A 62,522-nucleotide genomic window follows, 5' to 3' on the forward strand; every position below is an offset into this window, starting at 1 on the left:
ACTGGCTTATCCACCTGGCAGGCTATTGGCAGGTTTAACACGATGACGATAGAGAAGCGACCAACCTTGTTTACATTCAACATGACGGCCACCATGCGGCCACCGAAGCGCAGCGACCCGTTGTTGCCGCTGTCGCTACTACGTCACCCGGATCGTTGGTCTGATTGGTTGAAGGACTATCCAATTGCGTGCAAAGTCATTTGAACTATGCCCGTTAATCACGCCTCTTGTGCAGAGAAAATACAGAGAAAATACAGAGCAGACTCCCCAGACTAATGTTCAATCTTAAAAGATTGAGCTTGGTCTGGTAATAGCCAAACTAGCATCTCTCTTTAAGTTAAGGGGTCCTTGGCTTAAAAAATGACGAGACCCCTGGGTTAATGGTTAATGATTAGTTGACAAAAGTTGGCTATCGTTCAGAAAAAACCCTCTAAATTAGCATCCCTATTCATATCCACAACACTCTAATTTCTGTATCTCGTCTCACACCGATAGAGCTCTTGTTCCATTCAGGCTGATATCAGCGATTTAAGATTTGTAACATGGTATCTATGCAGTCACATTTTAAAAACCCTTGGAGGTTTAGAGAATCACTGTGCCACTGGGATTCATGAGAATGTCACCATAACTTGTTGACATGTCAGAAGGTTACGAAACTGTTATTCTAAGTCACATGCAAGCCGTTGCAAATACTTCCATAATCGCAGCAGGAATAACAACTTAGTGATTACGCAGCATCTGCTGAATAACCAACTTGCTGTGTGTTTTGACAGTGGTGCAATGGATTACAGATACATTTTTGATATAAGATAAAAAAAACATTCCTTTGCTTATAGCCAATGGATGGCAGCCTGTTAAAGTGAAACAACACTGCACAAAGTTAGACACGTTGCCACAAAGGTCCCTATATCTAGTTTTGTCAGGGACATTCAGAATCATTATTAATAGCCCCCTCCCCATATCTCTCTGCTGGTTACCTCTCTTTAGACTGGGATGTGCAGGACAAGTGTAAGTGTGTGTGTGTGTGTGTGTGTGTGTGTGTGTGTGTGTGTGTGTGTGTGTGTGTGTGTGTGTCTGCATGCATTGGCGTTCTTGGGTTGGTTTATTCATAGACACCTTTACCCACTTAGTATCACATTTGTCAATGTCAGTCCCCCATCATAATCCCTCCTTATGTCAACACTTCATCAGTAACCCCAGCAACACGCCACACACACACACACACACACACACGCACACACACGCACACACACACACACACACACACACACACACACACACACACACACACACACACACACAGTGATGGCGCACAGCAGTTTCCAGTGTTATTGCCTTAAGTGCCATTTGTCTTCAGTGACACTTATTTGGAACTGACAATTGTTGGTGAGAAAACTGCTGACAAACAGCAACAGCTCTCTGCAGTTAACCAAACTGATGCGTGTGGATTTATAGAAACACTTGGATGGTGTCGGATTTTACATCTTGAGTTAAGATTGTCGGAGCAGAGTTGAATGTAATTAATTTACAGCTAACAATGTAGGAAGCACAGTTGCATCAACAGGGAGACTTTACAAGATGTAATCAGTAAAAAGCATGACAGTGAGCAAACGTTTAATTGCCTGTAACAAGATTACACAACATGTTGGCACTAAAATGACGTGTAACTTGCGCTTACAAATATTTGAAATGTCAAAAGGAATTCAAGGAGCACCTGTAAGTCTTTAACCTCGGCTCAACATCGAGGCTTGTCTTCTTCAAGTACGCGTTATTTCTGCGTTATTATTATTATGTAAAATGATGTCTTAAATTCACGTCAACTTATTCTCATGTGATTATACCTTCAGAAAGTATGCAGAATGTTTTTATTTATTGGTTTATGTAACTGTGGCAGTGTCGATTAGATATACTGTACATATTTGTAGAGTAAGCCACAAGTCGATATTTTTGTTCTGTAGTACTGAATAGATGTTACATTGTCGCCCTAAAAAGAAATACAAAATCATAACATTTTCTAAGGTTATTCTTAAAGCTGCACTAATCAATATCCCCATGCTAAAAATAGATAAAATAACTATGTGTAATGTGAAAGTGGTCGCTCAGAGACAAACCTACAGACAATTCTCAACTCTGCAGTTCCTCTCAGCTCCAAAGAGCATACAGTCTCTTATAGCTCATTGTTTTGGTTTTCTGACCCGAAACCTTCCCGTTTTCGGTCGTCTCCCCGCTCCCATTAACCTACCCACTGTACCCACTGTACACTAGCTGCACAGCACCAAACAGCAGCGGGACAAAGTCTGCATTTATAGAGGAGCATTTAGCAGCTTAAGAGCAAGATATTTTTCTCAGGAGTTGGTGAAGATCTAAAGAGTTAAAATAAGAGTGAAGATTAGACTTACTTTTGTCAAGGGGGTAAAAAAAAAAACAACTCCAAAAGAATGCTAATCTTGCTCTGTCTGCTGACACATTCGCTATAAGATAATATATGTTTACAGCTTGTTCTGCTGCCCCTAAGTGGCCCCAACAATCAATTAATGCAGCTTTAAAGGATAAGGCTGGCAATATTCTTTTTTTTTTTTTTTTTTTTGTCAACAAATCCCAAAAAAACAACTGAAAGCAACAATAAAAAGTGGCAAGTGTGCCACATAAGCCCACATAAACCGTCCTGCTGTCATACATCCATAAAAACGTACGTGTACACCAAATGTGTATTAATCCGCAGTTAGAAATAGTCCCCAACAAATTACCATTTTCTTCAGTTTAAGTAAGGTTTGCTAAAAACTACAGTGGCCAGCTGCTTTAGGACATGTAAAAACACTAAATATGTATTCCTCCTTGTTACAGATTTATATCTTTAGTAGGAGTACATGAGTCTCAAGGACAAGCTAGAATAGTCGGAAAGCACTGAGAGATGGACACGGGATTTGTTGACAACAGGAAAACTAGAACGATGCCAACTTCATCCTATAGTAAGTTCAGCGATACTTTCACCTACAACTAGTGTAAATTAAAAAAAGAAGAAGTGCCTTCAAATATAGCGGCTTCTTTACATGTTGATAAAACAACCCTATTCGTGGTAAAATCCTCCCAGATTTAGAATTTTTAAGAAAACCCAACCCTGTCATAGGATGTGCTGGACCGTGCTAGTAAGCCTCTGTTGCAGTGGGCATCGCTCTGAGTTCCTCCTGAAACTGGTTACAGTTGGGATCCCCTCTGACTTTAGGTGTTGCTGGAATCTGGACCCCGGTTAAGGGGTTAACGCACCAGCACTCGCCCCGCTGGCCGTGGGTGGACATGTTGCACTGCGAAAGAAGGAAGAAAAACACAAACAGGACAAGTTGGAAAATACTGGAAAAAAAACTAAAACAGGGAGGGGATTCACAGTGAGAAGCCGGGGGTGCGTTAATGAAGCATGGCGTACGGTAGCTTGAGATGTGTGTGCGTGTGGACCTTGTGGTGGCGGGGGCCTATTGGATGAGAGTGAGGGCTGTGGTTCGGGTGGGACACCACTTGCCCAATAACAGCCCATCCTCAGGTCATGCCCCCAAATCACAACCCATCCACAGCAACACATGCCGTCACTGACACACACACACACACACACACACACACACACACACACACACACACACACACACACACACCCCCCCACAGAGCCCCCCCCTCTACTCAGAAATAAGGTCATAATTGAAGTGGACACAGTCCACGGAGGGGGCCGCCCAAAGAATGAAGAGCTGGGGGAAAAGAAAAGACTTTCCATTTTCTTCCTTGGATGAGAAAGAACAAAAAAAGTGACAGTTACAGTAATTACCCCGCGACAAGGAGGGACAACTCCAAAAGGGAGCCGAGTGTTGAGGAGGTACAGTGTTCCTCCCTGGGAACCGAGGACTCCGGTCCGAAACAATGCTGTTGTTTGTGACCAGTGATGAAAATTGGCTGAGTGGTTAAGAGCCCTGCTTTAGGAAACTGTGGCGCCGATTCAAATCTTCTTTTCTGCTCTACTATGCCCGTAAGGAAACACTGGATATGTGACCTTGTTTGTCCCGCTGATTTCTATGGATGAGCAGAATTCAAATTCAAGCCCCCCCCCCCCCGCGCCCCGGTCGGAAGCACAGTTCGTTCCTCGGCTTAACAAAAGTCTTCCCATGAAGTACGCCAAACACTTTTATTGCCTTGTAACCTTGAGCTCAGAAGCTGTTGCCTCATTCATGATGACAACATCTCCACACGCATGTGTGTGTGTGTGTGTGTGTGTGTGTGTGTGTGTGTGTGTGTGTGTGTGAGAGCAGTGTTAAGGAAGAGGAGGGTGTGTGAATTAAAAAAAAAAAGGGTGGAGGGGGTAGTTGTGTGGAGAGCGGTGGCAGGTGGAGTGAGGGGGAGATTATATATTTTTGCCAGGCTGATACAAGAGTTGTTGTTGTGTGTGTGTGTGTGTGTGTGTGTGTGTGTGTGTGTGTGTATGTGTGTGTGTGTGTGGGTAACGCTAAAAATGAAAAAGCAACCAAGGAAAAAAATAAATTGGTGATCAATTTGGACCAATCTAAAACATGTGTACACGTGTAGGCACACGCTGATCACAACAGAAGCCTTTTCCATCATCGAAGTCAGTGGTCATCGTGATACAGGCAGAACTACCGGCAGAATTTCAAACCTGATGACATGTGCAACCCCTGACGTCTCTCCTTGCCCCTTGTGTTCCTGTTGACCATGAAACAGTAAGTCGCCACTGAATCCCACAGAGCTGCTGCTGCACTGCTCTCTCTATGGGCTGACACTCACAGAAATGTCACAACACCGGCCAACACCTCAATGAGTGATGTCACAGCAGGTGTTTTGCCATTGACAGCGGGTGGAAAACACCTGCTGTGACATCACTGATTGACGTGGGGCCAGTATTGTGACATTCTTAAAGGTTTCCACCCGCAGAGAGCAGCCATCTTCTGCCGTCCGTGCAGTTCAGATTTGATTTGATGTTTGAGAAGTGATAAATTAGCGTTGGAGTTGATATGGAAAAAAAAAAAAACGGTAAGGAGAGTGCTACAAAATACAGTATCCACTCCGCCATCGCTGTCACGGTGTATTCATTTCAACTTTTATATGATTTATTATATCATCATCGTCATTTTATACTGTCAACTGCCTTGTTTTATACTGCTTTTTGTCTTATTTTGAACTAGTTTATTTTCCAGAGAGTAATTATAAAAGTACACGGTTGCCATGGAGACCTGGCCTCCGCTGCACCCTTGCAGACTTGAGCCGTGCACACCAATAATCATTACAGTCTGCATGTGGCGTCTCCATGGTGAGTTGCCTTAACATTAGCTCTGTTATGCATTTATTTTAATAGTCTTCTTATGGGTAAAAGTGTGTTTTCAGTTTCTTGAGTAAATGCAGTATGTCGATTTTGTTTCTTTCATTGTTAATTTGTTGTTATGTTATCGTTGTATCGTGTTTTTGTTAGCTTAATTTTAGCTTAAATTCAATACGTTCTTATTTGTTTTAGCATTCTTTGTGAGACTGGCTGTGACGAACACTGTAACTGTTATCCTGTGTTACTCACCTGGTACATTTAGTGTTATATTTATGTTCATTGTATGGAGAAAAACGTATTGACAGTCTGCATGGGGCGTCTCCATGCATTCCTTGTGAGACTGGCTGTGACGAACGGTGTGGAGAACCACTGTAACTGTTATCCTGTGTTACTTACTGGGTAATAAACGGCTGGTTGGAGCCAGAGAGAGGTGTACATGTTTCATCAATATACACCTGCTACACCAAATTAAGTCAAACAACACTCTCTAACCCTATTACTGACACTGTTTTTTAGATGGGTGTCATTTTATAGTAATTTTACTAAAATTCTGCCTGATAACTAGGGGTGTAAAAAAACAAAACATCGATACACTTGTTTTTTTTAAATATTCATGTAAAACAGTGGTTCACATTTATGTTGTGTTTAAACCCCCTACCACTAGATGGCTATGCTGAGACCCACCACTAGTGTCCTTGCCTAACAGTGCCTAGCAGTGTCTGACTTTTTGCTAGAAGCTAACGTAATGTAGCTACGGTTGACCTTTGGCCTACTTTAGCATACAAACATTAGCTCACTAAGAACCTGTGAACCACAATCCCAAACTGGCAGTTTGATTTTCTGTGTACTGAATTGTTTACCTAAAGTAAACTTCTTTGACTTCTATGAACATCATGTCTTTTTGTAAATATTAGTTTTTGAAAAATTATACTTAAAAAAATCCCAATATATCACCTTACGCACAGTATCAAAATATATTGTAATATATTGAATCGTGACCCATGTATCGTGATACGCACCGTATCGCCAGATTCTTGCCAATACACAGCCCTACTCAACAAGTGTGTGTGTGTGTGTGTGTGTGTGTGTGTGTGTGTGTGTGTGTGTGTGTGTTTAGGTGAAATGGCGGGCTGTGAGGCCAGTGCTGTGTCCATGTCTCACCTGTTTGAGGTTGTACAGTCCATGTCTGTCACAGTTAGGAAACTTGAGCTCGTACAGATTCTCCAGCGGGCCTCGGTTATCCTCAGAGGTTATTTTGGAGACCTCCTCTAAGACCCTGTCTAGTTCCTGCTGGCAGGCGCTCTGAAAAGGACGAGCAAGGAGAAAATCATTAATACCAATACTAATGACAGTAACTATTTAGCACGTTTCGAAGTAGACAAAAATACTAAAGAAAAGCTACTTCCAAGCCTTACAGTTATACATTACTGCATTATCCTAAATAACCGTAAACTGCTGAGCTGGGAAGATGTAATCAAATACAAAAACATCTGTCTGGTCTACAAAACTCTGCACAACACCGCTCCTCCGCCGTTGAACTCTTTCAAAATCCAAAGTAACAGCAGCAGTCAGATCACCAGAAGCACCACACAAGGTGACATTCAAATACATTCAGGAAAAGCACATTTGGTTAATTATCATTTTCGTACAGCAGTACAAAACTGGAATTCACTATCACTATCACTATCACTATCAAAGATATACATACTTATTCCACCTTTACAACACACCTTAAAACATGGCTGTCCAATAACTATAACTGCACGCATTAGTCTGTCAGATGTGATGTGTTTTTGATGTGACGTACTCATTGACTTACATGCACAGAATATTCCGTTTTTGCCCTATTTCCGAAAAAGACGATATTCTCACTAAGCTGTTTACATGGCTAATGAAAGTGAATATTCCACTAATATTCCCGTTTACATGTAGCCGTGCAAAACAGGATTTTTTTCAACGTTTTCCAGCGGCGGTGGACTTGTTGGACCGTGTGAACACAGCGTCCCTCTTTCATTCCTTCAACCAGCTTTTTGAAAAGGTCGGCATAGCGATGTGTGCGAATATCCAAAAACCCGTTCATATCCAAGTCTCTGATAATGTTTAAAAGTTACTGTGTTTCTCTTTCTTATCAGTCTGCAGCCCTGCAAACTGTTGGCTGGTTGGTTTGGTTACAGCAACCATAGCAACACACAGAGCTGACCATAAGCCGTAAACAGGCAAGAGGCCGTAAACTGCGGTAAAAACACAGATTGAGACGCATATTCCAAATGCGCGGTATACATACCAAAGAATGCCTCTAAAACCCAAATAATACCCACATGGCTTAATAGGAAAATGCTATATTTGGAAAAAGGCCTCATTCGGAATATCCAACCGGAATATACTGTTTACATGACATGTATCAAATTCGGAATTTTGTCATAATAGTGGAATATTGGTGAGCATGTAAACGTACTGAGTGTTGCTGCCACTCCATCTCTGCTGCCTGCCTCCATGGTATGTCTTGTAGGTGATTTCAATGTGGCCTCTGTGACTATTCTCTTTTGTCTGGTCTCCTTTGTATTGTTTTTACTGCATGGACTGCTTTAATGTCTTTGCCATCACCTGTGCTTGCTTGTTTGAGCTTGCTTGTTTGTGTGCCACATGTTTTAATCAGTTTTGCTTAGGCCTGCTGTCATAGATGTAGTGTAATTTATTTTCATTTGTTAACCATTGTATTTTAGAGCCCCTATTGTCAACTGGCCGGGGACTACAGCTGGAAATTAGCCGTAGAGGCTAAAGCTGCTCCTTTTACTGTACAGTGGATTAAGGGGGACTGTCCACGACATTATAAACTAATAAACTAAACTAAACCACGTCAATCAAATCTAATCTCCAGACAAGAAATACACTAAGTGTATGTTTGACTTAAGTTTGAGGCCAAGGAATGTGTTCCGTCCAAGGAAAAGAATGGAGAAATGAAATACTTCTGTGTGTCTTGTAAAAATGTCGCAAATACACACATTTATAGCTAACATTTTTATGAGCTGCAGTTAGGCAAGCAGAAAGTTCAGCCAATATTATTGATGGGAGTCTGCTGGAGTGGAACACAAGTGGCTAGACTGCTGGACTTAGCAGGTAGCCACGGCCACACACGTTCATACACCCACGTGAATACAGTGCAGACTATTCCTGTTGTATGGATGTGCACAGACACACACTTACCATGAAGCCTATTGTATCCATGTGTACACACACACAGTGTATCAGGCAGCCAGTGGAATCAAAGGGTCCAGTCTTATGATTAGTTGGCTGAAGATGAGAGAGAAGGGCAGGAGGAGGTGCAGTCTGCCATGAACCTTATCAGATCTCTCTCTCTCTCTCTCTCTCTCTCTCTCTCTCTCTCTCTCTCACATATATATTTAAGGATAGTTTCAGGCCATTTTATATCACATAAAACTCCCATGTCATATATATGTTTAAAGAGTTAGTGGCTGCTATAATTATTCCTTCATTCTATACTGTCCTTCAGGAGCTCTCTTTATACAGAGATAGGGAACAAACTCAACAGTTCTGGTTCAGAGTCTGAATTAGCCAAATTAATTGGGTTTCATTTAAAGTTACAATCCTTTTAGTACAAATGTGTCTCCAAACAGTGTTTCCTTGCAGAGTGGCAGTCAGGTGTAAGTATGTAGAGTTGTTTATCTATCTGGAACTAGCTCCCAGAGTTTGTGTTTCAACGCCTGCTAGCTCGTTCTCAATGGCAAAACACTGCTACAACACACACAAATTCACCCTAATCTACAAAATAAATTGTATATGACTATTTACATGTCCCTGTGCTGCAGGTATTCCACACAAAGTTGGAAGTGCGCCCTCATTTAGAAGAAGTCTCCCGGCTAATCCTGCCTTGTACAGGCCGAAGTTGCAGAAACAGCTAGCTAGCTCATGTAATCCTTACCTAGCTGCTGCACATGTGCGACTGACAACAAAGATCTTACAGAAGTTTCGAGGTCTCACTCTGTAGCTAAAACAGAGAGCTGAACACACAGGGTGAAAAGAGGAGCTGCAGCAATGTGCAGTACAACAAATATATGGTGTTTTTTGAAAATTAAAACATGTAAACCTATTCTGATACAATCTGAAATTACAATTATGAACCTGAAAATGAGCATAATATGAGCACTTTAAAGAGTACTCCACCAATTGCATTGCTTTCATATGACTTTGTCGGACTCATGATGGACAGTTTGAAAAGCAAAAGCAAATTTCAAAATCAATGCATTCAGAATCAGAAATATCTGCTTTTCCATTCCATGCGTTCTTCTTCCTTGTCAAAACCTGTCGCCTACATTATCTACAATGCAACTTGACCAAAGACTTTGGTCAGAGATTTGGGTGCGTTGTTAGCGGAGGCTGATATAGCCTCTAGCCTTAAGCAGAGATGAGGAGCTACACAGGTCTGGAGATCTCACTTCTTTCTAACTCCACACCCCCACATTTTCAGTTTTAGTGCAGCTCCCATTGGAAAGTAGTAGGCTATACTCCCACTGGCCAGTGAACAGACTTGATGTGTAAAATCGGCGGGGTTCCCCTTCAAGGTTTTCTGTTTCAATGACAATGAGCCATATTAAATTCTTCCATTTACTTTCACTTTATTGCCATGAAATATTTTGTCTCAAGCTGAAATTCTAGGTTTAGCTTGATTACCACTCACATTTGTATTATTATTGTATCAAGTGCAGTATTAAAAAAAAGGTTTGATGAGGCCAAAGATTAGGAAAAAGAAGAAGTGAAAATCAAGACAACCGGTGTAAAAACAATAATATGAATGGGATGCAAAGGAGACTTTTACTTTACAAAAACAAATGTGTTTATGTTCAAGGAATAAAGATAACAAATGGGACCCGACCCCAGCTGACGGCGACACATGTATTTTGTGTACTGTGTTTGACCTCACAAGAACAAACAATGAAGTGCATCCATGCTTGACACCAGCTGTCTGAAGTTCCTCCCCCTGCCCAGCTGCACAACTCCTTTTTACTGCATTCTCTCTTTTGTTGCCTTTAATGATCTCGACAATTTTTTTGCACCCCTTTCGCTTATGATTTTTTTGTTTTATTTTGTTTTGTTGTTTGCGAGGAGTTAAGTGAGGGAGAAAATGAGCAAATGCACACAATTGTTTGCCATGTTGAGACATACAGTATTTGGGCCTCCACATGCATAGTAGGCCCCAAGCTCATTTGCATGAAACAGGAAGAATATCTGTGTTTGTACGGCACCCTATTAAGGGTTTTCCAGGACGTTTTTGAAACTGTAAAATGGTGAGAGAGTGTTTAAGAATAGACTGCATTGAACCGCCAACACACACATTCCAATGTAGAGGAAAGAACAATATCACTTTTCATCATCAATTAGCTCATAATGAGCTATTATTTAAGCTAAGACAAGTCGCTTTCCTAATGCAGCTAATGACGCTTCTATTCACTTTGTACATTACGGTGGCCCTGAATTACACAACACAACGGCATTTCACAAAACACAACAACATTTTGTGTTTTGTGAATTGTTGCGTTTTGTGAAATGTCGTTCTGTTTTGTGTAATGTTGCGTTTTCTCTTTTGCTGTTGTGTTTTCTGAAATGCTGTGTTTTGTCCTTCAGGGCCCCCGTAATACAATATTTAATTTAAATTCATCAATAAATGCACAGAGTTAGGGCTGAAAGTATTCTAAAAGTGGAAAGACATCACCATATTGGTCTAAAGTCATTGTCACTGTTGCAAGACATGAGGCCTTGCAACAGTTATCAAAACACAGAAAACACTCACATTCTTGGACAACAATTGAATGTATCAACAAATACATTTTCACATAACAGTTACAGTATATGAAAGCACATTGATGTGTGCTTGTATTAGTCACGTTGTGGGGACAAAATGTTCACAAAATCACTTAATAGGGACTCATCTTCTATATGGGGACAGAAATCTGCTCTACATCAGGGAAGAAATACAAGTTTAGGATTGAAACTGGGTTTTTGGTTTAAAAAAAGTGAGGGTTAAGTTATAATAAGAGTTGTAATTAGACATGATTAAGGTTAGGGCAAGTCCCAGAGAATGAATGTAAGACCATGTGATGTCAGTGATAATGAGTGTGTCTGTGCACGTGTGTTATGTACGTTTGAGTGAAAGAGCGCCCAGAGGAGGGCACTACTGTACCAGACAACGTTGCTCACACAGCACATTGTTGACCTGTTTGTCACTGCCTGCTCTTGATAGGCAGACATGTCACTGCACTGTGACTACTGTAAGACTGAACTCAGAATATAAGCTGGGATGCAACGTTTGGAATAAAAAAAGAAAACATTTTTGGAGAGCAAATAGGGCTTATACTTATGCAAAATTACGCTGCACTAAGATTCTGTTTCGTTGGATTTTTTCTTCAGTATCTGTGCCTGTTCAAATAAGGCACAGGTTACAACACAACAGTGATGGAAGAAGTATTCAGATCCTTTACTTAAGTAAAAGTACTAATACCACGCTGTAAAAATACTCTGTTACAAGTAAAAGTCCTGCATTGGAAATGTATGCAAGTATCATCAGGAAAGTGTACTTAAAGTATTAAAAGTAAAAGTACTCAATGCAGAAAAATCCTCCCATTTTAGAAACTGGAAATGATCCAAACAGTTGTGTGTTTAATGGTTGAATCATTTCAGCTGGACTTGTAGGCCGTCATATTGTTGGCTAGTTTTAATTCATAATAAAACATCAGATTTTTTAAACTACATGTGTTTTGTGTGCAAAAATGTTAACGTGTAAAGTAACTAAAGCTGTCAGATGAATGTAGTGGAGTAAAAAGTACAATATTTCTCTCTGAAATGTAGCAGAGTAGAAGTAGAAAGTGGCATGAAAAGAAAAGACAAAAGTAAAGTACCTCAACAGTTGTGCTTAAGTACAGTACTTGAGTAAATAAACTTTGCTACTGTACATTCCACCACTGCAACACAACTGGAAAAGTATTGCGTGTAAGATTTATAATTAACAGCGTTAACTACTTAGGACTTTCTGCTCATACATGAACTGGTGTCAGTTATGGTTCCTTACGAACCAATCCCGACGTAAATATAGATATATATTCAGAATAATAGAGACCACTTCTGCGTCATTTCGCATCTAGTCGATCAATCTTGATGCGTAAGACAATGCATGTTTCAAATAAATTCAATGGCTTGCACTGCTGTTTTATACCCTTGAAATGCATTAAAACAGCCACATGACAGTAGGAAGAACTTTTCATCAAAGAAGTGGTGTTACGTCTAACCCTTTGTTTTGAATTAGAGTAAGTAATACGCGGTGAGAAAGTTCATCTTGAATTGTCACTCAAAAATAGTTGCAGGTTTAGATCTGACCTGTAGCACTTTCGGGGTTCGGGGGTCCTCTAGTTGTTTCATCTTCATCTTGGCTTTGCGCTCGTTCAGATGTTGTTTCCTGGCGGACTCCTGCCAAAACCAAGCCTCAGCCAAAGGAGGTCTTTTGGTGACTGGATTCTCAGTCCCATGCACCTCTACAGCCAAACAAATACACACATTAGACATAGTTCATCTACAGCATTTGTACATAGAGTCTGCCTAGTAGGGGTGGGAAAAATAATAGATTCTTAGATGCATCGCGATTCTCTCTAAAACGACTCGATTATCGATTCTGATAAGATAATAACCGATAAAATAATAATCGATAAAAATTAAAAAAAACTTTTTTTAAATGTGTTGATTTTTATTTAAAAGTTACTGTCTCCAGACAAGTACAAATCAGAAAACAGAGTGACTGAAAGAGGATGGGATAATAGACAACTTTATATATATATATATATACACATGATCTAATAAGACTTTACCACATTACATCTGACCACCTCATGTTTCATGTTCTAAGCCAATTCTCCACCTTTAAACATGACTGAGCCTCTGACATGGAAGATTACTGGGAGAGAAGGGGACTTTCACAAGCATGTTTAAGTTTTTTTTTATTTGTGTGTGACAAATACTGTATATGTCAAAATCTAAGCTTTGTCCAGGAAGTGATTAGCAAACTGAGTAGCAAACTCAGATTTATATGTATATTTTTAAAAATCACGCATGGAAATGTACAAAATTGTTGCATCGAGATGCATCGATAATCGGTTTAGAATCTAATCGTTGGCCAAATGGTGAGGTGCCAATCGATTCCCACCCCTACTGCCTAGGCCTTCTTGAAAACAGACTTCACATTCTATTCAAAGCTAATTCAACCTGCTGATATATATTTTCTGGTTGTAATCCCAGTGTAACACTAAATACTTTGGAGGTTCTCAGAGAAGCGTACAATGAGTCAGTTCTTTGAGCATGGAAGTGTCCCGTCTTTTAGATAAGTATTTAATGGACAGATGTTACACACACACACACACGCACACACCTCACCATTTCTGCTGCTTTATAAAATACTCACTCAATCTACATGTATCTATTCTTTAATCACAAGCCAACATTTCTAATAACAGGCCCTTTTAGTCATCTTAATTCTGGAATTAGAAGACAAAGTCATTGTGTGTCCTCGAGGCATCCTGTGCGCCTCATACCTCATGTCACTAATTCTATACTGGACAGTCAGGGAGTTGCAATGGCTGTAATTACAATGGCGACAGTGTGAATAGGCCTGCTAAGATCTTTTCTGTGAAACAGCACAGTGCTACATGCAGCCCACTTAGGTTTGTATGCTGGGCTTGTGACGCAGTTTGCCCACGTCTCCTCGGAGCCATGGGCTCCCTTTGAGTGCGTTTTCCTGCCGCTGTTATACCAAAGCATGTTCATCATTTGGGAGACAGGAGAGACAAAACACACACAACAAGCTAACAAGTTAATTCAGAACAGACGCAGACAATGTAGGATGGCAAATTAATACAGAACACCAGTCCTAAAAATGAGACCGACTCTATGCCAACAATGACTGGGACTGTAAGGGCCTTTTCAGACATAAAAGTCCGAACCAAAGTCCAGACCAAGGTCCATGTTTTTGTTACGTGGTATACATTTGATCTGGTTAGTTTTGGTTTCACACTGCAGTAATGCAATCGCACTAAAGAACTATTACATGACAAAACTATGTCCTGTCATCATCACATTTGTGAGCAGCGTCTCCCTGTACTTGTAATTGATTGGTTTGTAGACGGGCTTCCCCGTCCTCTCGCATTCGTTTCTGTTTTTTTCCCAACTGACCGCTGCTCTCCCCGTGCTACCGCTGCACTTTTTGTTTTGTTGTGTTGGTAAGAAACAAAATGCAGAAACTTTACTTAGGTTTGGAGGAGCTGCAGCATTTATTCAAAGACAAACTGAAACCTACACTGTACATTTACTACCAATTAACAAGTAAACTGCTAATTTATTCTCCGCTCTGATTGCCAACAGCTGTCCGAACCATCCAAAAATTGCTTTCACACTAGAAACGAACCGGACCATGGTTCAGTTTGATCCGCACAGAGACTACCTCTTTTCGTTGCACCAAATTTCGGCTGTTGAAAAGACTGAAAGTCCGGATATAACGAGGTAGGTGTGAAAGCCCAAGGAGGGGTAAACACAAAGATGTTTTTCAGCATAGTCAGAGTCATCACAGACATAATAATCTGAGATTGTCTGACACACTTCAACATGAAAGCGTTGACTGATTTAAAGAGCTGAGCTCGACTGCTAGTCATTGGTGGGGAGTCCAGACTAGTGAGGAAGCACTAAGGCTTTTCATGCTGAGTCAGGATTTTCTTTTTTGGGTAGCTGATCTACCTGTCTGTAATTAGCTTAATAAAAACAGGAGCAGAACTCTGAGGTTGTAAATCACACCCGAGAGGGAATGGCGCCCAGTGAATCTTCAGAGCTCCTTATACATGCTATGACACCTTCTAAAATGTTTCTGTGCGTGTTCACGCGTGTCTTTGTGCGTACGTTTCAGTGCACACTCTTCCAGGTGTTAAAGTAAGTGGCTTCTACATTGCAACAGGCATTTGTCTTCACGTTCAACCTTAAACAGTCATTTTTGTCAATTTTATCCAAGAGTTGAGAACATTTGATTTGTTATCAATGCAATTACTACCGTTCCGGAAATTTGTCCACAGGAACTGTAAAAATAAACTTCAGCATTGATTTGTTCGTAGAAATGACTTGTTTTGGGCAACACAAATTAAATATACATAATAGGAGACTGGACGTTTCGGTAAGGGGGCTTTAAGACAGGTGCTGAAACTGACATTTTCAGATGAATAATGTTGATAATGTGTTTTTGAACATTAAAGCATGTAAGAATGTAGAAACCCAAAATAAAAGCATGAACCTAAAAATGAGCAAGATATGTCTCCTTTATGTGAACTCTAGAAATGTTGCAAAAAAGAAATGCAAATTAGGCACGTTTCCACCAGCGGGTTTGGGACGCAAAGCATAGTTTCATCAGAGAAAACATTTTTGCATAATTGAGAAGTTTTTATTGAATATTGCCGTTTCCATACAGCTTTTCTAATGCAATACTTCAAAAATGTGCGTAAAGATATGTGAATGGAAAAACTGTTAATGACATAGTTAACATGTTGATGTTTAGCAGGCATGTTTACCATGCTAGCATTTGCTAATCAAAGTGCAGCTGAGGCTGATGGGAATGCCGTTAGTAAGTAAGTAAGTAGTAAGACAATCTATTAAAACAGTTTTACTCTGAATCAAAAATGTCAACCTGCTGGTTGCACAACATTAAAAGTTATGGAATCACCAGATTTAATAAGATACATTGTCTGGGAGCCATGATCATGGTAGTGCTAAAGGTACAGTTAGGGAATAAACAAAGTTGATAGGGTTTATCCTCTGGGGACCAACAATGGTTGTACTAAATGTCATGGAAATCCATACAATATTTGACAAGATATCTCACCCTGGATTTGAGTGGTGGATTGAGCCGACATTGCCATTCCTTGAGCCCAAAATTCACCGTAGATTATAAGATCTTTGTTCCTTTGTATGTTTTTATATGTCTCAAGCTACACAGGGAAATCTTTCCAATCTGATAATCCAATTAGAAAGGCAACACTTCCAATAGCCCTAGAATAGATAACACTTAAAACTGTGTGGCCACAAACAAGACCTTCACGTTTAAAGAAGTCAAATTACAGTATATTCACTACAGTGTGCAAGTGATGGCCAAAAGTCACAAATTTCAACATCCAGCTGAGCAAATATGCTTAGAATTTTGCTCCATTTCAAGTTATGTTATGATATTCACAAACAGTGTAGTGAGAGCCTCTGCAGAACATATTAAACATTTTCAAGAGAGAGTGTTGCTCTAAACAGAAAAAAAACCCAACATGGTGACATGTGATTTAGTTTTCCTTTTTCCTTGGTAGATGCAAGTGTTCAAAAGGCAACACTTAGTGGAGCAGGAATGTTAAAAAGCTAACTGAGATGCAACTACAGCACAGACCGATCGCAACGGTTTCTATGGTTGTGCTTAAGATCTTGTTTTCTATAGGCACTTATAGGAATTCATGACAGCATGTTCCAGGGAGAAAATAAAATCCCCAAAAATAACTTTAGCCAGCAGCTGTCATCTAAATACTGTGTTGTTGATTCTGTCTTCAGTGCCATAGAAACTACCTGTCTAGAGCTGTTGGGAGTGTTGGCTTTGGGTATTGCCTTTGAGCAATGCTTTCACAGCTCTCATAGCACAGAGTGAGTAATGTCTTTCCAGAGTTGCTTAGCATTAATGCATTTGCCCTGTTATTGTATACAGTGAAGCTGAACTTAATTGTGCTTCCACAGCCAAGAGCCTGCCTTGCAGTACCTCAAACCATTGTCAGTGTAAATGGTTTCTCTCAAGGCTCGGCCACTTCAAACACTTTATGGCTGGCAAACGGACAAAAAGCAGTTGAATAATGAAGAAGGTTTTGCCTAGCCAGAGATCCTCTTCAAACCTTTTACGGTTAGCTAGTTCTTTCAACTATTTTTGATGCTGCTATGCGTCCATGTGGCTGTGTGTGTCATCCAAACCAAAGGAAGTTGCCTTTGTAGTTCAGAGGGAAACCTCTTGCCAATTGGAGCTCCTACAGCATTTGTGAGACTTAAAAGACAATAAGTGCACCCTAAGGTCAAGGTGGCTTATATATGTAAGAAAAAAAACTTGATGCTTTTTACCATCAACACAAGTGACATAAAATGTCTAATGACTGTCCAGTGTTATGCAGAGTGTATTGCAGAGAACCAATGTTCATTTTACCAGCCGCAACAGCGATACTGGTTTTGTTTCCCCCTTGTAAATCTGTGTGTGTGTTAAATTATAGTCAGGCTTAAATTACTGCATAAGTAAGGGCGTGGTCACGTTGATTGACAGGTGCATGTAGTGAGAGAGACGAGGCTTGCCCTGGGCTCCCTGTCAGTTATTAGCACGTTAATTAGCCATAGACAGAAGCCTCGGGGAAGGACGCTAATGGTACACTAAACCGGCTTGCACCGAAGTTAAAACGTAATTTGTAGTGTTTAAATGTACAGTGATAATACTTTTGAACAAAGGGTGTTTGTATGAGGTTGGAAAATAAATAGTCACTACGTTATTATCATCAACAGCAGGAACCGAGTTAAGAGTGCGGTGAAGCGTTGAGCCTCGCCGAGAGAAACAGCTCCGGCCGGGTGTGGAACCCTGCTGCACTCCGCCTTTCATTTACACTGTGGCAGTCATGAATGTCAAATTAAACCAGTGACATTATTTGTATTATATTATTACTAAAATAGGCATTGTAGATTAGGCCATATTTCATTTTAGCTAAAATAATGTGATTATGAGCTGTTGAACATAATTTAGGTTGTATTGTAAAGAAGGACTTGCTATTTTATGTTCGGGGTAACGGGCATCAGCCAATCAGCGCCTTTGTTTTGGGGTTACAGAGAGGACACCTGTTGGCGCTGGCTGATAAGTTGCGTTTTTGAGTTAGTAGTGAGAGTGGACGGGAGAAGCACAGGTAGATATTTCTGGGGTGTATCGTTGTCGTCTATGTCGCCCCTTGGTCCCTTAGGTTTATATGAATGTTATCTGTTGTGGGATACTCAGTTGAAATGCAGTATGTTAGCATAAATTTCGCTAGCAGCATGCTAATGTATTATAGTATTATTAGTGTTACATTACTATTGTGCTTATGTGTGCACTCACATGACACTGCACTATTATTATCAGAGTGTTTACCATATTGTTTAGTAGAGAACTATGTTTGGGTTGCTGTTACTGAGACCCAGCAGTAAGAAGGCTGCTAATGTGTGTTATCTGGTATATTCTTTGGTTATTTGATATAAGCAGCTATAGCTACCTGAAGTAAAAGTTATACTAATTACCATTTGTTAGTCTTACTAATTGCATCCTGTCAGCACTGTTGTTTTTACTTGCATGCTGATATTTCCCTTTTTTATTGTTTATTGTAGAACCACATATATACACTCATGAAGACAGACAATCATCTGCTAATAAATCTATTGAAGAGCATCAGAACATTTGACTGCATTCTTACCGATGCACCACAGTGGTCACCTATTCCCAACTAGCTACAGTTACAGTCCTAGTTATCGATTCTCCATTACATGTATTGTTTGCATGTAAAGTAGTCTTTGAAGGAGGTTACCCAGCACATTTATATATCAGTTTGTATTGTTTCCCTCTAACGTTAGGTGATCCAGATAGACAGGACCAATGGATGCTAAACCTCAGAAGACAGAACTGGAATCCTAACAAGAGTTATCTGTGCAGTGGACACTTTAAAAGTCATCACTTGTTTTAAGACATTTCAATTTTGCCAAATTATGGCACTGGGTTGTTATTCATCAGTTGTTTTATAATCACGGTTCCACATTTTTCATTTATTTAAAGTGTAAATCATACTAAACAACTTGTGAATTTGTAACCTTTCAAAATGAAGAGAATATGAATGCTTAGTTATCTGGGTTATGTGATTTGCTTGTTCTTTGAATTGACAGATTTGAATGTGAAATTAACATTTTCAGTCAGTAAAGACAAAGGCAGAGTAAATATAAATAGAATTTATTATAAAACTATACAACATTCTCACATCAGTTACATAACACAGCATTGACCTGTGCAAGTGGTAATATGCCCAACATGTGCCCTGAGAGTCCATGAGGCTGTAGAGAAAAAAGGGGATAAAGCGTGTGATTGCAGGGATGAAGAAGAGCAAAGGTGGTTAAAAGTGTTATGGCTACATATGTAATTTAACTAAGAACACACAATTTAAGCTACAAACAAATGTAGCCCTAACACTGTTGACAAATATCTAGCCAGCCTTCCACCTGCACCTTTGGGTCAGTAAAAACATGTCCTTCATGCCAAGGTGAAGCTGGTCCTCCTCCATCACAAAGCAAGGCAAGGCAGCTTTATTTGTATAGCACATTTCACCAACGGGGCAATTCAAAGTGCTTTACATAAAACATTAAAGTGCCCATATTATGAAAAAAAACCCACTTTTTCTGGGATTTGGGGTGTTCTTTTGTGTCTCTGGTGCTTCCACACGCATACAAACTTTGAAAAAAATCCATCCATGCTGTTTTGAGTGAGATACGGTTTCTGAATGTGTCCTGTCTTCAGTCTCTGGGTGAGCTGTTGTGACGTCACAAGCCGAAACGAGCTGGCTAACCGCAGCCGTTAGCTCGTAGCGTTAGCATGCTAACGCTAATGCTAACACTAGCATGCTACCTCGTTCTCAATAGCAAAGCACTGCTACAACACACAAGTTCACCATAATCTACAAAAGAACTACTTCCATGTGCGCCCTCATTTAGAAGTCTCCCAGCTAATCCTGCCTTGTAACTGACCAAAGTTGGAGAAACAGCCTTTCTTTTACTGTCTGGAGCTAGCTAGCTGACATGATCTACATCTGAGCTACTGCGCATGTGCGAGTGCAATCAAAGATAGTACAGAAGAAGAAAAGAGGTCTCACTCTGTAGCTAAAACAGAGACCAGCTGAAAAGAGGATCTGCAGCAGTGAGAGGGAGCGGTGCAGTACAACAAAAATATGATGTTTATTGAAAATTAAACCATGTAAACCTATTCTGGTACAACCTTAAAATACAATTATGAACCTGAAAATGAGCATAATATGGGCACTTTAAAGAGCAGGTAAAAATGATTAAAAACATTTTTTTCTCCGACCACAGGTCTTTTTGGCTCCGGTTACTTGGTGTTTTCGTTACCCATTACAAGATTGCAGTAGTTCTACTTTTCACTACGATGTAGCCGTCGCTACAAAGCTTTAAGTTTAATCTCGGTAAACCTTGCCAAATCCGGGACAGTTCACAGAAATATAACAGACGTTGTCTTTCTTATTGACCTAGTTCACAGACTAATTCTGACCAGTTCACAGACGTGGTCCTTGTATGGATAATCTATTGTCACACCTGTGTTTTTTGATAGGTAATATTTCAGAAATATGTCCGTTATCTATATTTTCGATCAGGGATCAGCTTGATGTTGCGGTGGCCACTTGACACCCGGAGCTGTCATTCTGCAGAGCTGAGCCCTCAGAAGATGAGGGGAAAAAAAGTGTAATAATTACTTCATATAATAAAAAATATAAAGTTAGCTATACGTTTAGACAATATCATCTGTAGGATAAAATGGATTAAGGGAGCCTAAAAAGCTCAAAATCTAGTTAATACTTTGTCCTTTTGAACACAGCTGTCTAAAGTCAAGTAGCCAAGATTGGTACTAGTTTATGCTGTGTGGTGAAGGTATCACAGGTGGCTATGACCACAACAAGGACATAAAATAAACATTTTGTAACAAATACAAAAGTGGCTTTTTCTCAACAGTCGGGGAATTACAATCTAAAAAGGTTATCATTATAAATATTATCCAAGTGCTGAAACGCTGGTGCAGATTGATATGATTCAAACTGTTTAAACATGTAACGTTATTAAGTAGGCTACAGTGTTTGATACAGATTTAGATTTTATTTGTGGTGGTAAATGATCTGACCGTATTGAGGGGGACCTGCGTTAGCCGCTGCAGCAGCTCTGATTCAGCCATCACAGACCCCAGCGTCGTGGTCTGATCCAGGAGCGCCCCGTCCCCCCTCGCTGGCCACCCACTGTGACTTTGCAATGGCTGAATTTGAGGTGCCACAGACACTATAACATTGGTCCAGGCTGCCGATCACTCTCCTGATAGCTGGGAGGAGGGCGTGCAGGGGAGTCAAGTTAGCGTGTAGGACTTGTTTTTCTTGGATGTTTTACTTTTTATACATGTTAAGCTTGTGTAATGTTAGTACCTTAATAACAAATAAAATTGTATTATGTTTTGTTTTATAATTATGGGTTAACTTACCTCAAACAAGCTGGGACGAACGAGTAGATTACCATCGGGGAGCAAACTTGCTGCAGTAACCGAGCGAGCAGCATCACCAAAGGGCTAGCAACAGAGTAGCTTATCCTAGCCAGCTTCTTAGCTGTTGCTAGCTTGGGAGCGTTGAGCTAGGTGGGCGTAGTTTCAGCAACCAGGCTTCCATCAGCCCGCCTGGTCCGCCTCAGCTCCACCCACGCTCCGCCGCCTGACGTCAGCACTGCCAACATGGCGACCGCGGCTGCCGCCCACTTTGAGCTTCATTTGGGCTCTTCAGAAACCAATGGGTGACGTCACGGACAGGCTGTCCATGTTTTATACAGTCTATGGTGTCAACATGGCAAAATGTGGTACTGGAGACACCAGGGGCTTTTCAAAATTCCCAAATTTGTACCTCCTCAATCCTCCAGCTTGTGACCCGGAAATCGTTCTCAGCGCGCCATATTGAAGGACGTCCCAATTCTTAAAATGCACATAGAGGAGTGAAGATCGAGCATCAAGGAGGCTCCTCAGATACACTGATGTATCCTCGCGGAAGACTTTTCACCCACTGCATGTAAACAAAGAGGCGTGCCAGAGAGAGAGAGAGCGAGAGAGACAGAGAGAGACAGAGAGCTCCGTGATTAGTCTAACGTTACGGATCAGGCCAGTCAGATCATACAAATTAACATTCTGATTAATAGCGGGTGGGTGAAATGATACACAATCAACGTGGAAAATATCAACGTTTTCTAAAAGGTGAACACATCAGAGCTGCTGTCGGACAGACAGCTTCATTTTAAGTGCATCTGATCCACTCGAGAAACAGCAATTAAACTTGATTAAGATTATTTCTAGTTCTGTTTACTCTGTCCAGTTTATAACTACAGTTAGTTTTGCTGCTTAAATATCCAACAATATCAGCTCTAATGGCATTACATTACATGTCATTTAGCTGATGCTTTTATCCAAAGCAACTTACAATTGCTACATATGTCAGAGGTCCCACACCTCTGGAGCAAGGACCCACTGGTCGCAGTGGGAATTGAACCTGAGTCTCCCACACCCAAGGCATGTGTCATCACCCACCGCAATGCATTTCTGCGCACACAAACAGCATCTCTAATCCTTAAAGTAAATCGTTATAGTTAAACACATACATTAATACAACACATCATATAGACCTTTTACTTCTGAAATAATCTTAATGAAGTTAAGCAGCTGTTTCGAGCGTTTCTCAGAAACACTTTCAAATGAAGCTGTCTATCCGACAGCAGCTCTGCTATGTTCACATTTTAGAGAACGTTAATATGTTCCTCGTTCATTATGTATTATTTCACCCAACCGCTATTAATCAGAATGTAAATTTGTATGATCCGACTGGCCAATCCGTAACATTAGATTTAACCACGGGGCCATGGATGTTGTCGCTCTCTCCCCTTTTCGCTCTCTCACGCTTCTTTGTTTATAGTGGGGAGAACAAGTATTTGATACACTGCCGATTTTGCAGGTTTTCCTACTTACAAAACATGTAGAGGTCTGTAATTTTTATCATAGGTACACTTCAACTGTGAGAGACGGAATCTAAAACAAAAAACCAGAAAATCACATTGTATGAGTTTTAAATAATTAACTTGCATTTTATTGCATGACATAAGTATTTGATCACCTACCAACCAGTAAGAATTCCGGCTCTCACAGACCTGTTAGTTTTCCTTTAAGAAGCCCTCCTGTTCTCCACTCATTACCTGTATTAACTGCACCTGTTTGAACTCGTTACCTGTATAAAAGACACCTGTCCACACACTCAATCAAACAGACTCCAACCTCTCCACAATGGCCGAGACCAGAGAGCTGTGTAAGGCATCAGGGATAAAATTGCAGACCTGCACAAGGCTGGGATGGGCTACAGGACAATAGGCAAGCAGCTTGGTGAGAAGGCAACAACTGTTGGCGCAATTATTAGAAAATGGAAGAAGTTCAAGATGACAGTCAATCTCCCTCGGTCTGGGGAACCATGCAAGATCTCACCTCGTGGGGCATCAATGATCATGAGGAAGGTGAGGGATCAGCCCCGAACTACACGACAGGACCTGGTCAATGACCTGAAGAGAGCTGGGACCACAGTCTCAAAGAAAACCATTAGTAACACACCGTCGTGGATTAAAATCCTGCAGCACACGCAAGGTCCCCCTGCTCAAGCCAGTGCATGTCCAGGCCCGTCTGAAGTTTGCCAATGACCATCTGGATGATCCAGAGGAGGAATGGGAGAAGGTCATGTGGTCTGATGAGACAAAAATAGTCTAAACTCCACTCGCCGAGTTTGGAGGAAGAAGAAGGATGAGTACAACCCCAAGAACACCATCCCAACCGTGAATCATGGAGGGGGAAACATCATTATTTGGGGATACTTTTCTGCAAAGGGGACAGGACGACTGCACCGTATTGAGGGGAGGATGGATGGGGCCCTGTATCGCGAGATCTTAGCCAACAACCTCCTTCCCTCAGTAAGAGCATTGAAGATGGGTCGTGGCTGGGTCTTCCAGCATGACAACGACCCGAAACACACAGCCAGGGCAACTAAGGAGTGGCTCCGTAAGAAGCATCTCAAGGTCCTGGAGTGGCCTAGCCAGTCTCCAGACTTGAACCCAATAGAAAATCTTTGGAGGGAGCTGAAAGTCCGTATTGCCCAGCAACAGCCCCGAAACCTGAAGGATCTGGAGGAGTGGGCCAAAATCCCTGCTGCAGTGTGTGCAAACCTGGTCAAGAACTACAGGAAATGTATGATCTCTGTAAAGGTTTCTGTACCAAATATTAAGTTCTGCTTTTCTGATGTATCAAATACTTATGTCATGCAATAAAATGCAAATGATTTACTTAAAAATCATACAATGTGATTTTCTGTTTTTTTGTTTTAGATTCCATCTCTCACAGTTGAAGTGTACCTATGATAAAAATTACAGACCTCTACATGTTTTGTAAGTTGGAAAACCTGCAAAATCGGCAGTTTATCAAATGTTCTTCCCACTGTACATGCCACGGGTGAAAAGACTTCCGCAGAGGATACATTTGTGTATCCTCGAATTTTAACTCCTCCGAGGAGCCTTCTCGATCCTCACTCTTCGATGTGCATTTTAGGAGTTGGGACGTCCGTCAGCATGGCGAGCTGAAAATGATTTCCGGGTCACAAGTCGGAGGATCGAGGAGGTACAAATTTGGGAAATGAGAAAGCCCCATGGTCTCTAGTTTATTCTTTATGTTTGTGTGTTGCTACTGTTTCCTGTTCTGTATTTTGCTGCATGTGGCTCCTCCAGGAAATGTTTTATTTTGGAGTCTGTGACAAATTACTACTAACAATGATAAGAGAACTGCAACTAAGTCCTTTTGCAGTTTATTGTTTGTCTTTTTTCTTGCCACCTGTTGTCAGTGGTGTAAAAAAGTATTTTGATCTTTTACTTTAAAAATTGCACTAATCAATATTTCTAACAATTGTTTTACAAAAGGTTAAAAAGATTGTTTGGGCACCTGGGTAGCTCAGTTGGTAGAGCGGGCGCCCATATATAGAGGGGTTCGACTGGGTTCGGCTCCGACCTGCGGCCCTTTGCTACATGTCATTCCCCCTCTCTCTCACCTCTCATTTATTCAGCTGTCCTGTCAAATAAAGGCCTAAAATGCTTTATTAATAAAATGTTTAATGTAAAAGGAGTCGCACGTAGTGACAAAATGTGACGGCCCCATGTGCAGTATACTTGTTTGTATGTGCTGTCCTGCATAACTCAATAGCTTCTCCTTGATTGCAGTCTGGCAGCCAGATTTGGAGCACCCAGTGTTCCACAGGCTATAAAGGCCAAGGTTCCAGTATCTCTTGATCTCTTCCTGTCAGCACCTGCAACCCTTTTGTTTGGTCTGGATGATTTGTTACTTATCTTTTATGTTTTATAACTTATTATTTGGCATTCTTATAATAAATAACTCTTTTGCCATGACCCACGAGCTGGGTTATGACACTAAACTACAAAAGAATTGTCACCCAACACACAAGTGTCTTTCAGTTCATTATTTTGGCTTCTCTGTTTTGGTTCAGTCTCACAACTTCCCTTAACCCTGTTTCCAGGCAGCTGTATTTAGCAGCTGAATACAGTGGAGCATTTAGCAGCTAAAGAAACATTTTTTGTAGGGGTTGGTGGAGACAGAGCTAAAAAGGAGAGCGAATATAGGATTTAATGTGCCAGATTTAATGTGCCAGGTGGCCAGATATACTACTCCAAAAGCTAATATTGCTCCGCGTGCCTGCTAGCAAACACTGAGGCAATCGCTTTCTACCACGTTATCAACTTTATAAGGTGATAATCTGTCAGTGTTGTGTTTACGACTTGTTCTTCTGCCCACAAGTTCCCACAAAAGTCAATTATTACAGGTTTAAATAAAAGTAGCAAAACCACAGTGTGAACTAATTACATATACTATGTAATTAGTATATACTAAGTATAGCTATTTACTTTTATATAATTCAAAGTTTAGAGATATTAAAAGTAAAAACTCATTATCAGTAGTGGCTTCATTTCGAGTATTATATTTCTATATTCAATTCTTACTATTACTGATGCATCAAGATTAATTCAATTATAGTATATAGTAACATTGGTCGAGAAGGAGCTAATTTTAACTATAATGTTGGGTAGTTTGATCTGTAACAGTGCAATATGATTGAAAATTGCGTAAAGTACAATATTTACTATAGTATAGAGTATAAAGTGGCATTAAATGAAATTTTAAACTGCTGATTAAATATAAGTGCCTCAAATTTGTACTTAAGAGTACATAATGTAAGCAAATGTACCTAGCTTGTTGTGATAGTAAATTCTCTCAACAACATGTAACTTTCCCTCATTACTGCTGTAATCATATTATGCAACATGTAACTTTCCAACATAAAGTGTTTTAAGATTAGCACAAAGGAGGGAGGGCTTCCTATTTACACCTCAGGGGGAGTTTTCTCACAATTGCAGGCACCGACATGTAGCTCCCGCCCCCCCCCACCACCACCCAAAGTGATCTCATCTGGCTTCCCCTTCTCCTGTGGATATGTGCTGACACACACACTGCATGCACACAAATCTACATAAGAGTAATTACAGACCTGAGAGTGCGAGTGAGGGAGAAGGAGCATGTCTCAGCAGAGCATCACCTGCAGGGCAACAAGAGCCATGTTGGACCACTGACAACTAAAGCTTAGATCGGGCCCAAAAAAAAATAATCAAGCCCGACAGATCAAGGCAGCAACATAATCAAAGCCCTGGGACCATATAGGAGACTTTCTTGTCTCAGTCACCTAATTAATACTGTCCTTCGCAACAGTCTGCATGCTGATGCACTGGCTGTGAACAGTGCTGCAGATGGGGGAGACACAATTTAGTACAGTTTACCTCACACTCAAGTCAGTGCAGGACGTATACTAAGAGCTACGGGAGAAGCTGGAGAGGCATAGCTTTCTCCCCACCCAATTAGGCTAATAAAGTAATGATTAAAAAAAAACACAAATGCTTGGTCAAGGCCCCGGCCTGTATTGACTTCCTAGATATACTTTGGATATATAGGTAGGCTTTGTGCAGAGAGAGACACATTTGGATAAAGTGCAACAGCGGCTTTAGACTGTGGATGCCCAACTGTAATATAATGTATTGGGTTTCAGCTTTTTAAGTATTGCCGTTTGTTGTGGTTGTGGTTTCGAGCAGCGGCAGAACCGAACAGAGCCTATGATCAACGGTGGACACCGGGAGATGGCTAACCAGACTGTCCCTCTCCCGGGCTGTCAGCCATTCTCTCGGCAAAGAAGTCTCCATACAGTGGGAGCGAGTGGGCGGCTGACGGCTCGTTAGCCAACGTTAGCTTGCTAATTTCACCCACCCAACATGCCTTCATAATACACTGGTTACAGGAAATTAGCCAAACTAAATTGTCACTCATCTGACAATAGCAATGTGCTTTCTTTTAGAGGCTGGCCAGATGTCTAGTAAGCAAGCTTGCTTGCTAGGGGACTAATCGTTTAGTGGTGCATAGAGAGGTCTATTATGGTCTTTATATTAAATATCACGGTGTAGGATATTATTTTATTATCGTTGTTTATTTTGTAATGGGTAGGTATGTGGAGATTAGGGATGCACCGAATCCAGGATTCGGTTTTGGCCGAATATTGGGCTTTTTAACGGGGTTCGGTTTCTGCCGAACCTTAGAATTTTTTTCCCACCAGACCCTACACTTGGCTTGCACTACGCTGGTCGACGTAATGACGGCACCGTTGATTACGGGAAGGTGTTTACGTAGGTGGAGCGTTCAATGCAGTAGGCTGTGAGAAAGTGAAAATGGAACTTGGAGTGAGCAGAAAAAGTGTTGTTTGGCAGTACTTTCATTCAAAAGAAGGCCATTCAAGTCGAGCTACATGTTCAATTTGCAATGCTGATTTGTCTCGTGGTGGTACGGACCCTAAGCAACACACAACATTGCCGCTGTTAAAACATTTGCGTATGAAACATCCGAAAGAATACGAGTTGTGCATGAAGGAATCTACAGACAGCAGCCAAAATGCAGCAACTTCAGATACGGCAAAGGAAGGACAGTCACAGCTAAAAACCTGTGTTAACCAGACGACCATTAGTATCCTTCTTTATGGGATTATAAATCTAAAAAGGCAAATATTTTGGATATTGATTTAATCTTGAGGTCTACGGTAATTGTCAAAATAGTTTTTCCCGCTTTCATTCCTGGCATAATGTTCCCTGTTCTTTTTTTTTACAGTTAAAATAAAATGAAAAATACACTGCTGTGGACGTTGTTTACTTCATTAATGTGTTAACTGTGTTAATGGACTGAAGATGGGAGTAGGATTCGGTATTCGGTTTCAGCAGAATCTTAACCAGTGGATTCGGTATTCGGTAGGAAGCTATGTATATCTCAATGTACGTTTGCCATTTTATGAACGTGATGTGCAAAAATAGTTATTCCCCTGTTCGAACCTCTGCGTTTTTAGTAGGAACATTCAAACTTCATTTTTCAACAGTTTTGTCAGCTTGTGTATTGGACTGATCAGATGAAAAATGAAAAGGAGCAACAGTCGTTTGTTTTCTTTCCTCACTCTCGTTTTCAACCTGAACAGGCAATCAGATGAACTGGCTGTCCGGCCTATGCTGTGACTGGACTGAAACCATGTGGACCATGCCTGCGAGAACATTTCTAAGTCAACTCCCATCGCAAAAATTGTTTAAGTGGAAACACTAAACATGATGTGCCATTTCTAATATTACATGCTTTTCAGAGTGAAATAATTCAAACCATGGGTCATCTCCGTTAGCGTTTTCTGGCACCTCTGCAATGTGGACATTTTGTTTCTGTTGCCGCAAAGTGTGCAGGAGTCGGAGGAGCAGAGGCAGTACATCAGCAGTGTAAAAGAGCAAGGTGTCAAAATTGGAAGAGGATATGTTTGCTCACACCAGACAAAGCTGGAGTGGTTGATTTAAACGCTGGACTGTTTACTCAGGCCGCCATGTTGTTTACTTCAGGCAGGTGAGAATAACACACATTTGAACTCAGGGTCACACCAAATAACCACAACGGAATGACTTCAAATGCAAGCCTCTGATCTCTTTTAAATGATCAGTTATTTAGGAGTGACAATGTAATTTCAACCAACTGCAAGAAACGACTCCAAAATGTGCATTTTAAATGGGGACAAAGGAGACAGATGTTGACACCTGATAGCCAGCAGTTGCTCATGCTTGAAAAGCCAAGCATAACACAGTGAACTGAGGGGCAAACCTCAGTCTGATCTGATGCTCATTTTCAGCTTTTCCTTTATGTCCTTTAAATTACAGCAGAGAGCGGTTGACAAGACCATCACACTTAGCTAAAGTTACAGGGATTGAAATTTGGTTTGTTTTTAACTACCCTCTCTACACAAAACCTTAAAAATAACTGCAGAAAAACAAAATTGCCTGAACATATTTCAATTTATCGCACCGTTGGACGAAAAGAGAGCTGAGCCAGAAGGCAAAGCTCTCAATCTACCGGTCAGTTTTTGTTCCTACCCTCACCTATGGTCATGAAGGCTGGGTCATGACCGAAAGAACAAGATCCAGGGTACAAGCGGCCGAAATGGGTTTCCTCAGGAGGGTAGCTGGCGTCTCCCCTTAGAGATAGGGTGAGAAGCTCAGTTATCCGTGAGGAGCTCGGAGTAGAGCCGCTGCTCCTTTGCGCCGAAAGGAGCCAGTTGAGGTGGTTCGGGCATCTGGTAAGGATGCCCCCTGGGCGCCTCCCTAGGGAGGTGTTCCAGGCACGTCCCAGCTGGGAGGAGGCCTCGGGGAGACTTAGGACTAGGTGGAGGGATTATATCTCTAACCTGGCCTGGGAACGCCTCGGGATCCCCCAGTCGGAGCTGGTTAATGTGGCCCGGGAAAGGGAAGTTTGGGGTCCCCTGCTGGAGCTGCTACCCCCGCGACCCGACCCTCGGATAAGCGGATGAAGATGGATGGATGGATATTTCAGCCGAAGAACTACAACAAAATCAAATACATCCCTGTGAATTAACTAGGGCTGAAACGATTCCTCGAGTAACTCGAATAATTTGATGACTAAAAATCCTCTTAAGCTTCGTTTAAACAATGTTACAAACGTATCGCTCACATTGTTTCCGCACGGATGATTATTACTGTCGCACACCGGGCTGACGCTGCTGGTGACACATGCCATGAAACTGACGGTGCAGATTACAAAATGAAGAAAGAGAGCGTAAATAGTGAGGGGCTAAGAGAAGAGACAGGCTGGAGAAAACAACAGAAAGTGCCCAAAGTTTGGAATCAGTTCAAACGTAATTAAACTCTGTACAGTGTGTCTACTGCAAAATCTAACTAGCTTACCACAATAATAGCACGACGTCAATACTTCAGCATCTCAACAGAAAACATTGAGTCTAACTTAATCATCCGTTCCACGAAGCGGACCCGACAAAAGTCGTATGGACGATGAAACTACACCAAACACGACAACTACCAAAAACAAAGACAAGAAAATACGTGGTGACCACAATTTGATCTAAAGAGCCGACTTGTTGACTATCCCTTCGGAAAAACAGCTGATTGTTGCGCACCATTTTCTCTCACTCTCTCTCTCTCTCTCTTCACGGAGAAACAACTGATCAACGATCTACTAGCATAAGCGTAACAGAGCTGTGTAGGTTGTAATCAAATATATAAATGAAAATAGGTTAAGTATGACTAGTATTTACATATAGGCCTATATACAGATCAGTCTCAGGTTGAAACTTATAGTTCTGAAAGTTAAGTTGGACAATTTAAGGTAATGTTTATGTATGTTTAATGTATGCCTTAGTTTGAGGTTATTGCATTTCAGAAAATGTTTTCTTTAAAAACAATGTAATATGGCACTTTTCCAACACCATTCTGAGGTGTGTCGCGTCTGTGGTGTGCCTGTTCTATATTTAGAGATGGTTAAATTTCTCAAATTAAATTTTTTTAAGTTTTTAAATGTGTATTAAATCACTTCCCTGAAATGAACAACAGCCTATAAGCTATAAGATAAGATAAATAATAGGAGAGCTTTGAGGATATGTGGGTTACAGACATGTTATGGGTTCATCGGAGGGATACTGCTCGTTTGTGCTCACAGATGTGGGCCTGCCACTGCCTGCCAAACACATTGCATATGTCAACATTCATTTTCAGGAATCAATAGTGACCTTTTGTCCCCAATAACTGTCATGTGGGAGAGCAAAGCGCTACGTCCCTGCAGAATTTCTGGTATTTATTTTGGGGAGTTTTTGTGACCAAATACTTTGATGTAGATGTGGTTTTTCTGACATTAAAAGAGTCCCGCGGTGAAAATATTGTTTTGAATCTGTGTACAGCTTCTCTGTTTTTACTTTAAGGAAACTGTTTTAACATAAAGTCCGGGTATGATGACGACGACGACAGGTAAAAACTAGCTGGTTTGGTGATGGTGGCACACATGCAGTACATTAGAATCAGAATGAGATTTACTGCCAAAGTAGTTTTCCCTTGCATGGAATTAGCCTGTTGCATTCAATAACCATATGGAAATGGAATAAACAATAAGTACTGCAAAATATAGAATATAAATATTACATTAAAAACATGTAAAAAACACTTAGAAATATTTTCAATATAACTGTTTTAGGGCTGTACTGTTTTGTGCAGGGTGTGCAAAATATTGATTGGAATGTCCAAAGTTCACAGTATATAATATGCGCAATGGTCAGGGATAATAGTCCAAGATGTGTGTCAATCTCATATGCGAGCTAACTTTGTTAGCTAACTAACATTAACGTTAGCCAGCGGCCGCTGCTCAGGCTGCTCAGTCCCTCCGCTTTTTTGCCGAGACACAGCGTTGACAGCCCCGGAGATGGAAAATCTGTTTACGTTAGCCGTCTCCCAATGTGCGCTGCTGCCTCGTTGGGGAGTAAAACAGATGGACCGCAGGCTCTTTCTTGCCGATGTTCTGCTAGTTCGGGCATCGCTGTTTTGTTGCATGGGGTCATTGCAACGACAACGACTTGCAGCGCTGACGGATTATTTACGGTTCAAAAACCCCTCCAGCAGAGTGGGGAGGGGCAGGTAAAGCATGCGCAGACGCTTAAACTGACCATAGCCCGGTTAAGGTGTATACATGCAGGGATACTCTGGTTACTGAAGAAGATCTCTACCTCTGTTAACCGGGTTATGTGAACTCCAATTTTAACCGGGGTAAGGTGTTTACACTGCGTTTGGGAAATGGGGGTATTGCCTTAACCCGAATATAATCGTTTTTTTAAACTGCATGTAAACGCACTGAGTGTTAACTAGGGAGTCACCCAGGGTGATGGGGGCGGGTGGGGCTGCATTCTTTCTAGAGTCCACAACCATCTCCACTGTCTCCACAGCGTTTAGCTCCATGTTGTTCTGACGGCACCAAATTGTCAACAATCTCCTGCCTGTAGGGCGGTGTAAGGGTGGTGTCGTTTGCGAACTTCCGGAGCTTAGCTGACTGGTGACTGGAGCTGCAGCTGTTGGTGTACAGGGAGAAGAGAAAATAATAATAATAATAATAATAATAACAACAACAACAATAAATTGAATTTATATAGCACTTTTCACGAACTCAAAGTCGCTTTAGAGGGTAAAGAACACAGGCTTAAGTAGAAAAAGTGCTGATGGACTTTGAGTCGGATACATGTTTCAGGCAAATGCAGCTGGGTCAGCTTGTCCTATAGCAGAGCCGGGAGGATGGTGTTAAAGGCAGAGCTGAAAACCACAGGAGTCTCGGAGGATGGAATGTTGCCTGCATCATCTACCGACCTGTAGGCGAACTGCAGGGGGTCCAAGAGTGGGTTGGTGAGGGTTTTGAGGTGAGCCAGAACAAGGCGCTCAAAAGACTTCGTAACCACAAGGTCAGGGCGACAGGTCTGTATTCATTCAGTCCTGTGATCCTTGTTTTTTGTGGGGACAGGGAGGATGGTGAAGGTCTTGAAGCAGGCTTGTACGATGCATGCCTCCAGTGAGGTGTTAAAGATGTCTGAACACCGTAAACAGCTGATCAGCGCAGTGCTTTAGTGTGGAGGAAGGCTGCTTGGCGGGGGTTTAGTCGTGATATCAAACACTTCCTGATTAATACTGGAAGGCTTTGTATTAAATTACAGTATGTAAATTGGCATCTTATAATCTACAAAAAAGGTCATTACAGACTCTACACGTATACAGTAGTACTCAATCACTTTAAGCTTGTCTGAGCTTGTAGACAATTTCAATTGTAAAATTACAAATGTTATTGATGCCATTGCTCCCATTAAGGTAAAAACTGTCTCTGAGAAGAAAAGATATCCATGGAGAAATGCCATACTGGTAAGAACAGAAAAAAAGAGTGTCGAAAAGCAGAACGAAGGTGGTGTAAAACTAATCTCCAGGTCCACTACAACACCTATAAAGAGAGACTTCGCATTTATAATTTGGAACTGAGGAATGCAAGGCGGTCCGTCTTCTCGGACATTATTGCCAAAAACAATAATAACTCACGTGCTTTGTTTGCTATTGTCGATAGGTTAACAAACCCTCCAGTACCAGTAGCATCTGAACTTTTATCCACCAAGGCCGCAATGATTTTGCCACCTTCTTCGAAGACAAAATTCAGAAAATTAGACAAACAATCAGTGCTTCCATATCAAGTACAGGGTATGTGTTGTCACAGTGTCCAGGCAAAACAAATTCCAATATGACCCAATTTCATATGATTAACCGCAAAAACCTGGAGGACATTATACAACATCTGAAAACCTCCTCATGCTGCCTTGATATTCTACCAACGGGCCTTTTCAAAAATGTTTCGAATTGTTTGGCTACAGATCTTCTACAGATTGTAAACACGTCTCTTCTCTCAGGTATCTTCCCACAGGCCCTGAAAACTCATTAAGCCACTCTTAAAAAAGAACAATCTAGACACGTCACTAATGAGCAACTATAGGCCGATATCAAACCTTCCATTTTTAAGTAAAATCATTAAAAAAACGGTTTCTCAACAACTCAACCTTTTCTTGTCACTAAACAACAGTTTTGATGCCTTCCAGTCGGGTTTTCGACCACACCACAGCACTGAGACAGCTCTTGTTAAAGTCTTTAATGACATCCACTTAAACACAGATAGTGGCAAAATTTCAGTTTTGGTATTACTTGATCTCAGTGCTGCATTTGATACGGTCGACCATGACATATTACTAGACCGATTGGAAAACTGGGTTGGCATTTCTGGCTCAGTACTAAAGTGGTTTGAGTTTAAAGAATAGGGACTACTTTGTGTCTATAGGGAATTATATATCTGGGCATACAAATATGATGTGCGGAGTTCCCCAAGGCTCCGTTCTGGGGCCTCTCCTGTTTAACATCTACATGCTTCCACTGGCTCAAATTATGGAAAACAATAAAATAAGTTACCATAGTTATGCGGATGACACACAAATTTATATAACCTTATCGCCAGGGGACTATAGTCCAATACAACAACTGACTAAGTGCATTGAACAAATTAACGACTGGATGTGCCAGAACTTTCTTAAATTAAATGATGAAAAAACTGAGGTGGTTGTTTTTGGAGCAAAGGAGGAACGATTAAAAGTCAGCACTCAGCTTCAAACAATAATGTTAAAAACAACAGACAAAGCCAGAAATCTTGGTGTAGTCATGGACTCAGACCTGAATTTTAACAGCCACATTAAGACAATTACAAAGTCAGCCTATTAACACCTTAAAAATATATCAAGGGTTAAAAGGACTTATGTCAGCAGGATTTGAAAAAACTTGTCCATGCTTTTATCTTCAGTAGACTTGACTACTGTAACGGTGTCTTTACAGGTCTCCCTAAAAAAAATCAATCAGACAGCTGCAGCTGATTCAGAACGCTGCTGCTCGAGTCCTCACTAAGACCAAGAGAGTGGATCACATCACTCCAGTTCTGAAGTCTCTACACTGGCTTCCAGTGCCTCAAAGAATTGATTTCAAAATACTTTTGCTGGTTTATAAATCCCTAAACAGTTTAGGGCCAAAATACATTTCTGATCTGCTACTACACTATGAACAACCCAGACCTCTCAGGTCGTCTGGGACAGGTCTGCTTGTTGTCCCCAGAGTCAGAACTAAACAGGGGGAAGCAGCGTTTAGTTTTTATGCTGCACATATCTGGAACAAACTCCCAGAAAACTGCAGGTCTGCTGCAACTCTGTTCTTTTAAATCAAGGCTGACGACCTATCTTTTTGATGTTGCCTTTCTTTAAATAACTGTTCATTTCTTATACTGAAGCTGCATTGTTGACACTGTATAACAATCTATATAAGCATATAAAGAGAAATACCTATTTTATCTGCTTTTATATATTTAACTGTTTTAACTGCTCTTCAATGTTTAATTTCGCATACTGCACTGTAAGTTTTTTTTCTCGTATTTTATCTGTTTTTAATTTTTTTTATCTGTTTTCATGTAAAGCACTTTGAATTGCCTAGTTCCCCTTTAAAAAGGTCCCATGGAATGAACATTTCACTTTGAGGTTTTTAACATCAATATGAGTTCCCCAAGTCTGCCTATGGTCCCCCAGTGGCTAGAAATGGCGATAAATGTAAACCGAGCCCTGGGTATCCTGCTCTCTGAGAAAATGAAAGCTCAGATTGGCCGATCTGGAATCTCCCTCTTATGACGTCATAAGGAGGAAGGTTACCTCCCCTTTCTCTGCTTTGCCCGCCCTGAGAAAAGGCTGAATTTCGGGAAAGAGACTTCAGATACAGTATTAGGGGACCACTAAGGTCAATATAAAAGAGACTTCAGATACAGTATTAGGGGACCACTAAGGCCTATATAAAAGCATCCAAAAAGCAGTATGTCATAGGACCTTTAAGAAAAAATATCCTTTGAAAAACCACAATCATGGACTTGCAAAATGACCCAGACTGGAACAGAAGATTTTGTGCCTGGGAGATTATGAGTAGACAGCAATGGATTTTGGGGTAAATATACTGTTACGCTGGAAAGAGTGAATGCTATTGTAAAGCACTGCATCCCCTCAAAAGTAAAGTGAAATACAGTTTAATGTAGCTAACATTCCCTGCCTGCATCCAACTTTTAATATGCATTACACTAGGGGTGAAACGGTACATGTATTCGTATTGAACCGAAACGGTACGGGCGTCACGGTTCAGTGCATGAATTTACATGGAGAATACACGGTATAAAAATAAATAAAACTTGCGTGCAAGTTTATTAATGTAATGTGGAACTAATGTAATGCGGAACTACGGTTAGATACGTGGGTTCTTTAGGGACACCTAATCTGTAGCCCTGCCTTAGCTCTGAAGCTGATTGGCGCTCTGCCTATGTAGCCGATCTCTGCCTATGTATGCAGTTTTAATGAGTCAGAGATAGCAGCACTAAGGACGAGTGTGGCGAGTGGTGGCGACCCACAAGAGTTAGAGGACCAGTCAGTTACTGGAGTACAGGCAAGAGAGTGGTGGATAAGACTAAGCTGTTGTAGATTAGTGGTACTTTTCCAGCGTCTGTAACGTTAGTTGGGACAGACGCCTTGTTTCTTTAGGCTAACTATATTAGCTTTAGCCAGGCAGGGAGCAGCTTTCTGCGGTGAAAAATGGCCGGGAGACATCGTGAGAAAGTTGCATTATCAAGTAATTTAGTTTGTCTTTGCAGAGAACAGAGATGCTGTATTTTCTGTTTTATAGCTGATTTTCTTATTTTGTTTACAAGTTACAGATGGAGTCTGGAGAAGATTTGTGGTACTTATTGTTTACATCTTACTTTACACACTTCAGGCTGTTGCAGCTAGCTCAGGGGAGAGACTGTATGACACTAGGTGGTACAGCCTGAGACATCAGTGTTTCCCACACATAGACTAATGTGTGGCGGTGTGCGTCACTATCAACACCGGCCGCCGCACATTGCGTTTCGTTATAATTAAGTTTTTTTTAAACGCTATTTAAAATTTCCTTTCCCTGCTCTCCTCCGTCTCTCTGTCACTTGTGTCTCGCTCACATACACACACACACAGCTCCTCCCACCATGCGGTGTTTGGTGTTTTTAGCCCCCCAGCCTTCAAGGCAGCGCGGCAATGGTTATGTCAAAGAAGTTATGTTAGTGTTAAGGTGAAGGCTAGCTGCCTGTAAGGCGACATTGGAGGCTTAAAACACTATTGCACACAGCGTCTGTCTCCATAAAGGGGAGAAGACAGCTGGCGAAATTCACAAGTTCACTAAAGGTTGGTATCTAGCTCGTGAACACCTTTACACAATCACACGTTCACAATCACCGACCCGACTCTTAGCAAACAAGCGATTGCGCCTGCTTTAGAAAGTTAACTAGTCGCAAGTTTGCGGTAAAATGCAGTTGGGTTGTCGAGGTCAAAACACTATATAGCAGCTGTGAATCAAATAAACGTATAATAAATAATGTTATGTCATTTTTTACTCTGACTTTTGCTGCTAAAACAATGGTGATAAGAACAGTGAGACTGAAAATAGTTAAGTTGTGGGCTGCACAATCAAAACAATGAGCTGAAAGAGGCTAAAATGCGCAGTAGAGCTGTAGAGTCAAAATTCTCTGTGGGTTCTTCACTGAGGGACCCCTCTTGTATTACACATTGTCCTTTTGATGTAAAATTTTTTAAAAGTCCAGCTTTTAATTTTCCCCTCTCAAAACTTTTTCTTGAAAGAACTTACCATTTGTAGCCTGGTGGTCCAGACTTGTTGTGACTTCCAAATCCACTTTTTGTCCACATCGTCCCAAACCCTGAATGAGCTGTTGCAAAGGTAATTCAAACTCTGTGCTTGGATAGCACATCAGGCCACTGGAGCACCTTGGCGTATAGACCCCGCAGAGCTCCCCCTCCAACCGGGCACACAGTGGACAGCAGCCGCAGCCCGGCTCCCTCACTATTTCTGTACATGTTGCTGTGACTTCGGGACACGCAGCTAGGCTCTCCGCCGTACAACTTGGGCATCGGAAAGCCAACTCCCCAAGTAAGATTCCAGGCAAAGCAAAGTATGCAAACAGCAACCTATAGGTAAAATATATGACCATTCTAACGCTTTCTAGTGTTTCTAAGTGACTACTGAAACTCAAAATAACCCTTGGAAGATAACAGTATGGACCTCAGGACCCTGAAAAACACTGTGTGGGTAAACACTGTGATGGCGCTGACAGGGTCCTATCTGCTCTCATATTACCGCCTGACTGTAAATCAGAAGGTCTCATTACATCAAAGAATACATCCTGGAATGATTGATTTTGGTTTGGTTTATATGTGCAGATACAAATATGTGTATATGTTGTAAGATATAGTGGAATCCTATTCTCATTTGTGCACAAATAGATTTATTACACCCACATTATGCTTCAAACTCTAGATTTCAATTCAATATGAGATTAAGAGACATAAGGTGGACTTTTTGTTAAATCCATTGCAGTGCCAAGCTGAAATGACAAACACAAATACAACAGACTCTGCACCATGCACACTCCCTTATAAAAGAAATTTCAAGTCAAAGCAAACCATAGAAAACCAGATATTTCCTGGGGAATATCAAAGCCAGTGCTGAGGGTCTGTGATGTGGCCCCCTTTCATACGCCGCATGTCAGCTGGCACTCAGTTAAAGGTGAGGCCAGGGGGCCAAAATTACTCTCCATTTCTATGTAGCCCAATTATTTTTACCAGTGGTGGTGGTCAACATAATGTGCCGTGTTACCAAATGCACCTGGAAAATCCATATGATTACGCCACGGCTGTCCTTCAGCTTTAAACAAGTGACTGTTTACTTGAACCCTATGGAGATGGGACAGTTGTGACATACTGTAGGTCAAACCTCATTCTGGTGTTTCTTTCATACGGTTTGTTTTTTCATTTCACCTGGGTGTTCTTTGACTGTGTTATTCATTCTTCAATGGGATTACATATGCCTTAATCTTCCTATATAGCTACATAGCTATATCCAAAAATGTGTTTATTTAAAGTAAGAAAAGCCAAATACACAACTTTACATATGTTGATATGAATTCATATCAATACATAACAATTTGTGACTCTAAACAGCCAAAAGAAATAAATTAATGTTTTTCAGCCCAGATCTTACTAACATCTTGTTTTCTTTTTTTAATTGTATGTATAGTGCTGTAGGTCTGAGTTTAAAATTAGTCATAGCCTTTAAAGTCTTGGCTGTATGTAATAAACGTACATTGACAGTTTAAAGGGAAATTTCTGTATTTTTCAACCTGGACCCAATTTTCGAATGTTTTTGTGTCTAAGTGACTAATGGGAACAACATTTTTTGAAATTGGTCCAGTATGAGCAAGAGCCCTGCAGCCAGCAGCTGTGAAAAGGGCTGCAATGTAACCCTATGGGGCAGTTATCAACCGGCAATGTACGTCTACTAAAAGTGCTCGTTTTTGCCATTGACGGGCTAAAGGCTTTTCTCTGCTGATTATATGTGACACCAACTCCTCTAAACGATGAAACAGCTCCGGCAATAGGATTTGACAAAAGAAGGAAGATCTCTAGTCTCAAGTTCACGGCATGCATATTCTGTTGAAGCACCATGCATGGGCGGCTCAAACTTCTCAAGCCCTCTCGGTTTTTCAAATGTTTTCGCTGTTTTATCACAACTAGAAACGCAACTGTAGCAAGCATCTTACTATCTAAAGTGTAACAACACTTGCGACCGCTTTATTGGCATTGCCCTGACTCATTGTGGCTTGAACAAGCTGCAGAGGAGACGTAGTCTCGCCCCGTCAGGAGAGGGGATTAAAGACGAAACTTAAAGAAAATAAAGGTAGTGATGGCCAACGTCACAGACCATTTCCTTTATTTTCTGACCCCACTATATGGCACTCTCTGTTCAACAAAGGGTTGACAGCAGGCACATCTTTTTCTAGTTGTACATATTGACTGTCTTAAGAAATTTGCAAGGGAAATATGGTATAATCACAGACAGTATTACTATCTAATATTTAATTTTGCTCCATTAGTTGAAACAGAAAAGTTGGGATTATAGGATTGGAATCTCACTAATAAGGAGCTGCATGCATGATGGTTACGTAGTGAAATGTGATGTAACGATGGACTAACACACAGTCATATGATAGAGTGCTGCACCTCTTTATAGACCAGTGCGCTAACAGGAAACTTCTTGCCCATTACACAAAATATTTTCCCGCCTCTGACTGACCCCAGGACGCACACTAGGCTTTCCGGCCTTGCAGTGCAGCTCCAGTGTGGAGCTTACTGTGTAACACGCTTCAACTCAGCTGCTCTGGGGAGTATGAAGTCATGTCTGTCAGGGCCATCTATCCTCACTTTGCCTGATTCTACCACTTAACGAGAGACTTTTGGACTGGAAGAAAAGAAGTGAAGTGCTTTTACTTTTACTGTATGTCAGTAAGTCATAACTGGCATGGAAGCACATAATGAGTAAACTTGAGATCTTTGGTTATAATAGAATATAATTACAATATAATTGTTTTGTTTTGATTAAAACCACTTTGTGTAGAATCAGAACATTTCTCCCAGCATCCGAGTGGTAGTTTAAAAAAGACATTAATTTGCGTGGTGAAATTTCCCACATTCCGGCCCAAACTTGAATTTTTACATTTTAAAAGGCAGGGTAATGTCGAAATGCTAGCAAGATATGAAAGTAGCATCTCCTCGGGTCCCCGTCCGCACTCCCTTTACCTGTAGATGTATTATAGGCATAAGTAACTATAAAGAAATAATAGCGTGGTGCCTCCACTGTGGAACTACATAACTCACACACTATGACCTATATTGGTTTTGTTTCCCCAGAAACAAATGCAAGGTATCTTAAATACCTACAAACCTTAGTAAAAGGAAATATTTAGGACAGCCAAGTAAAATGTATACGCAAAAATACATTTATTTTACTACTCTGGTTCTTGGTTATGTGCGGCCCTCCTTTTGACAGCACCAAACCGTTTTTTATTTTTATAAAGAATTGACTTTAATTTCTGACTTTCATATTTCCTTACAACATGAATAATATATGCTTTCTAAGGCTGTCACGATTTCGATTTTAATTCGAAATCGACCGAAATTAAGTCACAATCTCGAACTTCGAATTAAAAAATGGAATCGTCGAAGCTGCCACGCCCCCATGTCACGTCCGGTCGGCTTGCCAATCGGACAAAAACGCACACGTGTTGAAGTGCTGCGAGTCAGTCAACCGCCTGTACCTTAGCTAGAGCCAGTCAAAAGATGACATGGTAACTGCAGATGCAGTAGACCCATCGACAGAACTTGAGCCCCCTCCTCTTTCACTGAAGTCGCCGGTGTGGAAGTATTTTGGAGTTCCAGTGAGTTACGTTGAAAACGTTCGCGTTGTCGACAAAAAAGCCACCGTTTGCAAGCTCTGCTATGTGCGTGTACCATATTCTTCTACTGGCAACACGACTAACATGGCAGCTGTATTCTCAGTGACGTGACAATCTGCAAGAAACAGGTTTGCTTATAACTCACTACAATAGCAGTGGCAGCACCGTTTGGCTTAGTTATCAATGCCGTTAGCATCGTGGATAACACTATTGTTACTTTATTTTTTGACAAATCGTTTCGTTTTGGCTGTGCTTTCTAACATGATGTCATTGTGCTAACCGAGCACCGTTAGCCTTTACAACAGAGCCACTTCAATACACTTGTTAGATTATGTTACATTACAGAGTTCTCTGTTGATTTGAGTTGGTCGCTGTGTGCTCGTGGTGGAATATAATGTAAACAGAGAGTGGCATGCAAGAAATGCAATGCGCTGTCACGTCCCCTTCAAGGCCAGGCTGATGTTGGAAGTCCCTCTAGTGGACAGAACGTGTAACAACAACCACATGCTTATAGTGGCATTGACAATGCATAAGCCTGAGTAGTGTAGTACATATTAATAACAGGCTGCATTTGAGCATTAAATCTTCAAATATTATTCGAATATTGGCATAGCAGCCTTCGCTTTAAAAAAAATTAATGTAAGAGAATCGAACCGTGACCTTAGAATCGGAAATTTAATCAAATTGACTTGGAGAATCGTGACACCCCTAATGCTTTCATAGCCTAATGATGCGATTGTCAGATGGTCTCGACGTACACATGCACTTTTTTTATTAATATAAAGGGTGGTGTTAAGTTTCCTGATTGATATGAGCAGAGCTTTCCCTAAGCGTCGGCCAAACAGCTTCATTTAAGTCTAGCCGCTACCTGATTGCATTCATTTTTTATTCTAATACAACACTTTTGTAGTATTTGTAAAAAGTTGCGATTCCCTATGCATCAACATTTTACAACCACTATAGCCTCCGCTTCAAACCAATGTGAGTGACGAGACACAGCCCGTCTGTCAGTTCCGTTCTCAGCTGAGACGCTGCGTGTCCTGCCGAGCAAAGAGCGGAAAATTGTCTTCAGTGTTTTGATTACTCAAAGAATTGATGACAAAACACTTTAAGAATTGCACTGATTGCACAGACAGGGAACGTCCTCATTACACGGGCTACTTCGTAAGCCAGTGGCAGCAACTTGATGATTGCGCAGTAAGCATTAACAAGTCCTCTGAAAATGCTGCATTTTCCATAAAGGTTACAGTACGACACGAAATAATAACTCGAGGCCACGCAAAAATATTTTCTCTATCTGTGATAGGTCCGGGGCTCAGTAAAGACGCACTGCAAACACACTTAAAAACAGGCAATGTTGTCAAAATCCTCTTTAAAAAATAAAACATGATGAACTCCCTGCAGTAGCTTAATATGAGTGCATTCATGTTATCTCATAATATAAAAGCCTCCATTAACCGTCAGTGGCATGTCTTGATAAACCTTACATTGAAAGAGTCAATAAACATTTAAATATTTAAAGTTTTGATCTGCCAGGAATAGTTGTGGCTTTAAAAAAAGTTATTTACAGACAGTGAGGGCTAAAACACACAAAGCCTAAATCTTCTTTACAATAATTCACTAGACTACATTGACAATCAGGTATCTGCAAACTCATTAAAATATGCAATGATTAAGAGGAGTGTAGCTATATAATGGAATAGCGTCATTTGTACATGCCAGAGGCCACCAAATTCAGACTTTTACGGCGCGCACCAGACCCAGGTCAAAAGGCACAATGAATAAATTATTGATTATATATTACTCACCATTAACCACAGTATCGACCGCATGTCCGACCGCAAGGTTGCATAGATTTATGGGCGGGGAATCAGACCACGCTTGTGGGTCGTGCGCATGCACAGAACCGCTAAGTAGCACATCTCGATAGGTAGCATAGATCGACAGAACACCGGCGGCGGAGTCCTTCTTACAAGGCAGTAGCCACAGCGGCTAATTAGCATTGTCCTCCAGCAAAGTCCTCATCTCTCCCGGTCCTCGGTGAAAGCTGTGGCTGGCTTTTACAGCTGACTGTCCCTCCCCGACTGTGCTAGCTTAAACGTCCACATTTTATAGTTAACACTTAACACTTTTCCAAAGCTAATGAAAACAACAAACAGGGCTAACCTGGCTGCACTTCACTTCAAGCTATGGGATAACAAGTTACCAAACTGCGAGTTGCACACGACTGTTAGCTGCCAAATGATACCTGTGCTAATACATTAGAAGTAGGGGAGAGACGGGACAGTTGAAACACTTTTTAATTAAACGTAATTTACAAAGCGATCATATTGCACTGAAAGCTAATATTTTGTCACTAGCAACCTACACCTGTCATCTGTCAAATACAGTTGCATTTTCAGCTTTGAACAAAACCGTTCAGGAATTATTACAGCAAAAGTGGGACGTGCGTAATGTTTCATTCGTCCCTCCTGGCCGGGACAATTGAAACAGCATGGGTGGACGGATGAAACATACAGTTTAAGCCATTTAAACTTCCCACAACTTCAATATTTTACTACATATCATGAATGGTACTCCCAAAAGGTGTTATTTTAGATAGATTGTTGCGGAGCTATACGTCTTCGTGAATGTCTGTTAACAACTAATCGCCGTCATCATGAAGCGGTTATTGAAATATCATGCGCTGTGGCCATTTTTATAGCTAGTACAGTAAGTTTTCCCATTTATATCATGTTTCTATTGTGGAAAATGTCATTTCACTAGGTTTTTACGTGGATTAGGGCACTGCACATCCAAATAAGTGCCCTTAACGACCCACAGCCCGTCAGTCTCCATAGGATAACATGGGAAAACTCGACCCCCTACCTGGTGGGCTCAAATATATTTTCATCTTTCTAAAACTGCTTTTCCATGTCTCACCTCCATAAATTATTGGTATATTGGCACATTATTGGCATATATCTTATAGCATATATCTATGTCGGGATGGTTGAAACAGCTGTTTCAATCCTTCCAACATAGATATATGCCATTATAGCTTGTTTTGCTTTCCATGTAAACAAGCATGCAATATGAAAGTCTGGGATTGTGGAGAACACTAAATGGTCTACTGAATAAGCATGTAGTCGAAATGAAAAACACTCTCAAAATTAATAATCGAAAAAATGTAACCGCTAATGAAGTTTACTTTGGACCATCAAAACTGGTTTATGCCCTGTAACTCTGTGATAAAAGGAAATAACAGGAAGATATTTGGCTGATAGGAGGTTAACATGCTCTATGTTTTGACCTGAGGAAGTCTGTCTATCATCATTGCACTCAGAGAAAACTGGAATGTTTCATCCGTCCCGCGTTTCAATCGTCCCGGCTCTCTCCTACTTTAGTCTACAAACATCACTCACGTCGACATTAAACTAAAAAGTTATGCTCTGCTTCTCTCACAACATGTTTCTCTCTCCAATGTGCTCTACATGTCGTCTCAGACTTTCTCGTCTTTCCGACTTCCCAACATAGTGATCTCTGATTGGCTTAGATTACCCAGTCAACAAAGGATTATGGGAAATGTAGTTTTCATTGACTTTACCTAGATATGAACTAAAACACCATTTATTCAGGTATTTTGCAGTATGAGATAAACACTTTTGTATTTATTTAGCTGTATTTTTGTAGGTCCCTACATCTCCTCCAGTGCAAAGCAGGGTAATACAAATACCAGTTAATTACACAACATACACACTGATACAATGGCTGGTGCAAAACAAATATGCGGAAAAAGAGTTAAGTCGTTTTTGCAGACCAAAACAAGGATTTTATGTTTTTCCCTCCTTTCTAAGGCAAATATCAAGTTAACATTATATGCCCTCTTTGTTCTACTCATGGTCCCACCCTTACTTAAGTACTGTCCTTAAGTACAAATTTAAGGAACTTGTAGCCTACTTTACTTGAGTCTTTTCTTTTTATGCCACTTTCTACTTCTACTCCGCTACATGTCAGAGAGAAATATTGTACTTTTTACTCCACTACATTCATCTGACAGCTTTAGTTACTAGTTACTTTACAAATTAAGATTGTTGCACACAAAATACATGCATGCATGTTTATAAAATATGCTTTATTATAAATTAGGGCTGTCGGCATTAACGCGTTAATCGCGATGCGATTAAGGGCCGATGCGATTAATTTTTTTGAATCGCATTAATCGCATGCCGGCATTTATTAATTTATTTTACACTTCACTCGGCTTAGCGTCATGCCTAACAGGCTACTATTTTGACCCTTTGCAGCACCGTTACTCATCATCAAGCTGCCACTTCCTCGTATCAAATCCTGCTGCTGCAGGCTGCAGGCATGATGGAGAAACACAGCAGCAATGAAATCCTGAATGGCGCTTTTTATTTTCCAAAACTCCTGGACGGCTCGTAGACAAGTCGAAAGCCATATGCACGTTGTGTAAAGCCGAATTAAAATGTCACCGAAGCACGTCAAGCTTGAGCTACCACCTACGGATCTAAGCATAGTAGTACAGTTAACGTTGATGCTACCAGCTAGCATGCTACCCACTCAGTGCCGACCTGTGGATGAAACCAAATCCAAAAAAATTACTACAGCTCTTGCGAAACGGGTGGCAACTAACTGCAGACCTGTCAGCATCGTAGAGGACTTGGGTCTTAAAGACGTACTACGGTTGGCATGTTCTGACCCGTCTCGTTGCTGTCGAGGGGACAGTAGTTTTCACGGATACACAGCCTGTATGACACGGAGAACCAACTGGAACAGCTGCAAGGTGCTGCAAACGCTGTCTCATTAACCGGTGATCACTGGACGTCAGTGAGTAATCAACATTATTTAGGAGTTACTAAACACTATATTGACTCTAGTAAGGATAGGGATTTTTAGTTTTTTAGTTAGGTACTTGGAGGAATTGTGCAATAATGACAGATTCACACATTTTTCTTTTGTTTACAGTAAATACATAATTACAAATCTTAAAATCAAGTTCATAAAGTAACTTTCTTTACATTCATTTGATTCCCAATCAAGATACAGTGGTAACAATTGCTTTCGATTGTTAATATGTACTTAAAAACTATTCTGAAATGACTTTTTAAAAAATGTATCGTTTGACAGCCCTATTATAAATGAAACTAGCCAACAATATGACGGCCTACAAGTCCAGCTGAATTGATTAGACCATTAAACACACAACAGTTTGGATCGTTTCCAGATTCTAAAATGTGAGGATTTTTCTGCATCGACTACTTTCACTTTCAATACTTTAAGTACATTTTCCTGATAATACTTACATACTTTGACTTAAGTAACATTTTCAATGCAGGACTTTAACTTGTAACAGAGTATTTTCAGTGTGGCATTAGTACTTTTACTAAGGTAAATAATCTGAATACTTCTTTCACCGCTGTTCCTACCTGACAAAACATTTTCCATGACTTTCAAAAAGAGACACTGTCTAAACAGCACGTGTGTTGCTTTTCACAGGCACAGAGCGTATACCACACACCGTCTATCTGCTGTGTACTCTGTTTGCTCCGTCACTTACACCGTTATGCCTTCAATTTTGGGAAATGGAAATGTTTTCTTATGACCATTTGTCAGCATTCCTCCACTCACAAATGCATTATGATTATATTATGTGTATGCGTTGCTTAGCAACTCCAAATGAGTGGGCAATTGTAGCTGAACAATGTTGGAACGTTTAATTGTACACTCACAGCGGAACGACCTGATAGTTCAGTGCTGAAAGATATTGTAACTGCGCTCCTGAATGATCCATCTTTCAAAGAGTCATTTAGTCGAGACAAATGGAATACCAAAGAAAGGTGGTCACATTTTCCACAGTCAGTCATTTCCCTCAATCATGGATATAATTCATAGGAGAGAAGTGCAAAAGGAGGCCTATATTTGGGAGGATTCTGATATTCAGCACTAATTAAGAGACTGACAAGGTTGTAGAAAGAAAGATCTCTGAATTATTTTTACTAAAGTAGCGGGATTAGTCCAGGAAACGGTTTCTTTTGCTTGTTTTTTTCTACAAGATTATAAAACCTGTGAACAGGCTGCCTCTCTCCCTTTTCACTAGGCCCTGTTCCCGTCATTAACAGTGTTTTGGTGTTATTCCTAATTGCAGTAATATTTTTCAGTTTATTCAATGAATTAGCATTTGATCAGCTACTCACCAGCTCAATCAAGGAGAGTGCATACAGGTTTGCCCGATCAGGTCCTGTCAGCAGGGAGGGGCTGGGCACTCTTACGGTGTAGGAGAATAGGTACATGTATGATAGTGTTTGCAGTAAATTACATTTTTATAATTTTGGGGGTGCTTATGGTTATGGGTGCCCATATATATATATATATATATATATATATATATATATATATATATATATATATATATATATATATATATATATATATACAGTAACTGATCTATGTAAGTCTAATGGTATTTTTCAGATCCAGCGTGTTAATGTTGCTCTTTCAGTGTAGCTCACCCCATACTTACCTGTGTAGGTGCAACCCGGTCTCATGCCAGTTCGTGAAATGGTCCCGTTATTTTGATTTATTGATTTGTGTACAGGTCACGATTTTCTCGTTTATTTCGTGTACAGGTCACGATTTTTGAACGTGACCATTTCACGAACTGTCATGACACAGGGCTGCTCTGGGGGACGCAACAACGGGGAAATGAAACGCCACACGCCGGCGACAACAACGGGACGGACCGCCACACGCGGGACGCAATCCCCGGGCGCAGGGACACGATCCGCGGTCTCTGTGGCACGCAACAACGGGGACATGAAACGCCACATACCGGCCACAACAACGGGACGGTTGTGGTTAGGAAGAGAATAACGCGGAAAGGAAGTGCAACACGCGGGGCGCGATCCCCGGTTTGACCCATCCACCACCCTGACCAACCTCCCTACGCAGATTTTTGCCTTATCAATACTACTCGCTAATGTAATCGTTCTGTGATCACGAAATATGCTTCCCATTAAAATACATTACTTTAAAATTCGTGTTCACCACACGAAAATAACGACATTAACGTGTTCAGTACACTAATCAATAAATTCAATAACGTGACCATTTCACGAACTGCCATGAGACTGGGCTGGCAGGTGGTATGTTCCATTTAGGTGAGGCTGAGATGTTAAAGTGCCTTAAGGAGAAGAAGAGGAAGGAGTTGGCAGCTTGCTGTGAGGTTGCCTTTTTTATATTATTTTGCCCCAGTTTTAATTGTAATTCCGAGTTTCATTATGTGCCCTTTGTTTGAGTATATATTTTGTTAACTTGGGCACTTCCCGTTCAAAACGTGCCCGTTTGCAACGGGGTGATTTCTTTCTTCTTTTTTTTTTATCTTTTGTGTGGCATTTTAGGCCTTTATTTGACAGCACAGCTTAGACATGAAAGGGGAGAGAGAGAGGGAATGACATGCAGCAAAGGGCCGCAGGTCGGAACTGAATCCGTGGCCGCTGCGGCGAGGACTGAGCCTCTGTACATGGGGCGCATGTTCTACCAGCTAAGCTACCCAGGCAATTTCTTGGCCTCTTGTATATTTCTTGGCCTCCTGTATTGCTGCTTGCAGCTTTCTCCAGAACCATTTTACCCCAAAAGGGCCTCAAAACATGCAACTCAACCATATCCTACTGACTTACTTTGTACTTTTACTTCAGAGAAAAACATTGTACTGCTGCATTTACCAGAGAAATCTTACTACGTTGCAGATTCAGATAGATACAAAGATAAATCAATAAATTCCACAGTTTTGGTTTATCAAAAACTCTATCCCAGGTTGTCCTGAAATAAAAGTGATTGTGCATGACAGGGTTGAGGCTATACAAGCATTATTACACAAAGAGACCAGGCAACACAAATATTGGACAAAATGTCTTAGACCCCAGAGCGTAATTAGGGTTAGGATTAGTGTAAACTAAAGCCCGAGGCAGGCATCCAGTAATGGATGTAATTCAATAAAGTTTCCCAAAATGCAAGTAAACAAAGTTTGTTGGCTATGTATTTTCACATCTGAGTGCCGAGCATGGATGGGATCATCCAGGTTTCCACAGACATGAGTCTCAGGTGAAACCGAAACTGTAAACTGCCTCAGGGTGTGTGTGTGTGTGTGTGTGTGTGTGTGTGTGTGTGTGTGTTTGCTAGCCTTGCAAAACAGCCTGGCAAACTGTTCAACAGTGGTAGAATGCAACTAAGTACATTTACTCAGGTACTGTACTTGAGTATAAATGTCAGGTACTTGTAGCCTACTTAACTTGAGTCTCTCCTTTTCATGCCACGTTCTACTCCTATCCACTCTATATCAGAGGAATTAAAATTAAGACATTTGCACACAAACACATGTAGTTTATAAAATACGATGTTTTATTATAAATGAAACTAGCCAACAATATGACGGCCTACAAGTCCAGCTGAAATGATTGGACCATTAAACACACAACAGTTTGGATCGTTTCCAGTTTCTAAAATGTGAGGGTTTTTCTGCATTGACTACTTTTAGCAATAATACTCTAAGTACATTTTCCTGATGATACTTACATACTTCTACTTAAGTAACATTTTCAATGCAGGACTTTGACTTATAACAGTAAGTTGTTTTACAGTGCGGTATTAGTGCTTTTAAAGGATATGAATACTTAAAGACTAAAAGTAGCCATGAAGTAGCTTCAGCTAATGTTTGGAAAGCATGTTTGCACAGAACAAGGACTGTGGATTTTACCCCCCCCATCTTTTACTGTGTAGTCGCATTAGGAAGGAATCGACCCATAGCTCATCAAATTTTCATATAGCCGGAAAGTATCGTATTACGGCAGACTTGAAAACAATCTAACAAAAAGCTCTGTTAGTTCTTCTTCCACAACTGCATCTTACATTAGATGACATGAACATGAACACTCATCTCAGTGCATGCACTCTGCTTTTCCATGCATGACCTTTACTTGTAACAGAGTGTTTTTTACAAGGTATTTCCCCACCTGTTGCTCAGTGCATGCTGGATCAGCAGAATGGAGTCCTCCCTCTGATCTTTAACACTCACCCTTCTAACCTTGTATAGGAACAAGAGCGAACACCAAACATAAACATTAAATATATCTGTGAGATACCACCATGCAGGCTTGTTGACATTAGGGCCTCTTAGTGTCTCTGGGGGGACTTTATGTGGAACATGTCTTCCGGTAACATGGGAACAGCCAGGCTCAGTCTGGGAAAGGAAGCAGCCTGTCCATTGCAGTTACACAATCCAATTAGCTCAGAGTTGCACTGATAAGAACACTGGACCAGATCAGACCGGGGCTTTTTGTGACCACTTGTACATCTGTTAGTTGGCTGGCAAACCATTTGGATCATCCTCAGCACAGGTTCTAATAATCAAGGATTATACAAGGGATCCACAAGGAAACAATACTGCTTTAAAAAGCTGGGGTATGTGCTTACAAAGCATTTTCTCTTTGCTTATCAGTGCAGGCTTTTAAGATTTTTAACCTGTTTTATACAATTGATACTTTTTTGATAACTGATGCTTTTTTTTTTTTTTTTTAAGGTAAAGCATATGGAAGAGATTCAATCCATGTAATTAATACATTTTTATCATTCTTTCATTTTCCATATGGACCTGGAACTAACTAAATTTAAGTATTCAAAGCATTTACAGTGTATTTGTTCCATACAAGCACTTAGATAACATGTGTCCTATGTACTTATTAAAAAAAGAAAAGAAAATCTTCCTCTCACTGCATTCCCTGGTAACATCTGTTTCCAGTGTCTGCCTCCCACGAGATAAATTCATTTATTTTGTGGGAATGTCCAGGAAGCAGATGGCCACCATGTCTGTTTCATAGAGCTTTTTTTTCTGTTTAGAATCTGTAGCTGCACTTTTGAACATGTTCAAAATCCCAAAAGAAAAAAATCTTGTGAAGTATTATTGTTTTGTAAAGGGTAGATTTTTAAATGTGCTAAGCACTGACAGGTCCAGGTTGTTGATTTTGTGAGTTGGCTATGCATTTAATTAAAGTATTGTCTTATCACTGTGGGAGAGGAAGCAGAGAAAATGGATTTTCCAGTTGTAGAAAGTTTGCCTGTGTGCCTGGACATGACAGATATCCAAATTTGAGACAGCAAACATTTTGAAAATTACTTTTTGTTGTTTGTACAGAGGAGGCAGAGAACTCACTCTGACTCATGCATACCCACCAGTCCATTCGTCTTTATCTTCATAATGTATGCATGTAAAAAGGTAAAAAACAAAAAAAATAATGTGCATTATTGTTGTAAAAGCTGGTCTTCAATGACACAATTTATGTGATTGCACCATTGTTCTTTTAATAGATGGTGTTGACTGCATACTTGATGGCACTTATCTTCATCTGGACAGGTAAGCCAGAATTTCAATATAGCCAGGTACTTATAGCTAGCTGGCAGTCGTTACACACCCAAAAAGAGAACTCATCACGTGGGTTTGAAGTTGAAATGATCATTATCATCATTAAAAGCTCTAAAACAAGAAGCGCCATCATAGCGATTGAAAGGTTAGAAAACGTACACTTGGGATTCACTATCCAAAAAAGATTCTTATTGACGCTAAAAGTCTCCTTTAGCGCTTTAAGTAAACGCGCTTGGTCGGGACTATTGCCGTTCCTTTAGTGCTTTAAGTAAACGCACTTGGTCGGGACTATTGCCGTCCCTTTAGCGCTTTAAGTAAACGCACTTGGTCGGGACGATTGCCGTCCCTTTTGACGCAGTTATGTTAAGGAAAAGGTCGTGGGTGGGCTTACGGTTCCGTGACACGCGGGAACTACGGGACGGTTGGGTTTAGGAAAGGGTCGTGGGTGGGCGTACGGTTCCGTTACACTTTGAGAACGTGTTGGAGTTCAGCTGTAGCCTATAAAATCATAAACTGTCAAAGAATAATGGAAGTAGCAGCGGTGATGTAACACACTGGTTTGTGGACTACTGTTTTGAAGCCTCGAGTTTGGCCGTCGCCATCTTGTTTTGCAATGGCCCTACGCTAAGCTAAACGCTAAAGAGGGAAAGTTGACGTTTTTCAACCCTTCTGAAGCAAATCATCCGGTGGAGATTTATGGGTGGGTAAACACGGACCTCCGGGTAGGCTACTGATGCCATTCATCTGCATGTACAGCAGAACAGAAAATCGGCAAACTTGTCCTTAAGTTACCAGCTAAGCCATAGCTAGCTAGCTAGCTAGCTTGGATGGCAGAACGCTGGACAAGAAATTTTTAGGCGACCAAAATGTTCCAATTAACTTTGATGAAGTGAAAACAGAGGGTCAAAGTGTAAGATAAAAACACGGACAATACCCAAAAACAAGCTCACGGCTATTTTATGTACACAGTGCCATGGTGAGCCTCTGTCCTGATTGACAGGTTGGCGTGGAGCCCCGCCCCTAAAGTATCCCCTGCTTTATTGTCAATTTTAAAATAAATAGGACCATAGTTTACAAAATGAACATCATGCTGGATTGAAAAATGTACAGGTTTAAGGCACTTCCGCATTGGCTTCACTCGTGAACACGGAGAGCAGGAGGGGACAGAACGGAGGTTTAACCAGCTGACTCAGCAGAGTACCAGGCTGTGATACATAGTTTTGTTGCTTGCTGAAAAACAAGACGCCATTTTCCAGGTATTTCAGTGTGAACAAGTCTTTACTAAAACTCACACTTATGCTAGTATGCTAGGTATAGATTATTGGCAACCTAGCTAACAGACATTAAGCAACACTATCTGGGTCTATGACGTTAGCATTTTGTCTTGAGTTGGATGGAGTATTCGGACTGTTACTCTCACTCATGCTGTCTTCTCCAGGAATGGCTGTGAAATTTGTTGTTCCACCATGTGACCGGGACATGTTTGACGGCGGTGTTGACAAGTGCCTGTCAGACTTCAACAGGAGCATGGAGACAAGTGGCTATCAGGACAGGTGCCCATGGCCTACTGGAAAACGGTACTTTTTTATTTATAGTCTTTTTGTCATCATTCAACAAATGCAGGGTTCTTTCAAAGTCACATTGTCCCAGTTAATATTCAATTCAATATTAATAATTTAGGCTTAATGTTTTTGAACCAGGACCTCCAGTATTTGGATCAAGTAGCTCGTGACAAATAAGGTGTAAGCTACAGCTGTTATTGCAAAATTTAATCAGATACGGTTAAGAACCGGGACACCCCAACTCAGAATAATTTCCTGTATCTGTGTCACGTCAGTTTCTCCACTGTCACGCCTCTTTAGGAGACTCTTTGGCGGCCAGTCCTGAGTGTATTGATTCCAATGGGAGAAGTGAACTTTTCTAAAAGATTATGACCAATTCTTTTACCCCATCGTCACCGAAGTAAATATTGGACCCATTTGTAACAGGCCACATATCTCCCGAACATTCTGACCATGAAATGGCTTGTTTCAGAAGCACAAATCCGGTTGTGCAAATGTTTGAGACCTGTTTCTGTCTCAGGAACAAACTCTAGCCAAATCTGGCAACACAGATAACGATCTACTAACGTTTGCGAATGCCATAACAAAACAAATTTTCGTAATGCTAAATATTTTAGCTGTGTACAAATCTAATGATAGCCAAAGAAAATATTAATAAATTGTGCAGCTATAACTTTTCATCCATCCACAAGACGCTCACTACACTTTCAAACGAGGCCACGCCCATTTAAGAGACAGGAAGCCTGTACCGTTCCGCCATACCATTTGGTGCAGCATGTAATGCTTCAATCTTTAGATCTTTTAAAAAAATCTTTTGATTTGAATTTAACATCAGTATCAGATCAGATTGGAGATATATATCTCCAAGGGACCATATATTAAGGGACTCAGATCAGGAGTGGGGGGCCAAAAATGTCTTTATCAGGAAATCCCTGCTTAAATGATAAATTGCATGTAGTTGGCAAACACATGGTATTACAAATATGCACCGTGCCATCTATGAGTCTGTGTTAATGGTTGCTGTTTGAGCCTTGGCATGCATGTGTTGCAGAAAGTTATCCCTGAGCTTCACGTTGTAGAGCCCAGTGAGTGAAAACCAAAGGCTGGATAAAGTGCAACATTACGCACATTGTGTGGCCTTTTCAGTAAAGATATATGACATTTAGTTATGGGAAAGTCAGATACTTTCCTGTTTCCTGAATACATTTGGTGCTGGTCAAAGTTTAAGCTAATTCCTCAACTTTTAATGAAAACGTGCTAGACTGTTGCTCCTGGGCTCATATTTCCAGACAGCAGTTGTTTGTGGAGACTTTTGCTTTAATTATGGCTGTAATAATCCATATTTTAATGTTAACATGCTTTGAGGCTAAGCTCCTGTACAGCTCAAATGGTGTGTTAGGGTGGAGTGTCCATCAACACGAGGAGCCCAGCTTGTTGATCAGGCTTCCAGCTGTCAGGCTCAATTGAATCTCAGTGGATGTTTTCCACACGAGAATCTTGAAGTCACACCCGCTCATGCGATTTATGCTACTTTGGTGAGGTTATGGTTGCTTCTCCACCCAGAAGACATAAAGTTAACAGTGAAATGTAAGCTGCCTGTAAACACTAGTGGGTGATTTCTCCATTAATAAAATGCTTGGAGTAGCCAAGGGTAGATGTTTTTGGCTCAATTTGCTTTATCTTAAAATACTTAGTTTGAATATTAAAGTTGCAGCTTTAAAGGACCATGCCAATCTTTTTTTTTTTTTCTTTTTTTTTTTGGCCGATTAAAAAATATATAGGTACATTAGTGACCACTTATAAAAAAAAGGTTTTAAATACATTGTCTTTAACCAGGGACAACATTTCAAAACTTTTCCATGATTTTTCAAGGACCCATAATAAAAATGTCCATGACCGTTTGCAACATATAACACATGAAATATTAAATGCACACTTGCTCGGCATTATTCAACCCTTTTAAATTCAAACATTATTACAGCTAGCTGGCATACATGAAGGGAGAGACGGAACGCAGGAAGAAAATTAAGAAACATACGTGATAGAAAACAAAACTGTCCCACATCAAAGCCCTAGAGCTACTTTACAGCTGCAGACAATAATACCAGGGAGGTTATCCATGCAATATTATTTTAACAATTAATTTAATTAAACATAGTCTATATCCAGGACGTTCCACTTCCGGGATTGCTCCGTTGGAGCCAGAAATTCCGCCGGATGACCTTCCTTTCGGCCGGATGACCTTCCTTTCGGCCGGATGTCCGTTACCTTAGGGTTTCTTTGTGTTGGCGTTCTAAACTCCAGTGGATTTATGAGGACTATGGTTAACTGCTCCTCAGATCTCTGCAGGGTAAATCCAGACAGCTAGCTAGACTATCTGTCCAATCGGAGTTATCTAAAACAACTTTTGAATGTAGACATGGAATGCTGTGTGGACTAGCCAGACCCTCCTCCGCAGCGCTGTGGAGGAAGGTCTGGCAAAGCGAGACTACATTAAACACAACACAATTCCATGACTTTTCCAGGTTTTCCATGACCGTGGGGACCGTTCCATTCATTTCCATATGAAATGAAAGTGAATCCAGACTTGAAAAATGTTAAGAGTTTGGTAGTACAACACAATGAACATGCATTCATTGTATTTTTGTCCAATTTATTTTACTGTTGCATGGCAATGCTGTTAGTAAGTGTCTACTAATGTGAGATGTTTGTATTGCTTGAATTCAATTCAATTTTATTTATAGTGTCAAATCACAACAGGAATTATCTCAGGACACTTTACAGATAGAGTAGGTCTAGACCACACTCTATAATTTACAAGGACCCAACAATTCCAGTGATTCCCCCAAGAGCATGCATGAATGCGTAAGTGTGGCAGTGGCAAGGAAAAACTCCCTTTTAGGAAGAAACCTCGGACAGACGCAGGCTCTTGGTAGGCGGTGTCTGATGGTGCCGGTTGGGGGTATGATGAACAATGGCAATAATAGTCACAATAAAGATATTGTAATAGTTATAATAGTTCATGGTGGAGCACAGTAGGGCGTAACAGGGTGTGGCAAGGCGTTGGCTGGACATAGCAAGTCGAAGCCGGGCATTGCAGTGCGTAGCAGGGTGTAATAGGGCACAGCAGGGCGTAGGGCTGGACCACGGCGATAGCTGCCACCATGATGTAGGTGCCATCATGATCCAAGATGATGATGCTGGGCGGAAAAAGAACATAAGGACTCCGGGCAATAAGCTCCCCGGAGCTATGTTAGTAACAAGCATTTCTGTGACACGAATGTGCGCCATGACTGTGGCTACACACCCACCCCCGCCGGTCTAGGCGAACGCTGCAACTCTTCATACCCTAAATACAGTTAGCTTTCTATGAAGAGAAGCCGAGATAGGGAGGCCGTGCGTCATGACTGTGGCTACACACCTTCCCTCGCCGGTCTAGGCGAACACTGCAACTCCTCACTCCCTAACTATAAGCTTTATCGAAGAGGAGAGTTTTACGTTTACTCTTAAAGGTGGTGATGGTGTCTGCTTCCCAAACCCAGACTGGGAGCTGGTTCCACAGGAGAGGAGCCTGATAGCTAAATGCTCTGGCTCCCATTCTACTTTTAGAGACTCTAGGAACCACAAGTAACTCTGCATTCTGGGAGCGCAGTGCTCTAGTGGGACAATAAGGTACTATGAGCTCTTCAAGATATGATGGTGCTTGACCATTTAGAGCTTTGTAGGTCAGGAGAAGGATTTTAAATTCAATCCTGGATTTTACAGGAAGCCAATGCAGAGAAGCCAACACAGGAGAAATATGATCTCCCCTCTTAGTTCTTGTCAGAACACGCGCTGCAGCATTCTGGATCAGCTGGAGAGTCCTAAGAGTTTTATTTGAGCATCCTGATAATAGGGAATTACAATAGTCCAGCCTGGAAGTAACAAATGCGTGGACTAGTTTTTCAACATCGTTTTGAGACAGGATGTTCCTAATTTTGGCAATGTTACGAAGGTGAAAAAAGGCTGTTCTAGAGGTTTGTTTTAAGTGGGCGTTAAAGGATATATCCTGATCAAAAATAACTCCTAGATTTCTGACAGTAGTGCTGGAGGCCATGGCAATGCCATCTCGAGTAATTATATCTTGGGATAATGATGTTCGGAGGTGTTTATGGCCCAGCACAATAACTTCAGTTTTGTTTGAGTTTAACATCAGGAAATTGTAGGTCATCCATGATTTGATATCTCTAATGCATACTTGAAGTTTGGCTAACTGACTGGTTTCGTCTGGCTTGATTGATAAGTATAATTGGGTGTCATCCGCATAACAGTGAAAGTTAATTGAGCGTTTCCTAATAATATTGCCTAGAGGAAGCATATACAAGGAGAAAAGAATTGGTCCAAGCACTGAGCCTTGAGGAACGCCATGGCTAACTATAGCGTACTTGGAGGATTTATCGTTGATATTGACAAATTGAGATCGATCAGAGAAATAGAACTTAAACCAGCTTAGTGCGATTCCTTTAATGCCAACTAAATGTTCCAGTCTCTGTAAAAGGATGGTATGGTCAATAGTGTCGAATGCAGCACTAAGACAAGTCCTTTGTCAGCAGCAATTAGAAGGTCGTTAGTAATTTTCACCAGTGCCGTCTCTGTGCTATGATGCTTTCTAAATCCTGACTGAAAGTCCTCAAATAGACTATTCCTATGTAAAAAGTCACATAACTGTTTGCAACTACTTTCTCAAGGATCTTGGAGAGAAAGGGAAGGTTAGATATAGGTTTATAGTTGGCTAAGACCTCAGGATCGAGGGTGGGTTTTTTCAGTAGAGGTTTTATCACAGCTACTTTAAATGACTGCGGTACATAACCTGTTAATAAAGACATATTGATCATATCTAGTAATGAAATGTTAACCACAGATCACTTCACCATGCAACTGTACCGTAATAATTGAAATCTAAATGCAGGAATGATGTCCACTGTACACTTGAATTTGCAAGATCAATTTTTTAGACTACAGACTACTTTCAGTTCTCCAAACCTCACGATGTTTAGTAGTGAAATCCTCTAGACAGCTGGAACCATTTTGAGCCTTGAGATCTTAACTATGTGCTCTGCCTTGCTCTCTTCCTTTGCAGCATCTACAACCAACTCAAGAGTTGCGTGGATAATTCGGCAAATGGGTCTTGGTGTCGGGGTCATGGATTTCTGGTAGACACGGTCTTCTTGGAGGTTCATGAGATGTACTTTAAGCTGTGTGGACAGGTGGAGGACCCCCCGCTCACCACTCTGATTATGTTAATAGCACCTGTTATCATTGCCACTCTCTTCCTACCAATTCTCTGTGCTAAGCTCACCACCTGGAAGACAGAGAGCACTTTGGGGCTCTGATGTGCTGAGCTGACATTTTTCATATTCTATTATTCTCATAATTGTGGCCATTCTCACTAGGGCTGAAGAATTTTGGGAATTTTTTTTCCTGCCAGATATTGTGATTTTTTTTAATTTATTTTTTAAAGCTATACTGCACTTTCTACAATCATGTTAAATAAAGTAATACAAATAAATGAAAGATCCACTGAAAACAGGACATATCCGAAAACAATCTGTGATATGTAACATTATTCCAGCAGTTATATTTTACGAAAAAACAGTAAATATAATAATGAAAAGAGCAATAAAATTTAAAAAATTTAAAACTAAATATTTCACATTCGATTAATCATGGTCTTGCGTCATTTCGATTTGAAAACGAGGAATTGTTCAGCCCTAATTCTGACAGTGGGTCATGCTAATTTGCACTCAGCACCTGTGGTGCAGAGATCGGGAAATGTAGACTCTCGCAAAACATATATATATATATATATATATATATCACAGAAGCTCTTAAAATACACCGTGATTTAACGAAAATGAGTTAGGCAACATTAGCCAATCCATAGGGCTAATTTGTGTTTATGTCTGTTAATGTTTAGATGGACAAGCGTTTGAAATGATATATGTAAAACCAAAGGCTCAAGCTGTTCATCCCGTTATAATCTTCACAAAATCTTCACAAAAAAACGGAGCCGGCGAGTGCAAAGTTGGCCTGACCCATACTCAGAACAGCCAATTGAAAAAAAAAGTACTGCAATTTCACTTCAAGTAATAGACATGTACAAACCAAAAAATCTGTTACACGTAACAAAAACATTGAAATCTGGAATATTATTATCGAAGTGTACAATTATAGGCAATATTAGACTCTGGCTCTGTCCACAGATAACACAATTTGCCTACCAGCACTGGTCACTAATACAAATGTTGTGTCTCTTTTGTTTTATGTATACAAAAACCAAAGTGTAAAAACAACAATTCACCGTTAATTGCTATGAATGACTATTTCAAATAATTTTCATCCTTTGCATGAAATCAAATGTGCACCACAAGCCATTGATTGTTTTCTCCCATATCGGTGTACATTCTGTAGGCACAAATCTATGCTCAACTGTCTAAATACTTAACACTTTACTTGAAGGTATCTACATAAGAGGTACATGACACTGTCATGAACACACGACACAGTCATGACACATGAACCCTAACCCTACATCTAACCCTAACTTGTCATGACAAAAACCGAATGACACTTACTGACAGAAGCGTTGTCATAAACGTTTATGACTTGTTTATAATATTTATGACACGTTCATGACAGTGTCATGTCACTCTTATGTAGATACCTTCAAGTAAAGTGTAACCAAATACTTGGATGTGTGAACTTTCTTACACATTATTATGTCCCACCTGTCTGACACTCAGTTTCACTGATACTTGAATGATCTGTATTGTACTTGTACTGTAATTTTCTTTTAAAGATGACAAAAAAAAACCCAAAAAAAACAATGATTCCGTTTGTATTTGAAACACACAATAAATATTTATTTCAGACAAAAAAATAATGTTTTACAGTTGTTTGAAAACCTCTTTACAACATTAATAAGATGGACCTGCTATTCAAGTTGCCACACGTCCCTAAGTATTGGTCTGTGTTACGAATGCAAACATACTGCATTTCATCATTTTGTCATCAGATCGGTATACATCAAAGGATAGTTGACGGCTGTGTGTCATTCAAACAACGTAAAGCTCCATCAGGCAATGCTTTCAATTTCAGCTTTGAGTCAGAATGACTATATGCCTATACATTGATGCTAATACATGACGAAAGAGGATGTAAAAAAAGAGTCGAGCACATAGCAATCCAATGGAATAGCCATGTTGCTCTGTTTCGGCTGGATGTCTAACAAGTTACTGTGAGCATGTTGTTGTGGGAGAATGACATGTTGATTCTGATTACTGACACTGATTCTGGTTCTGAGTTCTGAGAACAGGATGTGCGTAGGTCCATAAAGTCGCTTCCTGTGCTAGTGGTTAAAAAAACACGCTTAAAAGCAGGGTTGGTAACGTTAAAAAGCTAAAAAGATTAGAAAGTAGCATCTCCTCGGGGCACCGTCTAAGGGCTCCTGCACACTGGCTGTGAGGCGTGTCGGTTTTTATTTCGGCTCCCATGTTAACAGGTTAGAGCTTGCACACTGCATGCATGAGACACATGTCTCAGGCGCTGCTCGAGCCGCACCGAAAACGCGCGCATGCTAGAAATAGAACCGACGCCTATTTTTCACGCGACATGCAAGCGTGTTGGAAGCGTTTCCAGGCAAAATAGAATAGGAAAAGATGTTTATATGTCATTTTGACACAAATACATTTAATAAATGACATTTTGATGTTTGAAAATCTCTAGGTTTTGACATAAATGCAGATAGAAATGTAATTTGAAAAATAATAAATAATTATCGATTTTCCAATATTGCACCTGTCAATACAGAACAAAATGTTCTGTAGCCTATTTTGCCGTCAGTACTGCCGACGTTGTCTTTGCTGTAATCAAATCAGTCTATATTTATGTTTAACGTGGTATTTCATTTTATCAATGGGAAACATCCATGTGTACAGACAAGGCTTAGCAGCAGCAGCAGCGCCGCGTCAGACACGTTTCTGGTGTGTAAAGACAGAAAAATCCACGCAGCCGCCACGCAGCTGACACGCAACAGAAACGCCACACTCACGCCACGCAGCCAGTGTGCAGGAGCCCTAACCTCTACCCCTGCAGACTTTTTACTCGCCGCTTTTTCAGATGTTTTTTTTAATCTGTTTTAGCAGGGCGGGCAGTTGCGAGTAACCGCAGCAGCGGCAACCTTTGCTGAGTTTTCTCATCCATTCTGCAGTAGGCTTGCAGTAACTCTGGCAGCGGCGACGTGCACTGAGCTCAGGCTCGTACACGCGAGCGGTAGAGTATGCTCAGTAGGGCAAGGAGGCATTTCATTGGTTCTTTCCAAGCGGACCGCAAGGCAGTTATTGGTGGGCGTTTTTACAGGATTACAGCAGCTACAGATGACGGATCTTTTTCAAAACCCAGAAGTTATTTATTGCTGTCGGGGCGTAAAGACCATTTCAAACAATATATTAAAACGTGTATAGTTACCAGCCCTGCCTTTAAAGCAGCTTCAACAGTGCTTTGAGATAAATACTGAAGTTGTTTGGAAATTGTGGCTTTAAATGAGCGCCGCGGTTGTAATATTCATAGGTGTTCCTGTATGGACATACCTGCCACAACACTGAAATCAAACCATTTTTATGTTAAAGAGAGCCTTTCACTGAAAAAAAAAAAAAAAAAGGATTAGTACTTTATTTACAACCTACAAGATCGACAAAATGTGACAAAGGAGAGCAAAATTAGGAAATTAATGTTGCCAAGGAACTAATCCTTTGGTATGCAGTGCAATTAAAGAAAAATGAAGTGCATTCCTGTTCCAAAAGGGACAATCCACAATAATTCTGTGCTCTTATATCAGCGTGAACAGCATTCCTTCTAATGGTGGACCTAATGTCACATATATCGGATTTATAGTTAAATAATGGTCGAACCTAA

General features: G+C 40.8%; 2 protein-coding genes across 3 annotated transcripts; one reads left to right on the forward strand and one right to left on the reverse strand.

Moving 5' to 3' along the window:
* Nucleotides 1-3,143: 3,143 nt before the first annotated feature.
* Nucleotides 3,144-38,291, reverse strand: igfbp2b (insulin-like growth factor binding protein 2b). The gene is made up of 4 exons (XM_078262768.1): nt 37,931-38,291; nt 12,698-12,852; nt 6,473-6,613; nt 3,144-3,302 (listed from the first exon to the last, which is right to left on the reverse strand). Exons 1-4 carry the CDS (start codon nt 38,289-38,291, stop codon nt 3,144-3,146), a joined length of 816 nt encoding a protein of 271 aa, XP_078118894.1.
* Nucleotides 38,292-50,823: 12,532 nt separating this feature from the next.
* On the forward strand, nt 50,824-60,480 carry LOC144526034 (receptor activity-modifying protein 1). 2 transcript variants are annotated; one of them, XM_078263177.1, is made up of 5 exons: nt 50,824-51,050; nt 51,169-51,197; nt 51,954-51,999; nt 53,447-53,585; nt 58,690-60,480. In XM_078263177.1, the coding sequence occupies exons 3-5, from the start codon at nt 51,954-51,956 to the stop codon at nt 58,940-58,942; spliced, it is 438 nt and encodes a 145-aa protein (XP_078119303.1). In that variant the 5' UTR covers nt 50,824-51,050; nt 51,169-51,197; the 3' UTR covers nt 58,943-60,480. The 2 variants fall into 2 exon arrangements, with proteins under 2 accessions (XP_078119303.1, XP_078119302.1); XM_078263176.1 differs by lacking the exon at nt 51,169-51,197.
* The last annotated feature ends 2,042 nt before the right edge of the window (nt 60,481-62,522 follow it).

This window comes from Sander vitreus, chromosome 11 (genome assembly GCF_031162955.1).
Source record: "Sander vitreus isolate 19-12246 chromosome 11, sanVit1, whole genome shotgun sequence".
NCBI lineage: Eukaryota > Metazoa > Chordata > Actinopteri > Perciformes > Percidae > Sander > Sander vitreus.

Bases quoted from the DNA above. Each gene is read 5' to 3' on its own strand.
- igfbp2b (XM_078262768.1), bottom strand. From the start codon at position 38,291: ATGGTCATATATTTTACCTATAGGTTGCTGTTTGCATACTTTGCTTTG. The intron at 12,853-37,930 runs GTAAGTTCTTTC...GTTTGGCTGTAG, and splicing joins GGACCACCAGGCTACAAATG to AGGTGCATGGGACTGAGAAT. The intron at 6,614-12,697 runs GTCAGATCTAAA...CGTCCTTTTCAG, and splicing joins GAACCCCGAAAGTGCTACAG to AGCGCCTGCCAGCAGGAACT.
- LOC144526034 (XM_078263177.1), top strand. From the start codon at position 51,954: ATGGTGTTGACTGCATACTTGATGGCACTTATCTTCATCTGGACAG. The intron at 52,000-53,446 runs GTAAGCCAGAAT...TGTCTTCTCCAG, and splicing joins ACTTATCTTCATCTGGACAG to GAATGGCTGTGAAATTTGTT. The intron at 53,586-58,689 runs GTACTTTTTTAT...CTTCCTTTGCAG, and splicing joins CCATGGCCTACTGGAAAACG to CATCTACAACCAACTCAAGA.